This window comes from Rhipicephalus microplus, chromosome 9, assembly GCF_043290135.1.
Source record: "Rhipicephalus microplus isolate Deutch F79 chromosome 9, USDA_Rmic, whole genome shotgun sequence".
Taxonomy (NCBI): Eukaryota; Metazoa; Arthropoda; class Arachnida; order Ixodida; family Ixodidae; genus Rhipicephalus; species Rhipicephalus microplus.
Window position 1 is genome coordinate 84,729,267 of NC_134708.1, and position 72,089 is coordinate 84,801,355.

Here is a 72,089-nt window from a genome sequence, read left to right on the forward strand (position 1 = left end):
GGCTGACATAGTTCTCTCTACCAGTTGAGCAGCGGTGGCAATAATGTGACCCACCTCACGCACTTGGTGTCTTAAAAGGTGGCATGAGCAGTTTACAGAAGGTGAAGCGGTAGAAATGCGTCATCTATGCTGCCTTACATGATGCGTTGTCACTCAACAAAACAAATTTATTCAACCTGTTATATCAGGGAGCAAGACCTCTCGGTAATTGGAGGAATTTCTGAATGAAATAATTGCAACCACGTGAAAGAAATGCCAAGGTTTAAATAATTTTTATTAAGCATTAAGGTTGTGAAACATACCATGCACCGGTGTCGGTGGTTTTGTAAATGTTGCAGTTTGTTTAGGGAAAGATAGATGTTTATTTGATTAAGGATGACGCGCGTGACTGTAAACCGATGGTGGCTTTAATCCTAAATCTCTTAATACTCAACCTAGTTGACCTCGAAATATTGTAAAGTTAATAACTGAACGGTGCTAAGAATCCTGACATAGCCCTAAAACGGTTGAATGTAGCGCATGTTTCATAGTTTTTTATGTGCACGATTACAGTTCCTGCTTTCTTTTTCTCTTTCCCGCTTCTGTGAATAACACAAAATTAACCGTATTGAATCCGTGAAGACTTGCCTATAGATTCTCGCACATCTGATCATCACGCATTCTACTTTCGGATAAATGGGAGAATATTTTAACGAATAACCTGGTTTCTGCCCCGGTACATGGCATCCATATTTTGGATATTGCCATTTGATTGTGCAAAATGTTAAGAAAAACTTTGTGCTTGCATGGCAGGGGCTGCATCAGCCACTTGACACTGCCGCGCCGCCCTCTGTTCTGCTCGAAACATTTCTCTCTCTATCCGCTGTGTGGTGCGACTTTCTACGGGTGGTGCGAAGTGCCATAACTTGCTAAAAGTTCTTCTTACGTGTACGTTAATAACCCACGTCATGGAACTTAATCCGAACCCTCTATACGGCGTGCCGTATGGAGCTCGTCAGTGAGAACCACAGAAATACCAGTGACACAAGCAATATTACCTTAACCCCGGCTATGTATGTACAACAACTTGCCTTAGTTCAGCCGACTTCTCTTTCTCGACTGCAAAACGTCCCTAAACGCTGAAGGCGACACTACGAGCTATTTCAAAAATAGGAGCCATCAAACTATAACAATAATAATGAGCACTGACTTTCAAAGCTCGCACGTTTGCAAGGACATGCGTTAGCTAATATTTTCAGTAGCAAAAGAACGCGAGGCGCCTCACTCAACGACGGCAAGCGTCTCGCCTTGTGATCTGACCAACTCCCCAGATAACCACTTTTGCTGCGCAGTTAATCGTCCGCCATGGTGGAGCAGTGGCCATGCTTCTCGGCTGCTGACCCGGACGTCGCCGGTTTCATCGTGGCTGCAATGGTCACATTTTGGCTATGTGCATTTTCAATGCACCTCAAAAAAAAAAAAACCGGCGAAACAAAACTGTCTCAGCCACCCACCACATAGCAGCTCTATTAATTACACTGTATTTTTGGAACGTTAGATACCAAGCAGTATCGGTAATTTCGGCACGTTGTTTCTAGATGCGCTGAGGTAAGGCGGCCACACTTCGTTGCACTGGCCGTTGAGAAAACAACTTGCGCATGCGCACTACCTCTTGCTGGAGGAAAACGGAAGGCAAATGCAAAAAGAAATTTTTATGCAATTCAAAGTACCTTTCACCTCGGGAGAATCCAAATGTGTTGCCAAAAAGGTCGATAATTACCCGCCGGCCACTGTTCTTATTTTTATAATCTGTTACAGTTTGTGAACTCATATAGCATGGGTGACGGCAATCTATGAAAAATCTCACCTCAGACGGGGAGGAAAGAGCTGATTCATATAGTCCCAGTCGAAGTCTCGTCTTGGACCACGGTTCATGTTCGGAAAGCGGTGACACAACGGCGAAAAAAACCTCTGTCATGTACCACGTCACGTCTTCGTTAGTTTACAGGGCTTTCGGAAACACCTCCGACTACATTGCTAACGACGAGTGTGAGTTTACGGACAAGATAGACCGAAGTAGGACTTTGGGACACTACGGTATATCTGGTATCTTTCCTCCTTCCTTGATGCACGGGGGCAAGACGCTGAAGAAAACAAGGTACTTTTCTCTGCCAAGCCAGGTTAACTATGACAGGTGAATCTACATTCACCATCCAAGGCACGTGGTCCTAACCGCAACGAATCGATCTCTAAGACGAAACGAGCTTCTGAAACCGGTTACAATGAATAAAGGGGTGCGTCAGCAAATTTTGTGAAGCATGTACCCAGTAGCCTAACTACAAGGGAATGCTGGTGTTTTCGTCCCCACGCTTTTCCAATGGGAGCGCGTTAAACATGTTTCAGTGGCATTGTGTTTACTGAAAGAAAAAAAAAACTACTGGAGATTTTTCGACTCCCTTCTCCATTCCCTGACCACTGTAGGCAGCACTCTCCTGATTATTGGCGCATGGGTGACGGCAACGGTACAGGAAAGCATACTGCGTTTTTCACTAGATGACAACTCCCCGTGAGGGGAATGGTGCTATTGCCTGCATGATGTAAGAAAAAAAAACACTATTCTTCTAACGCTGGATTCTCACGTACGAAACGACGTTAGGGACTCCAAACAAATGCATTCGCATTTCCTCATGATTGCCCTAGGAATGTGGCGAAGTTTTTTTAACAAAATAGGAAGGGTGGTGCGATCTGTGGTAACCTATCAAAACTTGGGTTTAGTGGCTCATCATAAGGAAAATAGTTTGGTGCATCTTGGTAATTCCTCAAAACAATCGCGCGTATGGATGGCTTGCACGTGAGGTCATGGATGCGGCTTATGAAAGGAACTAAGACTCCACAAAAGCAGCTTGGATTAGAAATGCCTTGTGTTTGTGTGAAGATGACGTCTCTTCGTTTCAACAATGAAATAATGCGCATGTTATGTTCTGATGACAATAATGCCACATTGAAAGTGTGTCATCTCCACATGAAGATGCTTCAGCATGCACTCTCAGTGACGTAAGTGCAAGCTATCCGTATGAGATGGCCAGTCACGCATATTACACAGTTGGTTGTGAGTGCTGTGTCTGATATGTGTTTCTTCAATGGAAGCATGTGTGACTGTGTGCGGCGAGGGATTATGAAACATCGCTAAAATATTTAGATTCTGATGTGATAATCGGTCAGCAAACCTGTGCCGCATTGGTAGGGCTGATATTAGGTAATTTTGGAAAGCACCGCACACAAAAAAATGAAAAAGGAAGTACGAACTAGACACAGACAGCAAAAACACGCTCGCTAGCTATAGGTTAACACTTTCTTAGTATACTGTTTCTAGTGGACCGTTTGCAAAATAGCTAGTGCGAATGCAAGATCTTTCCACCAGATAGGCTTCACCAGAAGCCAGACGGCAATTTTTTTTTCGTTTGCCATTGACACTTCTCTTTTCATCATTTCGTTTTTTTTTCTGCACGAGGAGTAAGAGACAACTGGGCATCCCAATGCTTTAGTGTGATTTCAAACGACTTTCTGGTTCGTCCACACCTTCACTAGAATGTGGAGCGGTTAACGTGCTTTTAGCTAAAAAAAACAGTATGGGAAGGAGCAGGGTCGGCGCAAGCGGAGAGTATGAGGTAACAAATGCTCCCCCCCCCCCGTATCGCTTTTCTGGAACTCGCTAAACTATTTCTTTAGGCGAGAACATATGCTGCAATAAGCCCCGTTAGCTTCGATCGCGTTCCACCTAATGTATGAAACGGCGTGTAGTGACACCTGTCTCTGTATACATTGTTAACGTAATGTCACAGACATCTTCCTTACGGTGGGAGCCGTAGAATGGCGGTAAACGTGTCTTTTTTATCTCGTTACAGCATGTCGGTTCAGAGGAGGACACGGATTCAATCGGTGCAGGCGTTTTTTTTTTCATGCTCTCCCATTTTAGTCTTTTCTCATTCCACGGCACGGGAGCATCCAAAGGAACGCAAGAATAACCATGCGCTAATCTAAAATCACCGTTCAAGCTCATGCAGAATTTCAACAAGCTGATGCCCTAGATGGCGGGCATGGTGACTTGAATGCAAACTATGCATCGGCACATTGGCGCTACCTAAAGTCCCCAGTTCTGCCCCGTTCTTTCTTAAGTGTTTACAACCTTGGAAGTCTCATTGACGAACCTCATTTGCTAACGCTTGTTTTCGGCAGCAGTGTTCTTCCTAATGCTTTGCCAGCATCAGGTGAATCGATTCTCCCGCTCACTAGCGGCGGGACACTTTCCGGTTGAGAACGGCGCTTCGCGGCCTCTGAAAGAGGCGGGGCTATTTTACTTAAATATACGTATAGCTTTCTAAATCTTCGAAGTAGGGAAGAAAATGGCGGCAGACGTACACTGTGTGTAGAAAGGGCGGAGAGAGAAGGCAGTTTGTCGGTATTTAGATGGATGGATGAAAAGCTTTTGTTTGATTGATGAAAAACTTTTATTTCGGTATTTAGATAAAAGGGAAAAATCTAGGAACCTTAGCTTCTCACACACGCTAGCCCGCAAGCTTTTTTTTTCAAACATTTTTTTTTCTTTATCCCGCTTTTCCTATTTCTTTGTTTCGCGGGATCAACATGAAATGAGGTGTGACATTTCTCAGGTCTGCTTTGAAAAGCATTTGTGGCGCTCCTCTACCCTCACGGGAATGTGGAGGGGTACAACTGGAAAAGCATTCTGGGAACAAGTGTTCTGGTTTGAAAAGATTTACTAAGGAAAGACATTCAAACGTGTTTTTAAAGCGCACACATGAAATCTGGACCACTCTACGCATAAGGGCGGTCACTATATTGCTGTAGTAAATGTACTGTATAAACTGTTTTGAGTAAGACCTCTGGGTGCCGCCGTGGTGGACTGTTAAGTCAACTAATAAATTCGTGAGGTATGGTACGCCGCAATGCAACAATTTTCAAGCGCGTGTGCCGGCCGTAACACTCTTTGTTTAGTTCAACACACAAAACTCAACCACTCTCTAAAGGGGAACTGAATCCCGTCTATAAAATAGTCGATACGCTACCTAAATGTAGCACATACAGTAACTTTAAGGTAATTTTTTCCCCGCCACCTTCTGGGAGAATAAGAGCTCTCCCCCTCACCACATTAGTTTTGTTAGTTTGTAATGTAAAATTCTCTATGGTCCTGCAGAATTTGTGGGTGATGTGTAAGTTATATCAGCACACCGCAACTATTCTATATCGAGGTATGCATGCTGACATATCCACGCAGTTTGAAGATTACAGTAGTTTCTTTAGTGTTTGGAGCACGATAAGTCAACACCATTTGCGAGCTTCGTATTGCACTTTGTCTCGCTTTATTAAAAAATCGTTACGATGAGAAAATATATCGGACGCTGTAGCTCGACAATGTGCAAAGCCAGCCCCAGAATTTGAGCAGTTTTCCACAAAAAATTGACCACTGTGGATCCATTATTCAGGACATCGGCCAATTGCAACCACCATATAAAATCAGCACGACGCATAGAATTGATGAAATGAAGCACTCCGAAGGGGTCATCTTCTATATGGTCTTCGAAACTGAACTGGCTCGTTGGATTAGTAAGAGCACAGTATAGAAATAAAATAGCTGAAGTTGGCTGTTTTCTGAAAGATGAGCTACAATAAGTAAAAGTCCTAGTTGCCACGTTTAGCAAAAATCAAATATGTGTAATGTGCTGTCAGAAAAACAGTTGTAACTGTGGCAGATATTGAAGAAAATGGTCACAGCTGAGGCACCGTCAGCGTAAACCGTGTAACTAGCACCTGTTCTAACCTGTCCATCCCAAAATGCTATGGCTAAGTTTTTTTATTAGACATATTGCAAATATACAGAGATAATGTCTTTAGATCAAGCTTAGATTGGCCGCGAGGGCCTCCCTTGAGAGGCCAGCGCTGCAATCGTTTTGGCGTCACAGATAGTATTCGTAGTTGTGGAATACGGCATGCAGCTTTGCTTTGGCGACACCACTTAGATCGTCCCCCATGGTTGCAGTGGTTCTTAGTCGCCATTTTACGATACAAGTTAGACAAGGGAGAGGCACCGGGAGCACTGATTCATAATTTGCTCGCCCGTAATATCAGGTCTTAACGTTGTTTGAGGCACTGAGCTTCAAAACACAGAGAAGCACGCATGGTGCCCACAGCAAAAGCGCAGGAAATGCACAGTTCTAGCGGACAAAGTCAACCCGGTATTCTATGAGAGCCGTCATCACGTAGGAAGCGCCACGGCATGTCCTCGAGGCCAATATAAGTTAACTATGTAGAACAAGGACAACAGCTGACCCATAAGTTGTAAAGGTATGAAAAACTGTCTGTTCGTGCCACCAGAGTGAGGCCGTCGCCGACTTGAATCCGAAGCCCGCGTACGGCGGTCCGCACGATGCAATCCCATTTTTGTCATGTAAAACCAGAGAAATTGTCCAGTTTTTTTTTCAATGGTAAACATCTTAGAACAGGTGCGTTCAAAAGCAAGAGACGAAACGCAACAGAACGATAAGATACAGCATCGAGTTTTGATACACGGACCTTGCGCAAGGACTGCGTTAGGCCGACATTTCACGAAGATGCGAGTCGAGGGACTCACCCCGTGAACCATTGTGCGGCGCAGTTCCTCGTCAGCCATTATGGAGCACTGATAATGGTGCTTGGCCGCTACTTGAAGGTCGCGGGTTCGATCGCCGCCGCGGCGGTCGCATTTTAATGGAGGAGAATATTCAGAAGCCATTGCGATTACAGTGCACGTTAAAGAACGCCAGAATGTGCAAATTGATAGAGTCCAGCCACCGTGTCTGTCGTAACTATATCGTGGTTTTCACTAGTTAGACATCAAACGTTACAGTTAATTTCGGCACCTTGTTTCTGGGTGTGCCAACCTGAAGAGGCCAAGCCTAATTGCACGTGCCATCGTTGCAAGAAAGAAGCTCGTAGCAAGGGTTAACGTGGCAGTGCCTGAGGGAGCAGTGCGGCATTAAAAGTGGCGATAAGAGTGGCCATCGAGAAAATAACATCTTCATTACCTCTTTAAGCAAGAAATGTATAATCAAACGCAAAGAAAAGCCAGCATATATGCTTGAAAGCACCATTTACCTTAGAATAGTTCAAATGCGTTGTCACTAAGATCGATAATTAACCGCCGGCCGACGTTATTACTTTGAAAACCTGTTACAGTTCGTGAACTGACATAGCATGGGCGATTGCAATAAATGAAAAAACCTCACCTCAGACGGGGAGGGAAGAGCTGATCCATATAGTCCCAGTCGAAGTCTCGTCTTGGACCACGGTTCATGTTCGGGAAGCGGTGACACACCGGCGTAGAAAACCTCTGTCAAATACCACGTCGCGTCGTCGCAGGTTTGTCCGGGGCTTTCGGGGTTGACACCTCCGACGCCGTTGCCAACGACGAATGTGAGTTCACGCACAAGATTAACTGATCTAGGACTTCGGGACACTGCGGTATATCTGGTGTCTTGCTCCCTTCTTCGATGAGTGGGACAAGACGCTAAAGAGAGACAGCTTCTTTTCTCTGCAGAGCGAGGGGAACTATGAAAGGTGAAGCTGCAGTGGCTATCCAAGGCACAAGGTGCTAACCGCAACGAATTGATCTCCAAGACGAAACGGGCTTCCTAATCCGGTTACAATAGATAACCCGGCGCATGTCAGAATGCTGTAGGGTGTAATGCGATAAAGGAGTGCTCGCTTAGTCGTCTCCATGGGTGGCCGGCCGTTAAACGTGTCTGAAAGGCATCCTGCTAATTCAAAGGGGAAAAACTACTGAAGATTTCCTGCGCACGCCCCCCCCCCCCCTCCCTCCCCTTTCCCGGACCCCATAGACAGCACTGCACAGCTGCTTCCCTCGTGGTTTTACACGGAAGGGTACAGAAAGGAAGCACTTCCTCTTTAGCGGTAGAAGTGTGCACCACTTTTGAGGTTTATTATTCGCAGAGGATCTATCGATGCCATCACTAGCAAACGTTCCTTCATAATGGCTCGATGACGTGCTGGAGAAAAAAAAAAAACTTCTGTTCTTATTTTTAAGTCGGCCTAATGCCCTGTCCACGTCAAATAAATTACCCTTGCTATATATTTAAAAATGTAAGTTCAGGGTTAGTTTATTGGCACTCAAGGTGTTCTGCGCTAATTTTCACGCTATGTTTTTCATTTCTCTCTAGGATTTTTTTTGCCACGGATACAGTTATCATTCCTTATTTTTTTCCCAGGCGTCTTTTTTTTTCTTTCGTAGTTCTCCATAAAACCCAAGGCCTGATGTATGCTCAGGCCCAAAGGTGCAGCTGGGCGCACATCTCCACATTCCATGCAGCGTCCGCACATGGTAGCGTAGCTCGGTCAATACAGATACAAGTGCCTATTGTGCGGGCCCTACCAACACGCACCCTTGAAACAGGTGGAGGGGGGGAGGCTTTTGTTTGCCTTCCAGTGCACAAAACAGGTTTCTCGACAAAAAGACGTCCTGTTTCTTCCAGAGCATTATGCACAATCGAGCGTACCGTGATAAACTGTCAGCAGATCTGAGCCACAGAGCAGGTGCTCACGCCCTAGAAAACACAAACTGAACACAGAACACCCACGCTCGTCCGCCTCGGTCGATCCGATTCCGGTCGTTTCAGTCAAATTTCGATGGAGGTGAAATGGTAGAGGCCCGTGTACTGTGCGATGCCAGTGTACGTCGAAGAACACAAGATGATCTGAATTTCCGGAGCTTTCCGCCACGGCATCTCTCATAATCTTATGATAATTTTGTGACGTGAAACCCGGCCTAATATTATGGTATGGTACATTACATCCATTACACGTGCTTGCTAGATTGAAACTTCCTCACTGCTATATCCCTGTTCTCCGGACATGATTTCAAGAAGTACTGACACACTTTTACAGTATTTTGGATTGTTGCTCGAAACAGAAACACGCGTTCCGAGAACCTTATAATGAGTACTGTAGTGCGTGGGTGGCATACAAAACACCGGAAACCAAAAGGGTGAACTATCGGATTACCGTACTATAAAACGGGTGTAAGAAATAACGTCCCCGGAATAAATGGCCCCTCTGGCATGGCTGCCTAGGTGGAAAGGTCCCCAGGTGTAAACTAACCAAGAAAGCAATAAGCATGCAGTCTCTGTTCGACCCTTCACGAACTTTCAAAGTGTGCTGGTAAACGAAGGAAGTTGAAAACGAATCTTGTGTCCAGCAGCCTTCAGCGAGGTAGGAGTTTCTGTCCGTAAACCAGGTGCTGTTCTCTGATAATAACTTTAATCACGTTACGCTGGCGAATACAAGTAGTCTTTTTTAGTGATTCGGGGCCAGTACCGCAACACAGGATGCGCTCTGGACGGTGGCCCACAGCGATAGTTCGAGCTGCAGAATTAACAAGGTCCCTGAGGCTGACCGGACTCGGTGAGTGCTCTTGCTCCGCTTTTCGATAGTGCAACGCTTGAGGCTCTGCTCGCTGCCTATGCGGAATTTCTTTTTTTTTCTTGGCTCTTGGAGTTTCTGACGGCAACTCTGACAACAGTAGCGGATATTTTCTCTCTGGACAAAAGTAGTCTCTTTAATTATCTGCCTCGATCTTGCAATAATGAACGCAGCGTTACCTGTAGGCTGGTTGGGGTGAATGCTTAAATGGTAGTCCGCGGCTTGAGGACATGTCCGTACTCAAAACGGCTTTGTATTCATTACGTCTAGCACAACGCCAGCGGATAACCAAGGCAGTACGGTTTAGGCTTTACATGACTACCCAGGCACATATTTTTGCCTCCTTTACCCGATTTCATGCATTATTTTCATTCTGCAAATAAGTATCGGTCAGTCAAGCACAGGGCAAGTAGCGATTGAGCTCCCGAAATCGTCCACCTCACTGCAGAGTGGTGGAGCGACCAAGCTGCTCTATTCAGATGGAATGTATGGGCGCTGAACTGCCACCCCCGTATTGTCTTTTTCAGGCGTGTGCATAGCTGCATGACATGTATTTGACATGCGCATTGTATGTCATATTGACTCTAAAATTACACTTGCACATCGAAAATTTAATTCGAGCGCGAAAACTTGACACGATCACTCACACACGCACACACCCACGCATCAAACACACAGCGCAATTAACTTTTCGAAATGCTCTACCAACTAGCCCAACAACAAGTTCTCTTAGAATACACTTGCACAGATTAGTAGAGGCAGTTGGTATGTCATTATGGCGCTTCGTCTAGAATGTTTCAGTAAAGCACTTTCTTTGCGCACATGTTCTTTTTAATAAATTCAGAAATAAAGACTTAGCGACTGGAAAGCGCAAGGTTTGATGGTGTCCCGTGTTACTGGGGCCCTGAAACACTTTTTCAAGTAACCACGGAATGAATTCACTGGAAAAGCTTATCAGCGAATTTCGCATGCCGGCTAAATTCTCTGCATTTCAATAAAGAGTTCTCTCTCTCTCTCTTATGGCCTCGCGAATTCAACGCCGCAAAAATTTTAAGAATTCGTCCAGTGCGAGTAGAGTTAGAAAGGTTTGTCGCATGCTGCAACTATAATCTCTCTTCTCTCGTCCTGACAAAAGCGCTGGAGGCTAAGCAGGGAGGGACGGCAAGGCCACTGAAAAACGTCACACGTGCCTCGTGGCCTTGAGCACTTTTTTCGTTTCTTTTTTCTTCGAATGCGCCGCTTTTGTTGGTGTTATCACGTGAGCACGCGTGGACAAGTCACGGCCTCCCGCGGTGATCTCTGTGACGAGCGAGCGCGCCATGTTCAAATCAGCCAATGGCTGATAAATGGGTAATTCACTTGTCATTTTTGGGTATATTCAGCTATTTATCATGCAAATACAAAACATTTTTTAGCTGACTTTGATAATTTATAGTGAAACCCAGGCCGCGTGCTGTGCTATATTATTTGGCTCACGTTTTGTCGGGAGCCTTCACTACCGATAGGCAGCATTTTCTGATCATGCTCGAAAACTGTTCCAAGGCTTTTTTAAGATGACTTTTTTTTCTGAGAACGCGAATAGAGACATTTTTCCGTGTAAGTTATGCAGGGCATGTAATTTCCGGGGACATTTCTTCCGGTGACGTTTTTTTATAGAACCCTTGTACTCTGTCAAACGTCACCCTAAAGCCCCTAGATTTTTTTCCCCTTATAACGTCGGTACCACCTACTGCCTTTTCTCGGGCTCTCTTTGAGAAGTGACTGGCGTGTGCAACTGTTTTCTTTCTAACTTGAAAGACATACAAAGCCACGTATGTCTAAGCACATTATCCACACATCTTTCAGCAGACGTGATGGGCCTTTCTCCTCCGGTCAGTGCACTCTCGTAAGTGAGCGATCTAGTTTCACTGGGTGCTGACCACTCGTTTAGAAGAACACGGCTGCCGAAAACGAGTGCTAGCCAATGAGATTCGTCGATGGCGCTTGGATGATTGTTGATACTTAAGAAACATAAGGGAAATATAACTATGAACATTAGTCTCCCCGCTATAGTACACGGCGCGGCAGTTTGCTCTCTTCCTTTTCTTCTAAAAGTTTGGCCTGAAACGAAGGCTTTGTCCAGCGAATGCGGCACCCGATCTTTCATTTCGGCTAGAAATCATGGCGGGAGAAACTTTGTTCAGTATTCCTTTCAACGGATAGTGAACAAGAATGGGAAAGCTGACGAAAACGTCAAAATGACCCTTTTCGTAGTCTGAACTCCGTAATCATGAGTTGCCATTCGTCCCCTGAGTTACTCAGCAATGCAATGTCATCGGCGATGACATTGCATTGTGGAAAAGCTGTCAGACCTGATAATACGGGCAAGCGAACGACGAATAGGTGTCCCCAGAAGCACTCTCGTGTCTACTTTGCATCGTAAAATCGCGACTAGTAACCGGCGCAGCCATGGGGGACGGTGAAAGCAATACGAGCGCACGCATCCTATCTGTGACGTCCTAACAATCTTAGCGCTGGCCTCTCCAGTGGAGGCCCTCGCGGCCAATAAGGCTAAAAGTGCGTCCATCTGTTACTATTCTAAATGCGAAGCATTTCTTAGCGAACTTCGGTGACTTTGAGCGTATCTATCTATCTATCTATCTATCTATCTATCTATCTATCTATCTATCTATCTATCTATCTATCTATCTATCTATCTATCTATCTATCTATCTATCTATCTATCTAGCCGCCTACGACTTTTAGCTCTTCTGGCCGTTTCGATAATGGTATCGATTTCAAACTTGGTGTGGCATACCATGACTGTATTAAGAACATATTAGACTAGTCATAACATGAAAATCATGAGATCTATGTGATGAATATCATGATTTACATTTCACGGTACCATAGCTCTTGCGGTGGTGTCGTTCACATGGCATGGTGCAAAACTTGTGTGGTATGACATGATTGCATGCCGAACACAAACGACCGACACTAACATGAAAATCAAGACATGCATGTCATGCAACAAAAAATGGCTGATCCCACGTACAATGGCAATCGTTGATATGCGAAGCACGTATGAGATATGTTGATATGTCACTTTACGATCAGCACAATGTCCCGAGCTGGAGGTAAATGATGCCATACATGATTTCATGTCATAATTATCATGTTTGGATCTGTTGTTTACCTTCGTCCTCTATTCAAGTCACGTGATACCAAATTTAGTATATTTGGACCGGCCGCGAGCACGATATGAGCGTGGTATGTTCCCATGTTCTGACATGACACGCCTGTCAGCATTATGATGTTTGCACCAGTCATATATGTTGTCATCCATTCACGTCACGTAATACGAAATTCAATATATGTAGATATAGCAAAACAGCCGCGAGCGCATCATGAAAGGCCCAAATATATACTCCAATGTAGCGTTGACGCACGTGCACGCTTTGCACAGCGATGCTACGTTAGCAAAACCAATCAATCTTTAGTCTGTCGTCAGACGCCACCAGTGTCCGTCGGCGCGGTCCGACGGCAACTGGCGCGAAATGCGACATGCTGCATTTTGCGCCACTGCGCTCCCTCTTTTCGTGATGGAGGGACGCTCGACGCGCTGAAACGCGCATGCGTCAAATCAACGCAGCGCGGCGCGCACCTGGGAGTATATGGCACGACCGGCGCCTGCCATGGTAACGGCCGAAATGAACGCTTGCGGGCACGCGCACCGCGTCACGTCGAAATCCATTGGCGCCTTGACTGTGGAATTTGATCAGGTTCTCACATGACACTCATCTCATGCTTATCATGTTCGCAGGAAGCCTTCAAGAGCAATCAATACAAGCTGCAACTACAGGCGGTCCATAGGGCCCGGGACATCACTACAAGCCTTCGGCTGCCAGTGCCATCCTGGGCGGAGCCTCCAGGTTGAATCAAGGGTCGGAATGGCCCTTTCTCAACCTCCTCAGGATATGTTTAAATAAAGTCAATCTCTCTCTCTCTTGCACCAGTCACATACCTTCGTCATCCATTCACGTCCCGTAATACCAAATGTGGTATAGGTGAAGCAAGCGAAACAGCCGCCAGTGCATCATGTCCGAGTCAACATCAATTCTTAATAAGTATTGGGTGGTATGTTATTTTACTACTGTTTGGTGCGCAGCGTCCAAATCGCAACGTTATAATGCACAAAAAAGCCCTCTGCGGATGTTATGGCTGCCCCCTGGCAATGGTCCTGAGTTCTGCCCAAACTCATGTTTGCGGATGCCGCTGCCAATAATATTAGTACTACTACTACTACTACTACTACTACTACTACTACTACTACTACTACTACTACTACTACTACTACTAATAATAATAATAATAATAATAATAATAATAATAATAATAATGTTGGAGTTTAATGTCCGGAAACCGCCAGATGATTATGAGAGACGCCGTAGTGTAGGGCTCCGCTAACTTGGACAACATGGTGGTCTTTAACGTGCACCTTAAACTTAGCACACAGAGCCCAAGTATTTTCATCTGCATCAAAAACGCGGCTACCGCGGCCGGGATTCGATCCGGCGAGCTTCGAGACAGCAGCCGAGTGCTTTATTTACTAATGGTGACCATATCTCACACGGATGAGGCCAGGACTCATGTAGTACGGCCGGCGGAAAGCTATCGTCTTTCGATAATACCTGCAGTGAAGCAGCACACACGTGGCAAATTTTAGGAGCCTGCGCCTTCTGTTGGAAGGTTGTCTCACATCGTTGTGCCATACTGGCTCCATACTGGCTCCACGCACCGGTCGAGGACCACGATGACTGCGCGTTCCTATAGGCAGCGTCCAGTCGAGTTGTCCAGTCTTAGTGCAGCGCCAGAATACATAGCCTAACGAATAAAAAAAGCAACCTTGAGACGGCGTTGGCGACAATGGAACGCGACGCGCGCATCTCACGCCCTGCATTTGTCTGCAGACTGTCACCGGGAATTGAGTGTACTATAGCTGGGATACACGGGGGACGCACGCTCTCATCGGTTTTCTGCGTGCCCCTAGGGGCGAATGTCAAAGACTTTGAGACGGGTCAGTGTGAGCAACGCAGCTCCCTCTGGTAATTGTGCGGTGTCAATGAGCAGCGTGCAAGGAAGAGACGCGCGTTCCAAATTCCAGTCGTGAAAGTGGTGTGAACGGCTTGGTCGCCGCCACTCCAGGCGTCCCGCGGTGAAGCGTCTTGAGTGTCGACAAAGCGCGTCTGCCGACAGCCCAATGTCTGTTCTATACAGAGGACGAGTCGTGCGCTCTGCATATGACTGGTACAGCCCACCATGAAACGGTGACCAGACGACGGATGTGTAGGGGAAAGGCTGTCCAAGACAGCGGAAGGTATCATGCTTGTGGGCTGGCACTAGGGCGTGTGGTCTGGTTCTTCAAAAAAAAAAAAAACATTGTGTATACAACGTGTCTATAGAATCACAACAGAGCTCTCGTGTCACGTTTTTGTATGGTGATGATTAAGCATATGTACAGAGGATTCATGGTTTACCTGAATCAGCCTCTGAAGCAAGCCCCTTCATAATCTTTCACTTCGTGTATTTACGAGAATATTTTTAATTAAGATCAGTCTCTATACTTAGAGACCAGTTAGGACTCTTTTTCAGGGAATCAGTTACTGCAAAATGGCATTGGGTGAGTTGGTGATTCATGATAGTTCAAAATACGAGCCCGATACGTAGACAGGTACAGCTATGACACGGACAAGCGCTTGCCCCGGTCTCAGCTTTCCTGTCTACTTATAGCGGTCGTGATTTCAAACCATCAGTTACTACAGTAACAAGAACGACGATGGAGATGTGGGCAACCAGTAAGAAAAGTCGCAATATTGCAGGTTGCTGGGTGAGTCCATAGTACATCATTAAACCAGGTGCTAAGCAAAAAAAAAACACGGACAAGAAATTGAATGAGGGTGGGCGCAGACACGTGATCGGATTTTATTGCTAAGGAAGCGCAACCACACAATTCGTTAATTCACCTTCGCGCATGCGAGAATCCTACGCGAATTATCATACAATTGTATGGAGGCATCACTGATGAAAATCCTCTTTTTTTTTCAACATACAGTAAGCCTCAGCCAGCTCACGTGCCAACTGGGCCAGACTGCGCCTAAACATTTTCGTTGTCGCCCGCAAATGACAACACGGTTCGCCACAACCAGGCGACGATCATGCGCTGCAGTGAAAAGGGAAATTAGGTCCTTATCTCTTCTTTATCGAAAGGTGGTGTTTCATTCGTTGTTAATTTACGCAGTAGCTTATTTGGCCGATGTTTAGGGGGTATTCCGTGACGTCATCCGCCAGGTTCGCTAGCGTTGTTCCGGGATGCCGCCACTTTGGCAGTCCGGGCGGTCGTACTTACGGTGGCTGCGGTGACACTGTAGAGGTATCGGTTTTTGTCTCTTTTTTAGTGCGCCTGTGGACAGCAATCTACGGGGGCTGGATAAACCTGTGTGATTGTGCTACATGAAGAAAGGGCGTCAGTGCGGCGGCGTAGACCCACCCGAATTTCATAGCGCTGAACTGCAACGCGACGTTCCACCACTGCCGCCTGTCGGCTTCACCGGCATAAAGGACTATCTTGTTCACGCGTCAAGTGTTGTGTGACGTGAGCACCCAAATATTTGCAAATCCGTTGAGGGCCACAACTATCCTACAAGGGTGCAGCAGCCGGGCGTGAAGGTTCTCCCAAACAGCACGAATACAGAGGCAGCTGGAAAGGTAAACATACTTCCCTCGTTCACTCGTAATCGCGGTTTATGGGACGTGCGAGTGCTATGTCAGCACTGTAAACACGGTAACGGGATGTCTCGGTACGAAAGGCATCACAGCAATTGCGGCAATGGCTGTTTTATTTTCAACAACCACTGCGTGCCATGATCATGTGTAGCCGAGTGATCGTAGCTGTTCAGTGCCAGCGTGAGAGTTCTTCCATACAGCGCGATCGCTGTTGTCAGAAAGATAACCCGACTTCCTGACAATTTCTAATCGCGTTTCTTCAGTCGCGCTAGTGTCATCGAAACAGGTGAACACTGTAATGGTATGCCGGGCCTGAAGCCTCTTCAGACACTGACTTTTCAGCATCTTTTGTAAAAAACGTCAACTTACTGAGTAAACATTCTGGCCCCCAAGCTTCTTTTTCGAGTGGTTGTTACAACTAAACACGGCACAGTTCACCGTTGTCGCAGATGGCAGATGGGCAATCATGGCACGTACCGCCTCTCCGCACACGCAGATGAACTCGTTCAAAGACATTTCAAGTAACACATGAGCATAAGACACTGCTGTATGCCAGCCAAGAAAGGTAGCTTGCACAGTGAAGACCTTCGACACTTCTCTGACGACACGTGGACAGTGAAGGCGGAGAGCGCGCACAGAATGTATACCGGTGCTGCGCTCACGAAGTTTTGAATGGCCGAACCGCTAAGATGGCCTGGCTGCCCGGCGAGGCTATTGCTCCATCATCTCCATCTCGAGGGTCATGATTCTCTGCATACCCCCGATGTTTAACGCACGTCATAGAGATTCGACATACTATCCCCGTCGAGCACTCAGTGGAATGAGTGGCATGGCTCCTATAGCGAGTTTTATTGAGACGTGAGGAGCACTCAAAAGCACACTGAAAAGACTTTCTTTTCAGAGCCATACTAATATAATAAAATAAATAATAAATAATGCCCCTATCGCAAATTGGAAGTGTGCTTTAAAAATTTTGGTGCCGTATTCCGCTTCTAATTTTCTATATGTACAAGTCTGATGGGATGCCATCTCTCCTTTACTTTTACTTTCAAGAGCCAGAAAATATCAATACTTTTTTATTATTTCCAGACGTGCCACAGGCCACAAAAAGAAACATCTAGAAACAATAGTTCGAAAATTAAACATTACTATCAATTCTGGAAATATCCTTTCCTTTGGGGCTTCTTCTCTGGGTCACAGCAACAGGAGCCTCAATGTCGGTTTCCTTGTGAACTTTTATTCTTTTTTACAAGTATTGAAATTGCAGTTATTTAAAATTGCCATATAATTATTCATTTCAAATATTAGTTGTTTACCAACTTTATTTTTAACTCACCGTATGATTATTCACAATACAATACCCGCAAGTTTGAAGGCCAATCATCCATTGTGGGTACAAGCCAAAGCATTTAGGAACAAGCAAGCAACAGTTTTACCTACACGGAGCAAGTCAAGCGCTGTCTCCTCTGTGTCTAATAGTTTTGTAAGAAGGAGGTTACAATTACCCATAATTTTTATCCTGTTGCGTGTACACATCATTTGGGAGAAAAGTTTCAGCACCAACTCTTCAATACTTGGGTCTGGAAGTATCCGAATCAGTTGTTCCTTCATTCGGCGCCTTTGTAGTGTAGGCTATAGTCAGACGAATTTATACTACGCCACAGAGGAATTATTCATTCAGACAAAAAATATTGACCTAATTTCTTCAACATTTTATCATTTTAAATTCTAATATTTTTTAATTAGTTTGTTGCATTACCCATTCCTAGCTCATTCGATATGTATTGCAAAAACACCTAGAAACAACAAAATAAAGTTCACCGAACACTGTGAATCTCCTGCAGTCGGTAATAGCCATGAGTAGAAGAGAACAAAAAGAAGAATCCCCTCACGTGCACGCCTGCTCGCGCTCGCACCTGCGCACGTAGTGCACGCTCAAGAACTGGGCGTCATTTCGAAGCTACTCAGCAGAACCGACATGGGTGACCGCTGCCCATGACCTCGGCTTGTGCCGCACTCGGATGGCCCACGACCACGCAGTCACTCGTTTCATGGCAGACGCCAGCACACGCCGCCGGGGTTTGATGGACCAATGGACGCCGCCTGTCTGCAGGAGCTGTTTGGCCTTTCGTCGACGTTCCCCTGGACACTGCAGGGCCCACACTGCCTACGGAGCCCATGCCGTACTACTACGCCCAGTGTCCATACCCAGTACTCCCACTTTTCTCATTCTTGCCACCGTGGATGGTGCCAGCGATTTCTTACGAGGTGGCTTCGAACCAAGGCTCACCACGGTGACCGGGTGCGAGCCCGGACGTCACCAGGAATAGCGCCCCGCCACGTCCACCTAAAAGGCAGGTAGTCAAGTGCCGCAGGTCCGTGCCACCTGCTGAACAAGGCACCGAGGTGGTGCGATCTCATGCTACCAGTGCACGGGCTCGTAAAAGCGCTGTCCCTTCAAGGAAGGAGACGTCTCGAAGCAGCCCGTCAAAGGAAGGGCAAGAAAAATACATCGATCTGGTGCTTTCGCGACTGCTGCGTACTGCGACAAACCTCGGGCTCGGCGTGCCTGCTAAAAATGAAGCGCCAAGGTGTGCCGCACATAAGTTCATCTACAGCGCCGCAATGCTGAGAAGCTTGAACGTGCACAGCCAAGCCTCGACGCCTGCCTCGTGATCGGAGCACCTGGACGAAAACCCTGAGGGGAGTGGCACGTCCAACAGCAACGCTCATGATTAACCGGTCAATATAACGCCTCAAACCAAGTCCAAAACCCTGGACGTCGCTGCACCCGTTTGACACCGCTGATGCTCTTGATTACAGCTTGGTTGGACTCCGGGAGCAGTCCGCACACCTCAGTGTTTTTTTTTTTTTGCTTGCTTGGGCCAATAAAGGTTGTTTATTGACGGAGGCGTGTAGGTTCATGATTTTTTGAGCAGAAATTACAGCCGTGTTCGTGCGTTTTTATATGATAATAATGAACTGTGTTCTTTGTCTCAAAACTACTACATGATGAGGAAACACGCCATAATGGATGGCTCCGGAAATGTAGGTCACCTGTGCGCCCGAATGTACACTGATGAAGCATTTCGATCACATTCGAAAATATAGATGCCGCGGTGGCGGTGTGATACCGCAGTTGCACCGTCGAGCAGCCTAGCCCTATACAAACACGCCTGCGTCTTAGTTGTGTTTTAGGGGCTCGGAAATGGCATATTTGCACAGCGCAAGACTACGAGTAGTTACGACGTAACTACAGAAGAAGACAAGAACAGGGAGAGCACAGCGCTCTTTTTGTCCTTGTCTCTTTTTCTGTAGCTACGTCGTAACTACTCGTAGTCTTGCGCTGCGCAAATATGTTGATTCCCAATCAAGAACTAGGCCAAGCATCTGTCTTATCGGAAATGGCAATAGGCGCGGGACGTAGCGGGTCTAATTAGCGCACACAATACAGCTGTAAAAGTAAATACTTTTTTTTGTAAATGCAATAACGATACCTACGAAGGGAGAATAACCCGGAAGCTTTCCTGTTTCACCTGTCGCTTTAGAAGACAAAGTGTCAATATGTGCGGATCCTGAAAACGCAGGTTACACTAGGTTCATTATGCTTTGGGATATAGAACACATCCACTGAAGGCTGTTTTTAGACCCATTAGTCGTATAATCATCATTACATATAGCATAATCAACGCCTTCATCATCCATTTGACACGTTTGTCATTATGTTAACATCATTTCTGCCAACTTACTGCGCGAGCTTACAGAAAAACAAGTTGACTGGAACCTAAAGTCACCTCTCTTAAAAACCTAAACAAAAAGAAATTTCGTCATTCTGGCTGCTATGTTCTATATATCTCACTAACAGAAAGTGTCAAAATGTATTATAATAATATTATAAAAATATTGCCCGAAACTCAATTCTTGGATAGTCTCCCAATGTGGGTATTAGCCACAAGGGATTCCTAACGTGATTCTTAACCCGACATGAAGTCTGCATAGGGTCAGTTTGCAACGTAGTATTCAAGCAGTGGCATCACCATGTAATAGACTACTGGACTGACATGCAGAGCGGCCGACATCGGCTTCTATTCCATCCTCTATAATTTGTGCCGTTTTCCTTATTTCACGTGATGGTGGTGGCGTAGACCGGCGGTGTGGGGGCGGACAACTACGTTGCTAGAGTTTGCCCTCGTTGTTCCCTCATTATGCATTTTATGCAAATATACAATTGGGAAGGGCCCGGCATGTGCATTCGAACCTAGTTCTGTCTTGGTATGCTAGGCGCTACGCAATTTCTCGGGTTCTGTTGCACTTTCTTAGCACTGTAGATTATTACCTGACCGCCTATCAACTCCAGACTTTACCTGACTCGTAGCTCACCTGGCCTTTTTCTCATAACTGTTTTAAAATTATTTTTTCCTTAAAAAAGCTTCTTTCTGTCTCGCTAAGTTGCGACAGTGTTAGCTTCAGAGTGTCCGCCATGTCCGAGTTTTCCTGATATCAGGTGGTCGCACTCCTACTTCGACGTTTCCTGTCGACTAACGAGATGCGCGCACCTGTTTTGCGATGAATCGGCTACTTCCATGTGACTCTTACGTTGAGCGTATACGTCATGGTTGGTTGGAGTGCATAAAAAGTGAAGGCGAAGAGTTTATAACTGTTACAGAATAGACAAGTGCTGCCACTAATGCTGTATCCTATTTTGTTGATATTTTGGGGTACTAATTAAGAACTGTGGTAAATAGACATAGAAGTACACAGTGGCCTTCAGTCAAGAGCCAGATACTCTATTAATAATTTCATCCACGGTTAGCCTAATAACGTGAATTAGTGAAGGAAAGTTAATAGCGAATTATTTTTATTATGAATCAACATTTATTGAGCCAAACGTTGTCGGTAGTGCGCGCAGACACCAGTGTTGGCGGTTCCTTAGTTGTGGGACCCGTATGTATCCAGCAACTCCTGGCCCCTTTCCGTCAGTGCACGCTGAGTCGGTAGGGCGGGGCTGGAAAACAAGGTCTGTCATCGCTCAATGGGTTGAGGATTCGGGATGAGGGGAGAAGGGAGGGGGGGGGAGCTTAAGTTCTGTGCACTCTGCCAAGATGTGGCGCAGGTTGCCATTTTCTATTTTAAAAAAACGGACAGAGCATGTCATGTTCCGCAGCGTACGTGTGGTTCAGCAGTAGGGGATGCTCAGGCGATCGCGCCTGTGCTCGACGCAATATCGTCTGTTGCTTCCGGGTCAGGTCGGGGTGTGGTTCTGGTAGTCTGCACCTTCCCTCTCGGTACATCTGGGTAATGTCTCGAAAGCTGGTAACCGGGTGTGGTAGCTCTTCCGGCTTATGCTCGGCCCGGATTGACATTTCTCGGGAATGGTATTCGGCAATAGTGTTGCCTGCTTCCTGCGAGTGAGCCGGGACCCACACGAGCTGTACGGCTCTTCCTGGAGGCTTGTACTTGGATGGAATGGCTCGTGCCATGGATGAGATTACCCCCTTGCGGAAGCTTCCATAGTCTGTCTTTGAGTCGGTGACCACCACGTCCACGCTCGGCTGTAGGAGTGCGAGGGCCACAACCACTTCCTCGGCTATCAGGGTCTTTTGTCCTCAGGGACGCGCTGACGATAAGCCTGTCAATGGACGTAACCACTACCACAGCACGGTAACTGTGTTTTCGGAGTGAGGCGTCCACGTACATGACCCTGGGGTTTTCTTCCAACTTCCGGGCTATGGCTTCGGCCCGCGCGGTGCGCCTCTAGTCGTCCTTGCCCAGCGTCATGTTCCGGGGAAGGGGATTCGTTTGAATGGTTGTCTACCGGTCCTTCGGAAAAACCGCCTTTGTGGGTACTGGCTCGATCTGCCACCCTATCTTCCGCAGGACAGCTCGACCGTGCTGCGTGTGACTGAGCCGGATTTTCTGATTAGAGAGATGGGCTTCGATGAGCTCCTCCGCCGTGTTGTGGGCGCCCATGTCTAGCAATCTTAGTGTAGATGAGTATATCGGCACGCCCAGTGCTTGTTTCGTTGCCTTGCGAAGCATCCTGTTGAGGGTGTCCCTGTTCACATACGTCAGCTGGAGATACGGGGCGCAGTAGGTAACCCGCGACACGACGAACGCACTTACCAAGCGCATGACATCATCCTCTTTCAGGCCTCGGTATCTGCTAGATACCCTTCGAATCATGCCAAGAAGCTGTATGGTTGTAGTCTTGATCTTTGTGATGTCGGCTTGTGCCTTCCCATCAGTCTGAAGCAGTAGACCGGGAATCCTAATTTGCTGTGTTGGTTTGGTGGCCATTCCATCGATGGTGATAGTCACGTTAGGCGGCGGCTCCTTCTTGGGTTTTCTTGGTTTGATGATGAGCAGCTCCAATTTTTGGGGGGCGCAGGTTAGTCACACGACTTAGCATACTCGTGCACGGTCGTCGCCGCCCACTGCAAAACTTCCTCTGCCAATGCATCGAACCCGGCCTGGGCCGTCCACAACGTGAAGTGATCGGCGCAGAAAGCGTGTTCCACACCTTCGATTTGCTTAAGCAGACCGGGTAGGGGCAGGAGGCCCAGATTGAGAAGCAGGGGCGACAGGACCGACCCCTGAGGGGTGCCCTGATCGCCGAGCTCAAGATGGTTTGATTTCTCCTCCCCTATCCTGATGGTCGCCATTCGGTTTAACAGAAAGTCGCTTCTGCAGCCGAATGTCTTGCGGCCACATCTGGTTTTGTTTTGAGCAAGATTGAAATGCTAGTGAGTAATGGCAGCTCGGCAAATACAAAACCCCAAAACAATACTATGGCAGTAAACAACGCCGCAGGCTTGAGCAACGTGCCGCGAAGAGACCCCCCCTCAACCCGCCTAGGCTGTACGACGGGAGAGATTGAGGCCTCGCAACGGGCATCGAATAAGCAAGAGGCAATGGACGCTGATGAGAGCCGTGTGACAGCAGAGACCGCGAACGCGGCAATGATGCAGATCCCGCGAGAAGGAGAGCTCGCGGCCAATTTGGCTGCAATCACCCAAAGTAACCTAAGACTAGGCAGTACGACGGCCCGACTCGAAGCTGTCGAGAGTCAGCGTCACATGCTGCCGGTGAAGCGTGACCGCCTAGCAACAAATGTAGCCTCAACGTCGGTACTGAACCGCTTCACGTCCTTAAAAAAGAAAAAGGATTGGGCCGACAGAACTAAGGACGTGATCGCGAAAAGGCGCGGTCGACACGAGACGTCCGGAAAGGATGATGCAGAAGCTGAGTAAGAAGCATAGAAGCCCGGGGGGGGACATCATAATTTACCAATAGAACATACGCGGCATTCGCAATAAAGAAGCGGAGCTACCGTTACACATTGACGGGCAAGGTAACAAGCCCGATATAATTGCTCTACAAGAAACGAAAGGGAAACCAAGACTCCCGGGGTACATCACGTACACTGACCCCACAGAGAATGGAACGGCAGTGCTCGTACGAAGCAACGTGGCAGCTACTCAGCACGTCACGGTGCAGGGTGGATGCGAGCACACGCTGGTCGAAATTCATGCAAGAAAAACTGGCAGCTCGGGCAATTTATTCGTAATGAGCGTGTACTGCCAACCGTCACAACGTCAGAGTGAATTTGACCGCATCGTGGGACAGGTGAAAGGGTCGACTGGAACTAGGCCACTCCTGATCCTCGGTGACTTTAACGCCCCTCTAACAACGTGGGAATATAAAATCCAGTTCAAGAGGAGGAAAGCGTTGGCCAAAGTGATGGAGGATCACGAGATGGCTCTCTTGAATGAGCAGGACGTAACCGCCAGAAGAGGCGACATTGTCGCGCAGACACTACGGCAGACCTGACGTGGTTGTCGGGCACACTAGACGTTACCTGGACAAATGAAGACGTGGGCTTGGGGTCTGACCACAGCGTGATCGGCATTACGATCAGAGGCTCCCGATACCGGGCTGTACTGGGGAAGGCACGTATCAAGGTTTGGGACAAGATGACGAAGTTTACCCAAGAACAAGAAGAAGCATTCCAGAAAGACTCGAAGCCAGCTGAAAGAAAACAGACCTGCACTGAATGGGCGAGAGACCAGAAGAAGGCCCTACAAATAGTCACCCAAGAAATCGCAACGTGGATGCTCGACTAACCAACACGCGGGCGACCCAGCACTCGTTAAGGCGGCGGTGGAAGCGTCCAAGACACAACAAAAAACTGGCCAAGCGCATAGCAGTCTTGAACAAACGAATCGCCGAGCACGCGGCCAAGCTCTGCAGGGAAAATCAGCTGAAGACCTGCAACGGCTGGCAGGGCAAGCTCTCGGCGCGAAAGACGTGGTGCTTCTTGAAGCATCTGATCGACCCGCTGTGTAGCGAAACTACCACCAATCGCAACCTTGCCAAAGTATTGAACATGTACAAGGGAGACGGCCACACACTCCTGGAAGATCTCAAGGTGAAGTACCTAAAGACAGATAAGGGCCAGTACCCGGAGCCCGAGAGGTACGAGGGAACCGATAACGAAAAGGTCGATTGGCCATTTATCATGATGTTATTGTGGACAGCGATAGACGAAAGCAACAAGAATAGCGCACACGGCAAAGACGCCATACTTTACAAACTGCTCGGTAACATGAGCGATGCAGCGGCCCGCGGCCTCCTAGAGCACATCAACGAAGACTCAGAGAGCTTGCGGTTGCCGAAGGAATGGAAGGAAGCCAAGGTCCACTTTATTCCAAAGCCCGGCAAGGCCCTCACGATAGAACACATGCGGTCATCTCCTTCACGTTTTGTGCAGCAAAGGTGATGGAGCGCATGGCCTTTCACAGGCTGCTGAAGCACCTTGAAGAAACAGATCAGATGCCGGAGACGATGTACGGCTTCAGGCAACATCTCAGCGCCCAAAACATGATGATCCAACTCAACGAGCTTGTCGTCAAGCAAACAACGAAGCACGCACCACGTGGCATACTCGCCCTCGACTTGAAAGGAGCCTTTGACAACGTGTCGCACGCGAGAAAGGTAAAAAATTTCGTACGGAAGCAATGACTTGTTTGCATCACCCACCACAAGGCATCAGCTTGGATTGCTAAACACTGTCGACTCTTGGCACTTTAGACAAAAATATCATTGATATTGTCACGGGGTCTTGACGTCGACGAAGAAGGAGAGAGTAAGATGAACATTAAACTGTTTATTTGGGCGAACTTGTGTCCGGTAAACGGAAACTCGAATCCCAGGAGCAGACTTGCACTGATAGCGGCAAATGGAGCGTCGGCGGTCGATAAACTGACAAGAGGCGAAGCGTGTCGGCATTTATACACTCGCCATCGAACATTATAGTGTTATCGCTAGCGGCGACGTCGAGTTCACACTAATCTGAGATGCTCGTGAAGTGGGCGTAATCTCAAGAAAACGATGTACTGCAGTATTGAAGCTTCTCCAACAATGCAGGCACTGTTTGCGCTGAGAATTGCGTACATCATAACGGGGTGTTGAAAAACTTCAGAAAGGAGCGTGGTAATATGATTTATATGTGGGGTTTAACGTCCCAAAACCACCACCATATGATTATCAGAGACGCCGTCGTGGAGGGCTCTGAGAATCTCGACCGTCTGGGATTTATTTAACGTGCACCCGAACCTGAGAACGCGGCCCTACAGCATCTCCGCCTCCATCGAAAATACAGCTGCCACAGCCGGGATTCGATCCCGCGGCCTGCGTGTCAGCAGCCGAGTACCTGAGCCAGCAGACCACTACTATTGGGCTGACAAAAATGCGTTTACTAACTTAAAGCACTGGGTGCTATACTATAGGAGAGAACATATAAGCGTCCCCACAATAAATGGCCCCTAATCTGCATGTTACACTGCCAATGTCGTCGTAAGACGATAGTCTTGCATTTGGAGAGAGTGTACGAAACGTTTATTTGATGTTCTTCGCAAGAAAATATGCGACTGGTATTTTAGAGACGTTGCGTTAGAGTTCTTCGAGCGTGTAGCGGAGGCGAACGAGCTCATCGAGGCACGATAGACACGACGCCATCTGGAACTTATCTTCAAAAACGAAGGCGTGCACGCCAGCAGGAAAGGATGCGTGCCTGTCTCGCAGGTGATACGGCGTAGAACACAAAGCGACGGACAGGTGCCACCAAGGTGTCGTCGTTGCAAAGCGTTGGAAACATTTACCTTTTTGAGCATCGCGTTGCACTTTCAGCCCAACGCGATACATGCTACAGTCCTTAGAGTCTCTTGTGCGCACTTCTTCTAGTATAAAGGCAGACATTAAAAATATCAACGTGTTGTTATGGCGCCTCAGATATGCGCAGCAATTGCTTTTTAATTGACAATCGCTCAACTATCAACGCTAACTCGATATGTGAATTCACAATATGCTTGTAATCATGATGATATAAAAGCGATGGTGCCTATTTATGGTTACCTTTTTCCAGATTAAACATTGCTCAAAGTTAGCGCCCGTCCTTTCTTTCTCTGTCCGTATTGTTTTGTGCGTTCAAAAACTACATTAATGTAGAGCCAGCCAATGCCTTCTCGTTGAAAGGGCATTCTTGGTTGGGGATAGGAGTCAACACAATTTGGCGTTAAAGCTCATAGACACCTTCTTTATAAAAAATGAGCCATAATGCATAAGCGAACTGTCACAAGGGAACAAACATGAAGTAGTTTTAGATGAGCTTGGTTGAAAAAATAAATGAGGAATACCAACCGTACATGCCCAAGAATTGGAAGAAATGTTTTATATAATAGGATACATTGCACTCTCTATTACTGTGAACGTTGAAATAGTTAATGCGACATACACTGAACTCTTAATAAAGTTTTATTTATTTAATTTATTTTAGTCCTTTTGAATGTAGTTACGCTACAGAAACATTATGCCCCGCCGCGGTGGTCTAGTGGCTAAGGTACTCGGCTGCTGACCCGCAGGGCGCGGGTTCGAATCCCGGCTGCGGCGGCTGCATTTCCGATGGAGGCGGAAATGTTGTAGGCCCGTGTGCTCAGATTTGGGTGCACGTTAAAGAACCCCAGGTGGTCTAAATTTCCGGAGCCCTCCACTACGGCGTCTCTCATAATCATATAGTGGTTTTGGGACGTTAAACCCCACATATCAATCAATACAGAAATATTAGAATGCTCAACGAATAGGCAAACTGCCACTTCCCGCGAACCAAGACGAAACTGCAAGTTGGCATTTCAAACGAGCTTCCACTGTATTTGACGACTGACATTTGATTGTAATCATGCAGAAAAATATCAACAATCACTTCATGACAAATGCATCTTTATTCACAGTTCAAAAGAACTAGTCGCTATAATGTGCATAAACCAGCGTAACATGTGGCCATTTTTGCTAAAATTTGATATTGAGTGCACTATACAAAGATGTCCATGCTATGTCAATGACTCATTTAGAGACTGAAAGGATGAAACAGAATATGTTGTTAGGCCTGCCTAAGCAATCAGTGGCATGTGTCACAGCATCCGGCAGGCAACAAAACAAGCCGAACGTGTTACATAGTAGTAATACCAGGCATGAAAGGGGTGATAAAAGAAAAACACACATAGCGCAGACATGCACTAAGAATGCATACAAAAGACAGTTAAGACGTTTATGCGAGATTTTTAAAAAACTTACAAAAACAAGAAAATGAAATAGAAGCACAACGAGGTTTGTAAATACAATTATCAAGCTCGGGATTCTTGAAACAACAGACTTCCCGGTATATATACTGTGTAAGCACACGGAATCAAATTTCGTTGAAGAAAACGTTGTCAGAGCTTCCTCATTTCTTGCTTTTCTTTTATGCGTAAAATGCTCGCACACGCGGCCATTATGTCAGATGCATGGGTCATATGCGGCGATTATATGCCCCACCATATGGGTGGTGATACAGGTTTCTGGGATATTGCTTTCTGTGCACATTATGAATGATGAAGTTGTTCGTGACTAGTCCTGTGCTGAGGGGCAACTGTCTCCGTTGTTTACAACTGTCGTGCACGCTTGGCTGGTGGTCGAACGCCAAGATCATTCCGAGGTTCTTGGCTCGACGAAGGCACGGGGGAATTCGTGGTGGAGGCTGCACACGAGGCCGCACTTGAAGATGGCAAAAGTCTTTTCTTGGGATTTGACGTTGCATTCCCTAGCAAGCCTGTAAGTAGAAGCAAAGAATAAAACAATGAAAGAAGATCTAAAAATTCATAGTGCAACAAAAATGAAATCTACCACTCTTTCATCATAACAAGGCCATGTTCTCTGAGAGAACATATAAGCTCAAACAAACACAACATGAAAAGGAAGGAAACGCTAAGTTTATGTGTACCACCGAAAGAAGTCAGAATCTTGGCTACTCTTTGAATTATAGTACAGCTTTCTTATTAATAAAGATAAAACAAAAGTAAGCGTCTTGAAAAAGCTTGCAAAACTAAGCAATCAAGACATTAATGACAATTCTTCTGTTTGTCACAGTATTTCTTAAGGCCTAATAATCACACTACAACATGCTTTGCTGAACTTCCCTGCATGCAATCATTGTCCACTCATATTGCTCACACACTTTCTAAATCAAGTCGGAAGAAACACATACAGGCCTATAACATCTGAGAAGTTCACAGAGGCTTAATATTCAGTGAAAGCTGGCGAACTCAGTGTTAGTACCCATTTTGATTACATTGTTCGAATCCTTTGAGGAAAGTAGTTACATTGTGCTCAGCTGTCTTCAACACTTGCACCATCATAATTCACAGAACTGCATGGAGTGGCCGGACAGTGAAAATGCATCATTATAAAGGATGTTTGTCAGCAGTTCTCCAACTTCGCTTGAGATGGAAAAAAAAGCCACAATATTTAGTAGCTTTCAATATTATATTCAGCATTAGTACGCCTAATATTACCTGGCGTTACTACATTCCAAACGCAATTTTTAATGACATCCAGCTGTGGCTGTGTTCTGAAAGATTTAAAAGCACACAAGATTTGTGCTTAGAGTTTGGGAATAACGCTTTCTTGTTTGCAGAATACTTTTCCAATAATAACCAGTTTGACTTGATATTTTTATTTAAGGAAATATTAACTACACACAAAAAACCACCTCCCCGAAAGGACGTATGAGGAAATTGCGTATACACCAACGGTGGCAGCAAAAACGCGTTTCAAACGCAATGCAATCAGGTGGTTTCAAGTCACGGTCAATTCAAGGACGTAGGGGCTCCGTTTGCTAGGGGCGAGAAAAAGCGCGCTCGTGCGCTGCTGCTGTGGGCAGCTGCTGACACCAAAGCGTGACATGGTAGAGGCTCCGGTATTCAAGGACGTGCGCGCCCGCAGTTACTGCTATGGTAGAGGGTGGAAGACAGATCCCGACGGACGCCTGACAAAGCCCGACAAAGAAATAAGTATCCTTTAAAAAAACGGTAAACATTATGGAAAGAGTACTGCGTGTCTTCAGATGTGCCACAGAAGAAGTTTTTATGCGGCGAGTGACTGCAAAAGAAATTATCTTTAGACAACTTGGCAGCACCTGCAATGAGTGTTCTTTTATAGCCACGTGGCTCATTCAGCGCCTTTCAAGTAGAATAATGAAAAAGAGCTAGGCTGGTGTGGTCCTCACCTTGCTCAGAAGAGCTTCGCCTGGACTGGTGAGGTTGGCACAATGAGCCCTGCAGAGGCGGGGCGGATTGCCTACTGTTCTTACTGGCTGCCGAGGAGGAGGAGAAAGTAGGCGAGGGCTTGTACTGGCCGCCCGTTTGCAATTGAGGGTGGCGCGGCAGCTGCTGCTTCGTGGGATGATTGCCAGAGTGGTGAGTGCTGTCATGGCGGGAAAGGTGGCTTGAGCTGGGGTTGTAACTGGAGCTCTGCTCTTGATTGCGCGTGCTGGGCTGGCTAGCAGCATGCGCGCTGCGACCAATGCTGTTCACATGATTACTATAGTGTTGGTCGGTAGACAGAGAGCTGCTCCTAATGCTACTGCTACTCCTTGTTTCTCCAGGATCTGTGCAAAGATAAATCAATGCCCGGGGCGTTATAAAACGGATATCGGTCCACTCTTAAATGCTGCCTCGATCCTCCCTTTCTCTTAAAACTTAAGCTTTCAAGCAGTGATGACGACTCGTACAGTGTTACATTGTATTAGTCTTATTCACTAGTAGGAACAATCTTATGTTGTACAAGGCTTCTACCAATACTATTTCCATTGATACAAAAAGTAATATTTTCCAATATTATTCATTCCACTGTTTTAAACATTGGTTTGGTATTATTCATGGAATTTATATAGAATTTATGAATAATGGCAAAAACCATGAGGGCCTATAAAATATACATGCAGAGCTGGCGACTGCTTTTCTAATAAATACAGAAGCTAAATATGCCTCTTGACATTGAAATAAAAAATTAACATCAGTGTAAACAACGTAGCCTAAAAAATTTGCAATATTTGTTCTAATTGAAAAAAGACGCATTAGGGCTCGTTTTTTTCTTTTTTAAACAACCTAGTAATGATAACTGAAATACAAAGAAGCCTACAAAAGTAGAGTGAATGGTCTAAACACAAGTTCTAATGTAAATGTGCAGAAAGAAAAGTGGTAAAAAATTACTTGCTAAAAGCTGTATTAGAACCTCGTACTTTCGAATAGCACGTTCAATGCTCAACCACCCAACCGCAATAACGGTAGCCTCCACGTTCACTAAATGGGTTATAAATATATTTTCAACAAGTGTCAATATACAGGATGTTTGTCAGCAGTGCCCTAACTTGAATGAGATGGTAGATGGGAACGAAAAGTCGCAAAAATTCGAAGCTTCCACCAATATATTTTGCATCCGTGCTCCAAACTGTATCAGAACAAACACAATCTTTTAATGCCTTTCCATCCTGGTTGTGCTCTGAAAAAAAAACACAAGACTTGTGGTTGGATTTTTATGTGAAGTTTCTTCCAATACTAACCACTATGGCTTTATGATTTTGTCGGATACGTTTTGAGGGAATGGCGATGAGATAAAGAACTATTAGCAACTTAAAATTATTAGGATTCATGCGGAGCTCCAAAAATGTCACTGAGGAGTTTCTTTATGAGTGGTGTGAGTGCGAAGTAGAATATTTTCAGACAACATGGCAGCACCTGCAATAAGCGTTCCTTTATATTCACTCCGCTCGTTCACGGCCCTTTCTGAAAACAAGAAAAAAGAGCTAGACTGGTGTGGTCCTCACCTTGCTTAGAGGAAATGCCCCTTGACTGGTGGGGTTGAAGCCATGAGCCCTGCAGAGGCTGCGCCGAGTGCCTGCTGTTCTTGCTGCCTGCCGCGGAAGACGAGTAAGCAGTCGATGGCTTGTAATGGCCGACCATATGTGATTGAGGAGTGTGTGGCAGCTGCTGCCTCGGGTGATGATTTTGAGAGTGGCGACTGCTGTCGCGGCGTGAAAGATGGCTTGAGCTGGTGCCGTAAGCAGAGCTCTGCTGTTGATTGCGTGTGCCGGACTGGCTAGCAGGATGAGTGCTACCACCACTGCTGACATGGACACCGCTGCTGCTCGCGCGATTACTATGGTGTTTCTCAGTAATTAGCGAGCTGCTCCTATTGCTACTGCTACTTCTTGTTCCTCCAGGATCTGCGCAAAGATAAACCGATGCCCAAATCATTAGAACACAGATATCTGGGCACTCTTAACTGCTGGCTACCTCCTCCCTTTGTCTCAAATGTCGAGCTTTAATCAGTGATGACGACTGGTGCAGTGTTACTCAGTCCTCATCACTAATGGGAGCAATAGTATATTGTACAAGGCTATTAACTATAGTATTATGAATATTACGAGAAATGTAGTAATTTCGCAATAATATTCATTTCTCTGCTGTAAACACACAGTATATAAAAAATCCTATGAATTAGGCCAAAGCAATTCATGAGCGGCCTACAAAGGATGCATACAGTGGTAGAGACAACTTTCCCTCTTATATAGCCAAATATGCTTTTGACAATCAAAAGAACATAAACCATGAGTGTGTACAATTTAGCTTCTCAACTTTGTAAAGATAATCTTATTGAAGGAATTAATCTAAATGTATTTCCTTATTTACACTGTGCGTAATTAGGAAAGCGCAGTCCTATTTAAGTGCAAAATTCGAAAAGTTGCAAGCAACACCCACCCATGGCGTTGTCATTCCTCATCGAGGAAGTGCTGCTTGTGCCATTGACGGGTTTGCCAATGGGAGGCGGGGCCCGAGTCTGCTGGGCCACATTGTTGCCCGCGAGGCCATACAGGTGGTCGCGGTGGTTTGCAAAGAGCCACAGCGCCACGTTGACGTCACCCAAGGCGTCCTGGACGCGTCGCGCCAACTTGTCTTCCTGGCCAGGAAGCACCTGTAAGCACAAAACCACGAAACGGGTGGTGCCATCGAATTTCCAGGTATGACAAGCCTCGTGTGAATTTTTCTGCATGCAAGGACAACCCAAGAATAGTGGGACATGGCGAACGTTTAAAATAGTCACTTTCAAAGTGCACGTTAATAGTAAATTCACCAATCGAGGCCAATTACTTAAGCGCATTCACCATTCACGTAGCTCCTTACGAAGGGCCGCGAAAAATGTCGTAATGGCACCCCGTAACTATAGTGAGGTGGGCACCGAGCGGACATCTTCTGCTGCAAAGTTACTATCTATCTATCTATCTATCTATCTATCTATCTATCTATCTATCTATCTATCTATCTATCTATCTATCTATATATATATATTTTAAAATATTTATTTAGTTATCTATATATCTATCTACATGCCAACGTCTTAGTGCTCACAAGATCACTCAATGACTTCGGGTAGACCAAAATAGGTATGGGAACTTATAAAGTCTTCGCGATTCTCACTTTCTGGACATGACATGAACAATTTGAAAATCTGGTCGCATACAATGTCAAACCCTTTGCTCCTGACATGTTTGGGACATATTCGCCACCACGGGGCGCTATATGCGGCTATGTGCTTCATCTGATTCATCTGCGTTGAATCACAGCTTGGTGGCGCTGGCCACCGCCCGATCTATAGGGTACAGCCATATCCATCCATCCATCCATCGATCCATCCATCCATCCATCCATCCATCCATCCATCCATCCATCCATCCATCCATCCATCCATCCATCCATCCATCCATCCATCCATCCATCCATCCATCCATCCATCCATCCATCCATCCATCCATCCATCCATCCATCCATCCATCCATCCATCCATCCATCCATGCCACCGGTTTATGACAGTATATACCTCGCGAGGGACAGCGAGTAGACACATTGGTAAATTCAGTGCGATAGCATTAAGAGAAGCCAGCGTTGGCACCGCAGGCTCGACGATTGCAAAGAATTTATTTTACGGTGCCAGCAGTATTGTGATTCAAGTATTGTACCTGGCAGTATGTATTCTCCCACAGAACCACGCCAGGTCTCGGAACTGTTTTGGAAAACACCCCGTGCAGGCATAACACAGATGAAACGTCAATTCTGTTTCCACTGCCACCCATCTCACTTTTTTAAAATACACATGATACATCCGTAACGTCGTGGCAGCGACCATTATACTTAAGTACTGACCACTGATGTTTGTCTACGTAGGACCAGGGTTACCATCTTCGGACTCACTCACGCTACATTTTGGCTTACCACTTCAGCTTTTGATAATACCCTTGTTTTTCTTGCAATCCTAAGTCCACTATGAAAAAAGTGGGTGTGTATAGTACATGCCACTGTTCAACAAACTTGTTTGTGCGTTTACCTTTTTCCACATATTTATTGTCTCTTCGTAATGTTTTGCTAATTATATTCAACACTACAGTCAAAAGCCCCTATACATCGTAATAGTACTGCCATCTGCTCTCTCCCTCACCGCCTCTTCTTCGGTGCGTACTTTGTTTTCCTTCGCTTGCGACAGTGACGCCCCCTGTAATGCGCCACGAGCTTGCACTTCGCTTTCGAGCGGGTGGTGCGCCGCCGCTGCTGCTTAGTTACAGCCGCTTCTGTACAACAGTGGCCGTGTGCCATTCCTCGCATACGGCTTTAAGTAATGATCCTTCCGCGTTGATTTTCTCAGCAATACTCAGCTCAGATTTTCTCAGCTCTTGTATAGCTGGCGCTAAAGTACATGGCTGGGTTTATTGAGAACAGGTTGAAATTAAATTAAGTAAACTTGGTACGCTAATTATTGAACCATCAAGAAATATTTAAATCTCAGCTGTGCTGTCTTAAGCCAGGCCATTTGGGAAAGAATAGTTCCCGTATGTATAAACTATTTTGATATTTTATAACTGCAGCAACGTCAACAATGTTCATTAAAGTGCTCTCTCAGAACTTGATGTTTCACATGCTACCTCTCCTCTGCCTGTCCAATTACTAGTGCACTCAGTACGCCGTTCTGAGATGTTTGTCCTCTGCGGCGCAGTTTGCTACCATTGTCTTGAGCTTTTACTTGCCTTCATAGATGTTGCAGATAATTTAGGTGATAAAGGTCATTCTTGCACATGGAAACGATTTCGATTTGCTGGATGGCCAAGATGGTGCTCTGATGTAGAGGTCGAAAAACGCAGTCGCGTCATTGCCGATGAAATTGTCGCTCGCTTATTTCTAGCGATGTATTATCTCAGCTGAACGCACAGTATCGCGTCAAAGCAATGAGAAATTAAGAGAAACACAGCATGACAATGCGTAATGTCCACAACAGTAACGCAACACACACCCCTTCCACTTTTGTTAAGTTGACCGGAGTGTATCATACCTTGACGGGGCTCATGAGGGGGGGACATTCTCCTGGATCTCCTCCACCCAGACCACGCACGCGAAGGGCCCGAGCCTTTCGCGCCTGCTCTCGAAGGGCTGCACGCTCGGCGCTACGCGAAGAGCAAGAATATAGTACTGTTAGGGACACTGCTCTGATATGCTGAGCCTTCGGTTTTGCATGTCAATGATGCTATCAGATCCCAAAGCAGTCGTGGACTCCGCAGTTTTTGCCCACATGCAGTTTAATGTGAAAACGAGTGACCGCCAAGTTTCAGTCGAGACATTAGTGTCACAATATTTTGGGCCACGTCGCCATCTTTTTCACTCTAAGAACCCTTTCAGCGAGAATGTGCATATGAGCGCGCACAGTACAAAAGCTTACATATTTCGATGGCCATGAGGTTTTACAAAATAACAGCAGGTGAAAAAAGAATGTGTTTGATAACCTTGAAAAGTGTTACTTGTCAACACCATCGGCATCACGACACAAACCAATATAAAAATGCGCGCCTAAACCACGTTAATGCAAAACACGCTTGAATCTGTAAGAAAGGCGCTCCAAGAGTACGCCATTACCTTTTCGGGCAAACTTGCTCCCTTAAGGCCCGTCTGCACAGCACCAATGTCAGGGTTTGAAGGCAAAAGTATTGCCTGTAGCCTTACAACGAAATATTAGACGACATACTACCACCATGTCGCAGCAGCGAATAACCTTACACTGGCAAGATGCCTCACTTTATATCGAATGTATGCAAGGGACAACGCGCTGGCCGTCCCGCAGGACAAATACGAACGTTGCAAAATTGTTTATCAGGTACGAGCGACTGGTTAAAACATTGACTGGTTACACCTCTGGTTAACACAACGGATGCTGACAAATACGCCAATAACAGCTAAGCTTCACCAGGCCAACCTTCATGAAACTCAACAAGCGAAACCAGCCAACAAGGAAAAGCAGGCAGTGACGTTGCGAAAATCATTCATATGAGTGAGTCAACGAACAAGTGACCAATAATAAACACAGTAAAAGAAGGCGTTAAAAAATTCCTTCCGGTGTAAGTCTTCAGTGTCAGTGAGCGAAATAGATCGCTAGCTGACGCAACGGGGATTGAAACACAACTTAGATGTGCGAAACGCAGTGGTAAGCTTCCCGACAAATCACAGCGAACAATGTGGATATTTTCCCGTTTTACAAAACTCCAAATTTTCAAATAGAGATTGCAGATGACAGAACTCCAAATATTCGAAGCATTTGTAAATGTAACTGCCTTAATACTTGCGCTGAATGACTCGCCTTACCAGACAATCTTCTTCGCTTTTAATTGCTTCAGTTTTGCTATTGCTGATTCATTTAAATCTGTTTTTTTTTCTTTAATGTGTATCTGTATTAACCACCTTGCTGGGACCTTGAATCTGCAGTATTGAATAAATAAATAAAATAATAATAACCGCGGGAAACAGTGGCACTTGCAAGCCATCTATTTTGCTAACTGACGCGAAGCTGCAATACCTCAGTGGTTTCATTATTTGCATCTTTTTACCAATATTATTCTAGGTAATTTTTTCGTTGATTTACCAACATGAATTTTTATTGCGGTGACCCAGTGTGTTGTGCCTTGTTCGCTAGTTTCGCTTCTTAAGATTCATGAAGTTTGGCTTAATGAATTTTTGCTGCTGCTGTACACCTTGTCATAAACCGTTTCTGCTTCTTTGCCTTCTGCTTAAGTGTCCGAGTGCCACACCTATAGTTTCGAAATAGCGTCATGTCATTCTTTGAAACTTTAGATGGCATTCTGACATGGCATGTTTGACTCTAAATGCAGCATGGTTTAAGCCGCAAAATTCAGTTTTAGGTTGAGTGCTCCTCTGGTCGACTGCCTTTCTTCGTCCTCGTGTTTCGCTGTGTTTCCCAGCTAACGTTAACAAAAGCCAATGTTGAATATTGTGTATGAGTGAGTGCACAGTGCAGAGACTGAAAGCTACTTATGATGATGGTGCATCAAGAAATTTCTCGATATGCTCCAGTTACGCTCCAGCAGCGCGTCGATGACACAAGAAGAGGAACAAAAGAAACGGCATGATAAGGCCACGAAGACGTTAACGACAGAGCTTTCTGAGCCATTGCCGATAAGTTCTCAATTTGCACTCAAGTAAAGCATGCCAGCCGACGTGCAGCCCGGTCAACCCAGAGAGAGCGCACTGCATTCTGTGAGAATCCCTGATGTGCACAGAGCTTTGACGACATCCGTTAGCATATATAGTCACTGACCAAACTTGCCTCCTCGTCTAAGCGAACCCTTCGGAAATGAAACTAAAAGACCGGCAGTTCAGTGGCTGAAAAAAAGATATGCTGCTGACAATCTGAGTCTAAGTACGAGCACAATACAATATGGTTCTAGGGCATAAATCAGCGGAAGATAAATAATTCCCCTGTTTCTCTTTAGCAAGCCTACTCCCCTAGCTAACGTCGTTAATGCAAAGCTCCACAAGCAGCAATAACACAGTGAATCAAACGAATATTGCTTTTCTCAAGAGTTAGTTAACTGGAAGTGTAAATGAATGGAAAAAGAGCAGACGAGATAGCGAGTGGCACTGGAGACACACCTGAGCAGAAAGGATCGCTTTTAGAAACTTCACGATAAAACCTTACCTTACTCCACTCTGTCCAAATGATGCAGAGCTGGTTGACATCGAAGAACATTCTGTGCTGCCTGGTTCTGGGCTTTTGCGTTCTGAGTGCACCGTAGGTGATGATTCTCTGGTGTACGACTCGTGCTGTGCTGAGGCGGAAGGGTTTTCTTTGTTCGCATTCATGAAGGGAGCACCGGCAGTGGGTGCTGGAGTGACAAGTATACTCGAAAGTCCTTGGCTCTTTGGCACCAAAGAAATTTTCGTCCTGTCTGCTTTTGGGTCGTTGGTTTCTGTGTGCACCATCGGTGACGAAGAATCAGCAGACGACTGCTTCTGTGCTAAGACGGAACTGTTCTGTTTGCTGACATCTTTGAAGGGTGTACGGCCAGTAGGTGGTCGAACGACAAGACCACTCGGAAGTCCTTGGCCCTTTGGCACTGAAGAAAACCTGGTCCTGTCTGCTTCTGAGTCCTTGGTTTCTGTGTGCTTCCCCACTGATGAATAATGGGCAGACCACTGCTTCTGTGTTGAGACGGAACTGTTCTCTTTGCTTACATCTTTGAAGGGTGCACGGGCAGTAGGTGGTCGAACGACAACACCACTCGGAAGTCCTTGGCTCTTTGGCACCACTGAAAGAATGGACACGCCTGCTTTTGGGCTCTTGGTTTCCTCATGCACCGTCAGTGATGAAGAATTGGGAGACGACTCCTGTTGCGCTGAGCCGGAAATGTTTTCTTTGTTCGCATCATTGGAAGGTGCACGGGAAGTAGATGGTCGAGCGACACGACCACTCGTAAGTCCTTGGCTCTTTGGCACCAAAGAAAACTTGGTGATGCCTGTTTCTACGTCCTTGGTTTCTGTTTGCACCGTCAGTGACAAAGAATCGGCAGAAGACTGCTTCTGTGGTGAAATGGAACTGTTGTCTTTGTTTACATCTTCGGAGGGTGCATGGGCAGCGGGTTGTCGAGCGACAAGACCTTTTGGAAGTCCTTGGCTCTTTGGCGCCAATGAAAACTTGGTGCTTTCTGCTTCTGGGTCCTTGGTATCTGTGTGCATTGCTAGGAATGAAGAATCGACAGACGACTGCTTCTGTGCTGAGACGGAACTGTTCTCATTGTTGACATCTTTGGAGAGTGCATGAGAACTGGGATGTCGAACGTCAAGACCATTCGGAAGTTCTTGGCTTGATGGTTCCAAAAGGGGGTTCGTGGTGGACGCTGTGCTCGAAGCCGCACGCAAAGCTGGCAAACACGTTGGCTTGGGATTTGGTATTGGATCTTCTTGGCACCCTGGAAGCGTTAGCAAAGCATAAAACAATTGAAAAAGGTCTCAAAATCTTTAGAGCAATAAATAAAGGAACGTGACGGTCTTGTATCCTAATGACACAATGCTTCCTGAGACACAAAGGATTAAGTTGCACAAACACAACTTACAAGATCGATGAAAAGTCGACTTCACATTTACTACCAGTATAGCTCAGAAAATTTTCTTCTCTTTGATTTATAGTACATACATTTCACTAAAGATAATGAAACACAAGAAGGTTTCTCGAGAAAGAAAACGAACCTAAATATTTAAAAGTCACGAACGGCCTTACCACCGTTTGTCACAACAATTCAACATGCTTTTTAATCATACAGCAACATGCTTTGGTAGATTTTTTGCACATAGTCATTGTGCACTCATATTGCTCATGCGAGTCTGCAATGCTAGAACGAAAAGGTTCACACGACGCTACATCTATCGGCAAGGTCACACAGCTTGAAGATTCATTTAAATGTGAGAAAACTCATGCAGATTTCATTCACACGTCGAATTCTTCGAGGAAACTCGTCGGAGTGTTTTGAGCTGTGTTCTAAATTTGCATATCATATTTTGCTAAATTGCATTGTGAGGTTCAACAGAAACATGTCAAGAGGTTGTTGGTCACCAAGGCTTCAAGTTAGGATGGGACGGTTAATGATAACAAACGGCTGCGACATTTAGGAGAAGTGCTTTCCTGGTATTATTCAATAGCGCTGCTACACGACGCTGACCATACTACCGGTCAAACAGAGTCTTCGTAAAATAATTTCAAGTTTAAATTCTGCCCCCTCCCCAAGAAGATCAATGCGTTGAACGTCTGCTGGGGCCAATAATCCTAAGGTCAAATTTGACGATGGTTCCGAAAAATCTTAGCTAAGCTTCTACATTCCATCCAACCAGCATTTCTTGCGGGTTCACACTTGAGGTTCGGGTGGGTGCCCTGTAAAGAATTCCCTCGTTTGCACAGCATCAGACTGTGGCCAGCAAATCTCAGGTACAAGAAATAATACATCTTTCCTGATTTAGCTCCATTTATATATTCGTTTGCACAATGCTGGATTCATTAAAAAGTACAATATGACAGCAAGCTGCTGCCCCTCTTCTAGCCCTGTCCCCTTTTGCAGGCAAGTTTTGAAAAGTGGCCAGCTACACCCACCTGTGGCGCTGTCATTTTGCACGGAAGATGTGTTGCTACTACCATTGGCGGGTTCGCTAAGAGAAGGTGGGGTCGGAGTCGGCGGGGCCACCTTGGTACCCGCGATGCCATACACGTGGTCGGGGTAGTACGAGAAGATCCACAGCGCCTTGTCGACTTCACCCAGCGTTTCCTTGAGGCGTCGGGATACATCGTCTTCCCGGTCTGGGGCCACCTGCAAGCACAAACCAAAATAAGGGGTTATGCCATACAAATTTGAGGCTATAGCAAGCCCCTTGTGGATTTACTTGCGATGAAAGAGCCCCCATACAAAATGTCGGACACGGCAAACGCTAAGAATAGGTTTTTTCTTCCCTTTCAAAGTGTATTTGAGTGCTCATTCTTGATGGATGGATATGTGGGGTTTAATGTTCCAAAACCATTTTGTGATTGTGAGAGGCACTGTAGTGGAGAGCTCCGCAAATTTTGACCACCTGGGGTTCTTTAACGTGCACCCAAATCTGATCACACAGGCCTATAGCATTTTCAACTCCATGGGAACGGCAGCCGCCGCAGCCGGGATTCGATCCCGCGACCAGCAGGTCGGCAGCCGAGTACCTTACCCACTACACCTCTGCCACGGGGCATGCTCATTCTTCCGATCAAGACTCATCGCTAGGACGCCCGACACTGATGTAGTTCCATACAAATGGCAGCGAAAGGTGTACTGACGCCATACCAAATATGTAGTGACGTAAGTGACCTCCGGAGCTCAGTCACGAACATACTGGCAAAGTATCACCAGTGATCCCTAGTGATGGCAACTGCCGACGTGTTGTGTTTTGCTCATACTTCTGTGGAACGTGTGTGCGAGAGCAGACTCTATTCAGCATGACGTGCGTCACATGTTCGTGTGATGACTTGAGCAAGTAACCTAAACTACTTCGTACCTGGCTAACTCGTTGCCTAGAAAACGAAACTAAATTTGCTCCTTTTAGGGAAACCGATAATAAATTTTATAGCTACAACACTTATTTTGTATTCGTGTTCCATCTTTCTGCCTACTGCTTAGACGAGTATCATTGGTAGCTTTTGAAGGAAGACGTCTCAAGGTGTTCGCATACCGGCCCCCAAGCACAATATACTACAGCAATTACGAGTAGAAGCCACTAAAACATCGCTCATACAACTGCTGCTGCGCCAGACATGTGCAAAAAATGCTACCAAAACTATGGGAAATAAAACAAAAAAAATGTGTCACTGTGAACAGCAATGTTAAAAAGACTGCCATACCCTGTTGTTTTATCAGCCTTGTAAATGTTTTATGTGCCTAATGGTAACAAGTGAAAAAAACCTAGTCATAAGCTAACCGCCCATCGACAAGGTAGTCAGTGCTTAGCTTGTCCGAGGAGCCCCTATTATATCCAGCCTCAACTTTTCCTTATAGCACTTTTTCTTTTGTTTTTTTAATGTAAACTTCTATACACGATATTTTTTCTTCCCTAGTGATATTTTTCAAACCATATATTTTTATTCAGCTAGTTTTCTTGAAAATGAATTATCAAAAACTGGTTGCAGACTCTTTTATCATGTCTTCCCATAAGGGACTAATTGCAAGCTACCATTTTCTTGTGATGTCACACGCAACATCCCCCTTCAACTCGAAAGCTTTACTGATGCTGGCCATGTCAAGCTTTCAGGAGTTCCGCCAGCCCAACACATCGTAAAACGGTACTGCCATGTCGTTTTCATGATCCTATCATATGTGTACTGTGCTTTACTAATGTGGCGTAGATTTGTGACATCGCTGCCTTTTTTGGTTTCAACACACTTTCCCCGTTATTTAGTATTATTGATTTTAATATTTTTTGTGACAATGCAGCAGCTAAAGCTAAACCTTCTCAGTAAGCACAACGAGAAGTCATGCATCTTCAGAATTCGATTCCCAACTCTTCATGAACCCAGGACTTCTAGCACCTACCGATTACTAGGAAGACTGTCTCCCAAATAAAATTATGCTCGTGCACTCTTGGAAAACTTACTGAGTCTCCTCGTACAGTCACCGTTCATTCGTACAGTGGTACCGACCACAACCATGTTTGGTCGTTCTATACGTAACCTACCTTGACAGGGGCCTCGAAGAGAGGATGTCTTCCCGAATCTCCTTCATCGCGGCCCGCACCTTCCCGATTCGGCTGTTGAAAGGCACCATACTCCTCGCTGCGCAAAGAGGAAGAATATAACGTTGTTGGAGATGCTGCTCCGAAACACTCAGCCTTACTGTGCCTGTCAGTGGCGCTATCAGATCACAAAGCAGCGGCGGCCACCGCGTTATTATTAAGAAAAGAAGCTCAACTTGAAAACCAGTGGCTACCAAGTGTCAATAAGCAGCCAAGTGCCATATGGTTCACGTCCCATATAGACCACTTGTTTCTTCCCAAGAACCCTTTCGGAGGGAGCAGACAGAATACAACGCACGCATTACAGAAGCTTACATTGACGACCAGGTTATCGGAGTTTACAAAAATATCAGGTATGCAAAGAATGTGTTCTGCAACCTCCAAAAGAGTTCTTTTTCAGCACTTTCGGCATCACGACGCCGATATAGAGATGGGCTCTATAAATTATGTTGATTGAAAACCCGTACAAAGCGTGACGGAAGCTGCATTAGTAGTGTGCCGTCACCGCTTTCCGCAATGAGAAACCATATCTGTCGCTAGGCGCCCTAATTTCCAAGCACCAAAATGAGCCTTGGAATCAAAAAGGCGTACGAATAGCTTTACAACTGTCAGCGTAGGCGGCATCCTCAAACCAGCTGATCTGAGTCAACAATAAAAAACCGCTAACATAGAAATCAGTGCGCTTTTCATCGACGAATTCTAGGGACCACACCAAGCACCGTCTGCCGGACACATGAACACGGTGCCATGCCGTGGTTCAAGTATATACGAGTGACAGGTGAGTGAGGGAGTGAGTGAGTGAGACAGGGAGTGAATAAGCATGTATGCGTGCATGTGCGAAAATTGGCAGAAACATTAGTTAGGATTTTTCCATTGGTCTTCTGAAGAAAAAGGCCATGACTGGCGTCATTCCAGAGCACAGACGGAAGCATGGTTGGAAGCCGCGATTGTGAGCCATTACGTGCTTTCAGCCTAAAGCCAGACTCGATCGTTTCTGGAAACACATCAATATGTGGAAACCCTGTCGCACGAATTTCTCAGGTGAGCTGCTAGCATCTCACGCAATACTCAAATGATTTTAGAACGAAAGCAGCCGAACCAACATCCTTTGCACTGCTACGATTTTCTTCCTTACTTCCGGTGCCGCAGAAGGTTGTGGGTTGAAATGAAATAGACCATTCATTCAAGAAATGTGATAGCTTCGGCGACCACATTCATCTCTGTGTTGGCTTGTACAGCACCGTTTAGGATTGAAGTACCTCATATGATTCGAAAATGCATGGACTAATAAAATAGAAGAAATGGTAGAAAACTATTTGTACAGGCTAGCAAGAAGCTGATTTCAATTACTTCGAACAGGGCGCGCGTATCGCCCAAAGCAAGACCTATGCATGCAGTGGCATGAGCACCACACAGAATAGTGTCGACGACATTCTTCAACGTGGCATCGACACCGATACGTCTGACCGCATGTCAGCTCGCGCCACTAGAACATGAAAATAGTCTCATAACCGGATTCTTAATCCATATCGCATTTTGTAGTTGCTCTACAGGTAAAACGTCGTGCACACAAATGCAGCCACCGCATGCAGAGTCACATGTTTCCCTTTCGAGTTCCATCATTTAATTTTTTTCTAAGGCATTCGCTGCCTTACTGCTTCGAGTGGCACTTTTAGGATGCGGTAAGGGTTCATTTATACTTTCCCCAGCGCATACATGAATTGAACGTGACGCACGCTCACAACAAGTAAAAATTGATTGATTGATATGTGGGGTTTAACGTCCCAAAACCACCGTATGATTATGGGAGACGCCGTAGTGGAGGGCTTCGAAAATTTTGACTACTTGGAGTTTTTTAGCATGCACCCAAATCTGAGCACACGGGCCTACAACACTTCCGCCTCCATCGAAAATGCAGCCGCCGAAGCCAGGATTCGATCCCGCGACTTTCAGGTCAGCAGCCGAGTACCTTAGCCACTAGACTACCGCGGCGGGGCGCAAACGATGAAAAGGCGTACGCTGTTCAAGACTGAAAGTAGATTACTTGCGATAATTGTGCAGTATTCTTCATCTGCTACGGGACATTGGGAAAGATGTAGCGAAATATCAGAAAAGAAAAAACGGTAAATACCCACTGCACGAATGAGAAAATTGTTTAGGTCTACGCATAACTTGTCGCCACAATGGATAAATTATCCCAGAAGCTGGAATGTTGCAATGCCATTCAAAAGAACCTTATTACTACCCCCCTTTCTGGTGCTTCGTAGCCATTATTTAAAAATTTAACCCACGAACTCTACAAGCACAAAGTTGCGAGGCAAACAAAACTATGCAAAGTTCATTCTAACGATTTATTATTTCATTCTGCGTATTCGTGAAGCAGCAATACCAAAAAAGCTCCCCCCTCCCCCCCCACGAAAAAAAATTCGGCAGATCCCACGTACCTGAAAATCGACGTTATGCGAAGTATACGAAAGGAATGTGACCATGTTGCAATTTTTTTAGCGAAACGTCATGAAATGACGCTAAATGTATGTATAACTGTTGAACGCACAGACATATGTCAAAGAGTTTCAGATGTTTATAGAACCAGTTGTTTGCACTTGTGCAACGATGCCAACTGGAACATGCGTAATTGCATCACCAGAAGCTGTTATGAAGCACTGATGCTCGCGAGGATCGGACCCTGGACACTTCTACATAAATCAACTTCAGCGTATGGCGAGTAATCACAATTGTCGTTAACCCGACATGATGGCTGTATCAAAGGAGTACATACGTAATGTTTATAAAATTATGTGGGCAGCACTGCAACCTTCTTGACGTTTCACGAAGACAAGCGTGTATTTGAAAAGCAGTTCGGACACCTGGCGTAGCTCTGGGGTAGAATGCTTCATTGCCGCGCAAAATGCTCGGGTTCGATACCAGCTGGAACCTTGACATTTATTCCATGTGTTTGTTGGCTTGACGTTCCCTATGACGTGTATTGCTTAATGCTCGCGCGTTAAAATGGACCGAGTCTGATTCTCATCGTTCCTGAATGGATACTAAGTGTCAAACACATGCGGCACATACACGCATACCAGTGGCACCTACCGCGCGCGGGTATGTGCCGCTGTCTGGCGGGAAGCGTTTGACGACGTACGCAACGAGATTGTGAACTTATTCATGTCAGCGCGTCATATTTATCTAAACATCTTGCCCTCCCATGCTAATTTTGGTTCACGCCAACTTATGGGGGTGACCACGAGAGCACCGAACCGTAAGCGGCTAAATAGATAGATAGATAGATAGATAGATAGATAGATATATAGATACGCTCATAGTGGCCGAAGTTCGCTAAGAAATATGCTTCACAATTATAAAGTGGATCACGCTCTTTGGTCACCAGCATGCAGTGAGCTGTAAACAGTCGCTAATAACTGAAACATCATATAGCAGGGGTCCCAACTTATGGTATTACTGTATTTACCATTTCCAACGCGCCCCTGACCATAACGCGAATCCTTGCTGAGATGACCCCCCCCCCCAATAAAAAAATTACGTCATATTCACGGGGTGAATGATGATGAATGGGCGAAGCTCCGGAGGGATTCATCGGTAAACTGTGAATCTTCCGTGTAATTCGCCCAGTCGATCATCATGTAAAGACGTGAGAAACGCTGTGTGTGTATATACACAAATCAACTTTTATTTGTTCTTAGACGATGGATGGCTTGCGATGTCCCTTGCCTCGCGCGCTCGCACATCGGGATTCTGTCTGCGAGCGCGCGCTGCTGCCGCCTTGCGCTCTCTCCGCTGTGCAGCCTTATCCATCCGGCGACTCCGAGCGCGCGCCAACAGCGAACGGATTTTATTACAACGCTCCCCCTAGCGTACGTCGCCGCACTAAATCGAACGATTGCCTTCAGCCAATGACACGCGCCATATGTGACATCATTCCTATTTTATAAGATCTCGCGTCTTTCATCAACTACAAGTACCGCTTTCTAGTTTATAACATCTTGCATCTTTTCATCATCAGCTACAAGTACCACCATCTAGTAAACACTACAAGAACTAAACGAGAGCTGGCTACATACAGGAGACGGTACCGCCATCTAGTGAACACTGCAAGAACTAAACTAGAGGTGGCTACATACAGGGGACGGTACCGCCATCTAGTGAACACTGCAAGAACTAAACTAGAGGTGGCTACATACAGGCTACAGGGGACGCACAGCCCACGCCCTAAGGAGCTTCGCCCCTAAAAAGAAGGTGCCGCAGAATGTGGATAAATACGACATATGCACTCCCCCCACCGCGCCAGGACACCTGCACTACACCCGCCTTATCACTGCCGCAAACAAATGTTTCATAAGAAATGAGGTTTGCACGTTTAACCTATGTTTGTACATTGCAATCTTGTGAAATGCGTGAGAAAATAAACATAACTTTTAATCCGAGTCTGTGGACTGCTGACAATACTTTTTTTTTTGTCCTTAGAGGCGACCGCACCTCCAACACTGCCCGCTTTCCCGTCCAGACTCCGCTGAATCGGCTTTTATGCGTAGTGGTCCTCTGGCTGCGAAAGTTCTCGACCCCTGCTTTTGAGTGATACATTGTTCTTGAGCGCTTTAATCTCGTTAATTCTACAACTATAGGATCTTTGCGAAAGAAAATGGAAGGCTTAGAGCGAGTTCTTCAATTAGAAAAGTTTTTTTGTGTGGTTTTTCCTGACCGGTAATTCTGTTGAGGGTCCGCTGACTATAGGGGTTAGGTGAAATCCTCACCCGCTTTTTTTTTTTTTTCAAAAGTCGTGTTTAAACTTTGTTTAACGCCGACTGCATCACATACTGAACTGCCCGAAATGAAGTGATGTGGCACATTTATTTTATGTTTTTGAAAGCATAGAAGGTACCTGTTTCACGCTCCAGGTGTGTTAATTTACCTACCTACCCCCTCCCTGTTCTCTGCTGCAAGGTGTCCCCCATCACTTTCACCAGTCGATAAGGGGTCCCCGACACATCCATGGCTGAGAATGACTGGTCCAAACTACAGCCCCGCAAGATTTCTTTAATCTCGGCAGTGTCTATTCAAATAAGAGCATAAATAAGCTTCATTTTCACCATCCAATAATTATGTAGGCCTCGAGAGAGGCCTTAATGTCTATTACGTCATGGCTAGATGACGTAATAGGTGACTTCAACACTGGCTTGTTTTTTAAGGACGAAGCTCTTTAAGGCACAAGCTTGTCTACCACTGTCACGGAGGAAGGAAAGGTAGAAGAGAACATGCCCTGCCGGCGCGTGGCGTGCAAAGTGTGGCGGAATTGACATCACGGCGGCCACATTCACTGGGCACAATGGCGGCTTTGTTATGGTTACGTGTTGCGCAGTGGAGCTGGTCTAGCAGTGAGCGGCCACGGCTGGTGGTGGCATGTGTGCCTCCCCAGGACTCGTTCTGAGCAGTGGCGGACAATATCCGTACTCTGCTTCCGTTATTGGTTTCGCAGTGTTCTCCTGGCAGTTACTGTACTCTTAGCAACGTTTACAAATCCCTTTGTCCATCACGGGGTTTGAACAGCGCGTAGAACGAGTGCATATTCATGTGTCGTGCGGCGGATGACGCGGATGAAGCAGTTAATGTTTAGCGAAATAGCGTTGGGCACCATGACGAAGCTGAACGACGACGAACGCCTTGCAGGTCAGTGTCGGTTGAGCAGTGCTCCTGCTTGTCACAACGGACGACGCTGTTGAGCCCAGCAAGACGTCATGAGGACGATGTGCAGATACGTAGTTTTGTGTATTGTGTGTGTAGTAACAACTTGCATGTGCGTATTAAAACCCCTTTTCTGTTCCGCTTCGTACACTCCCCACCAGCATTGCATGTAGTCTCAACGTAACAGCAACCGCGTTCAAGTGTCACTTGCACCGTGCTCAAAGTTACCATGGTTTGCGGAATGCTGACGCCGGTGAGTTTCACGTGGAACACGGACACAGCGGCCGGACGCTGCGTCGGCCGCGTGGCGGAATGTAACCGTAGAAGGCGCACGACCGATCGTGTTGTCTGTACAGTTGCTGAATTAATGACGTGAAAACACTCGCCATTGTCAGTGCATCTAGCGCGCGTTCTCTTGTAGTTGCTTCGTTGCCGGCGAGCCGTTACTCCCTGTTATTACTCGGACGAAATGAATTCACCGAAGGTGTCCCGCTAGCTCAGAGTGATGAGCTTCGTTCCCTTAGTTTCAGATAGTCACGACACACGCGCTGCGCAGCCCACGTGCTTTTCGAGCCAGAGAGAGAGTCGCGCCTTCTGCTTTACATTCGGATGTAAACAAGAGAGGAGAATTTGGCCGGTCAATATGGCTGGCTTCCGGCTTCATCGCGGCTTCACAACGAGTGACGTCAGGGCCTCTCCTACCTTTGCTTTCTCCGTGACCATTGTGGTGTCTATCGCAGCCACTACTAGTACGCGATGTGTTCACTAGATGGAGATCAAATTACTAGTACTCGATTCCGCCACTAGATGGCGCGGGCGCGCCCTCTGCGTATGGGTTTAGGCACTGGGGTTTAGGGACCGGGAGGGCAAACTAGACTTTAAGCGGGTAGACTTAACTAGAAGGAGGTTATCTGATTGGTGGCTAAAGTCATGGCACGAGTGAAAATTAAAATCTTCACTACAAAGTACGAATCCTCAAACTCATTTAGAAAAAATAAATCTAGTTTTTGGTTCATTAAGTATTACGGCTTGGTGGCGCTAGCCACCGCCCGATGTAAAGGGTACAGCCATATCCATCCATACGTTTAGGATGCGTTCTCTAGTGTGACAGCCAAACAGATGGATGCACAGGTTCTCTGCCCCACCCATCATTACAAGTCGGTGGACATGCTGTGGTTTTTTTTTCTTGCTTTACGTTTACCAAGCCTCGTCTCGGGGCGAGGCTTCAGGGTTTAGCTAATCTGGAGTGGTATAACTTGTCTGTGTACGAGAAATAAATCCGAAGACTCATTAGCTTCACAGTTGAGAGCTTAACATGATTGCACTATTGTGTGCCTAGTGCATACTTCATAACGCTTAGCGCATACTTTTGATTGTGTGATGGTAATTGAGTACACTGAATTACGGGTTACAACAATGTAACTGCTAAAGTACTAAGCAGCTTGTGTCAGTGAAACTTTTGCATGTGGCTTCATTATGTTGAATGGCAAGTAAATTCTCACAGAATTTCCGAGCAGAGGAAGATACCTTAAGTATGTTCCCAAGCAGGCGCTTAGCTTTGTGGTAGAACATCTGATTGTCATGTGAGAGGCCTTTGTTCGGTCCTTACTTGGACCCAGAAATCTTTATTATTTTTTATTTGACAACCTCTCGACGTTCTCTGTCATAAACTTTACGTGGACAGCGTAACTGTTGAACACTTACGGTTGAACAAGTTCCAGGCCACGCAAAGCTAAATGGAGCCAGAAGAACGGATATTAGACAAGTGCGTAAACTGCCCATCATGTCCATGCTGGCAGAAGCGGCGTGTATTGCAGCTCTCACAGACGCTAGCGTAGAAGTTTATTCTAGTGTATCTATGGGCAAGTTTTTGTTTTCACGCAAGGTTCCACGTAACAATGACAATGAATCTGTCAAAAAAAAAGCGGCAGTGAGGTACTGTGTGAAGACCAGCATGAGCCGACATTTTGGGCATGTCTTTATAAGATGAGTACGCTGAATGGCAACACAAATTGCAAGTTTTCACAGGTAGTCACTCACTGACTTTGGCTATAAGTATTTCAAACAGGCTCACGTGTCGTTTCTGCGCGACAACTTGTTTTTTGTAATAGGTTTTCTTGTTTCAGAAAGAGCGTACTGGAAAAATGACAATGACCGGGAAAAGAGACGTGGTACATGTATGCAAACCCTTCTTGCTGTGTCCATTGCCTATACACCTTTTCAGAGAAAGAAAAAAAAAATGCCGCCATGATGGCCTGCTTGTGGGTCTTTAAAGGCTAAAGACATAGCCTCAACAACAGATTTCAGGGCGTTGACACCCATTGCGCCATCGAGAAATGATTATGAAGCTGCCCAAAAAGCCATTTTTGAAAATAAGTATAGGGGGCACGCGAAGTAAACTAACATTACTGTGCGAAGCAGGTTATGAGCAAGTAAGAGAAAATGGAAGTGGGCTGTAGATTTTTTGACAAATCTAATAACGACAAACCACTTTGATCACGTGTCCTCATGTTACAAATTGAAAAAGACTACATTTGCACCCGAAATCAAGTGGGAATGAGAACAAAAATAGGAAACAACCTTCATATAATGGCGAAGACGAATAAGAAGCCTCCGCCCAATGTTCCATCATGTGGCGTCTCTTCATTTTCCGCTGCAGTGAACCTCTTGTGTCAGCAGATGTTAATTGCATCAATCTAACATGAATAAATGTTCAGCGATAGACACCATTTGCGGGTGACATAGTTCTCTCTACCAGTTGAGCAGCGGTGGGAACAATGTGACCCACCTCACGCACTTGGTGTCTTAAAAGGTGGCATGAGCAGTTTACAGAAGGTGAAGCTGTAGAAATGCGTCATCTATGCTCCCTTACATGATGCGTTGTCACTCAACAAAACAAATTGATTCAACCTGTTATATGAGGGAGCAAGATCTCTCGGTAATTGGAGGAATTTCTGAATGAAATAATTGCAACCACGTGAAAGAAATGCCAAGGTTTAAATAACTTTTATTAAGCATTAAGGTTGTGAAACATACCATGCACCGGTGTCGGTGGTTTTCTAAATGTTGCAGTTTGTTTAGGGAAACATAGATGTTTATTTGATTAAGGATGACGCGCGTGATTGTAAACGCATGGTGGCTTTAATCCTAAATCTCGCAATACTCAACCTAATTGACCTCGAAATATTGTAAAGCTATTAACTGAACGGTGCTAAGAATCCAGAGATGGCACTAAAATGGTTTAATGTAGCGCATGTTCCTTAGTTTTCTATGTGCACGATTACAGTTCCTGCTTTCTTTTTCTCTCTCTCCCGCTTCTGTGAATAACACAAAATTAACCGTATTGAATCCGTGAAGACTTGCCTATAAATTCTCACACATCTAATCATCACGCATTCTACTTTCGGATAAATGGGAGAATATTTTAACGAATAGCCTGGTTTCTGCCCCGGTACATGCCATTCGATCGTGCAAAATGCTAAGAAAAAACTTTGTGCTTGCATGGCAGGGGCTGCATCAGCCACTTGAAAGCGCCGCGTCATCCTCTCTTCTGCTCGAAACATTTCTCTCTCTATCCGCTGTGTGGTGCGAATTTCTACGGGTGGTGCGAAGTGCCATAACTTGCTAAAAGTTCTTCTTAGGCGTACGTTAAACACCCACGTCATGGAACATCATCCGAACCCTCTATACGGCGTGCCGTATGGAGCTCGTCAGTGAGAACCACAGAAATACCAGTGTAACGAGTAATATTACCTTAACCTCGCCTATGCATGTACAACAACTTGCCTTAGTTCAGCTGACTTCCCTTCCTCGAGTGCAAAATGTCCCTAAGCGCAAAAGGCGACACTACGAGCTATTTCAAAGGCAAGAGCTATCAAACTATAACAATAATAACGAGCACCGAGTTTAAATGCACGCACATTTTGCAAGGACATGCGTTACCTAATATTTTCAGTAGCAAAGAACACGAGGCGCCTCACTCAACGACGGCAAGCGTCTCGCCTTGTGATCTCTCTCAGTTTAGCCTCACTCGTGGGACAAAATCTTCACTAAAATGCATTCTGACACACTCCCCAGGCAACCACTTTTGCTGCGCAGTTAATCGTCTGCCGTGGTGGAGCAGTGGCCATGCTTCTCGGCAGCTGACCCGGACGTCGCCTGTTTCATCGTGGCTGCAATGGTCACAATTTGGCTATGTGCATTTTCAATGCAACTCAAAAAAAAAAACCGGCGAAACAAAACTGCCTCAGCCACCCACCACATAGCAGCTCTCGTAATTATACTGTATTTTTGGAACGTTAGACACCAGACAGTATCGGTAATTTCGGCACGTTGTTTCTAGATGTGCTGACGTGCGGCGGCCACACTTTGTTGCGCTGGCCGTTGAGAAAACAACTTGCGCATGCGTACTACCTCTCGCTGGAGGAAACCGGAAGGCAAACACAAAAACAAATTTATATGCAATTCAAAGTACCTTTCACCTCGGAAGAATCCAAATGTGTTGCCAAAAAGGTCGATAATTACCCGCCGGCCACTGTTCTTATTTTTAAAATCTGTTACAGTTTGTGAACTCATATAGCATGGGTGACGGCAATCTATGAAAAATCTCACCTCAGACGGGGAGGGAAGAGCTGATTTATATAGTCCCAGTCGAAGTCTCGTCTAGGACCACGGTTCATGTTCGGAAAGCGGTGACACAACGGCGAAGAAGATCTCTGTCATGTACCACGTCGCGTCTTCGTTAGTTTACAGGGCTTTCGGGGTGCACACCTCCGACTACATTGCTAACGACGAGTGTGAGTTTACGGACAAGATAGACCGAAGTAGGACTTCGGTCACCACGGTATATCTGGTATCTTTCCTCCTTCCTTGATGCACGGGGGCAAGACGCTGAAGAAAACAAGGTTTTTTGCTCTGCCAAGCCAGGTTAACTATGACAGGTAAATCTACAGTGACCATCCAAGGCACGTGGTGCTAACCGCAACGAATCGATCTCTAAGACGAAACGGGCTTCTGAAACCGGTTACAATGAATAACGGGGCGCGTCAGAAAATTTTGTGAAGCATGTACCCAGCAGCCTAACTACAAGGGAATGCTGGTGTTTTCGTCCCCACGCTTTTCCAATGGGAGCGCGTTAAACATGTTTCAGTGGCATTGTGTTTACTGAAAGAAAAAAAAAAGTACTGGAGATTTTTTGAACCCCCTTCCCCATTTCCTGACCTCTGTAGGCAGCACTCTCCTGATTATTGGCGCATGGGTGACGGCAACGGTACAGGAAAGCATACTGCGTTTTTCACTAGATGACAACTCCCCGTGAGGGGAATGGCGCTATTGCCTGCATGATGTAAGAAAAAAAACACTATTCTTCTTACGCTGGATTCTCACGTACGAAACGACGTTAGGGACTCCAAACAAATGCATTCGCATTTCCTAATGATTGCCCTAGGAATGTGGCGAAGTTTTTTTAACAAAATAGGAAGGGTGGTGCGATCTGTGGTAACCTATCAAAACTTGGGTTTAGTGGCCCATCATAAGGAAAGTAGTTTGGTGCATCTTGGTAATTCCTCAGAACAATCGCGCGTATGGATGGCTTGCACGTGAGGTCATGGATGCGGCTTATGAAAGGAACTAAGACTCCACAAAAGCAGCTTGGATTAGAAAAGCGTTTTGTTTGTGTGAAGATGACGTCTCTTCGTTTCAACAATGAAATAATGCGCATGTTATGTTCTGATGACAATAATGTCACATTAAAAGTGTGGCATCCACACACAAAGAGGCTCCCGCATGCGCTCTCAGTGACGTAAGTGCAAGCTATCCGTATGAGATGGCCAGTCACGCATATTACACAGTTGGTTGTGAGCACTGTCTGATATGTGTTTCTTCAATGGAAGCATGTGTGACTGTGTGCGGCGAGGGATTATGAAACATCGCTAAAATATTTAGATTCTTATGTGATAATCGGTCAGCAAAGCTATGCCGCATCGATAGGGCTGATATTAAGTAATTTTGGAAAGCACGGCACACACACAAAAAAAACAAAAAGTACGAACTAGACACAGACAGCAAAAACACGCTCGCTAGCTATAGGTTAACACTTTCTTAGTATATACTGTTTCTAGTGGACCGTTTGCAGAATAGCTATTGCGAATGCAAGATCTTTCCACCAGATAGGCTTCACCATAAGCTAGACTGCAATTTTTTTTTCGTTTGCCATTGACACTTCTGTTTTCATCATTTTGTTTGTTTTTTTTTGCACGAGGACGAAGAGACAACTAGGCATCCCAATGCTTTATTGTGACTTCAGACGGCTTTTTCTTGCGTCCACACCTTCAGTAGAATGTGGAGCGGGGAACGTACTTTTAGGTAAAAAAAAAACAGTATGGGAAGAAGCAGGGTCGGCGCAAGCGGAGAGTATGAGGTAACAAATGCTTCTCCCCCCGCCCCCCCCCCCCCCGTATCGCTTTTCTGGAACTCGCTAAACTATTTCTTTAGGCGAGAACATATGGTGCAAAAAGCCCCGTTAGCTTCGATCGCGTTCCTCCTTATGTATGAAACGGCGTGTAATGACACCTGTCTCTGTATACATTGTTAACATAATGTCACAGACATCTTCCCTATGGTGGGTGCCGTAGAATGGCGGTAAACGTGTCTTTTTTATCTCCTTACAGCATGTCGGTTCAGAGGAGGACACGGATTCAATCGGTGCAGGCGTTTTTTTATTTCATGCTCTCCCATTTTAGTCTTTTCTCATTCCACGGCACGGGAGCATCCAAAGGAACGCAAGAATCACCATGCGCTAATCTAAAATCACCGTTCAAGCTCATGCGGAATTTCAACAAGCTGGATGCCCTAGATGGCGGGCCTGGTGACTTGAATGCAAACTATGCATCGGCACTGTGGCGCTACCTAAAGTCCACAGTTTTTCCCCGTTCTTTCTTAAGTGTTTACAACTATGGAAGGCTCATTGACGAACCTCATTTGCTAACGCTTGTTTTCGGCAGCAGTGTTCTTCCTACTGCTTTGCCAGCATCAGGTGAATCGAGTCTCCCGCTCACTAGCGGCGGGACACTTTCCGGTGGAGAACGGCGCTTCGCGTCCTCTGAAAGAGGCGGGGCTATTTTACCTAAATATACGTAGCTTTCTAAATCTTCGAAGTAGGGAAGAAAATGGCGGCAGACGTACACTGTGTGTAGAGAGGGCGGAGAGAGAAGGCAGTTTGTCGGTATTTAGATGGATGGATGAAAAGCTTTTGTTTGATTGATGAAAAACCTTTATTTCGGTATTTAGATAAAAGGGAAAAATCTAGGAACCTTAGCTTCTCACACACGCTAGCCCGCAAGCTTTTTTTTTTCAAACATTTTTTTTTTCTTTATCCCGCTTTTCCTATTTCTTTGTTTCGCGGGATCAACATGAAGTGAGGTGTGGCATTTCTCAGGTCTGCTTTGAAAAGCATTTGTGGCGCTCCTCTACCCTCACGGGAATGTGGAGGGTTACAACTGGAAAAGCATTCTGGGAACAAGTGTTCTGGTTTGAAAAGATTTACTAAGGAAAGACATTCAAACGTGTTTTCAAAGCGCACACATGAAATCTGGACCACTCTACGCATAAGGGCGCTCACTATATTGCTGTAGTAAATGTACTGTATAGGCTGTTTTGAGTAAGACCTCTGGGTGCCGCCGTGTTGGACTGTTAAGTCAACGAAAAAATTCGTGAAGTATGGTACGCCGCAATGCAACAATTTTCAAGCGCGTGTGCCGGCCGTAACACTCTTTGTTTAGTTGTTGCAACACACAAAACTCAACCACTCTCTAAAGGGGAACTGAATCCCGTCTATAAAATTGTCGATACGCTACCTAAACGTAGCACATAGAGTAACTTTAAGGTAATTTTTTCCCCGCCACCTTCTGGGAGAATAAGAGTTCTCCCCCTCACCAGATTAGTTTTGTTAGTTTGTAATGTAAAATTCTCTATGGTCCTGCAGAATTTGTGGGTGATGTGTAAGTTATATCAGCACACCGCAACTATTCTATATCGAGTTATGCATGCTGACATATCCACGCAGTTTGAAGACTACAGTAGTTTCTTTAGTGTTTGGAGCACGATAAGTCAACACCATTTGCGAGCTTCGTATCGCACTTTGTCTCGCTTTATTATAAAATCGTTACGATGAGAAAATATATCGGACGCTGAAGCTCGACAATGTGCAAAGCCAGCCCAACAATTTGAGCAGTTTTCCACAAAAATGGACCACTGTGGATCCATTATTCAGGACATCGGCCAATTGCAACCCCCATATAATATCAGCACGACGCATAGAATTGATGAAATGAAGCACTCTGAAGGGGTCATCTTCTATATGGTCTCCGAAACTGAACTGGCTCGTTAGATTAGTAAGAGCACAGTATACAAATAAAATAGCTGAAGTTGGCTGTTTTCTGAAAGATGAGCTACAATAAGTAAAAGTCCTAGTCTACGTTTAGCAAAAATCAAAGATGTGTATTGTGCTGTCAGAAAAACAGTTGTAAATGCGGCAGATTTTGAAGAAAATAATCACAGCTGAGGCACAGTCAGCGTAAACCGTGTAACTAGCACCTATTCTAACCTGTCCATCCCAAAATAGCTATGGCTGAGTTTTTTTATTAGACATATTTCAAATGTACAGAGATAATGTTTTAAGATCAAGCTTATATTGGTCGCGAGGGCCTCCCGTGAGAGGCCAGCGCTGCAATCGTTTTGGCGTCACAGATAGTATTCGTAGTTGTGGAATACGGCATGCAGCTTTGCTTTGGCGACAACACTTAGACCATCCCCCACGGTTGCACTGGTTCTTAGTCGCCATTTTACGATACAAGTTAGACAAGGGAGAGGCACCGGGAGCACTGATTCATAATTTGCTCGCCCGTAATATCAGGTCTTAACGTTGTTTGAGGCACTGAGCTTCAAAACACAGAGAAGCACGCATGGTGCCCACAGCAAAAGCGCAGGAAATGCACAGTTCTAGCGGACAAAGTCAACCCGGTATTCTATGAGAGACGTCATCACGTAGGAAGCGCCACGGCATGTCCTCGAGGCCAATATAAGTTAACTATGTAGAACAAGGACAACAGCTGACCCATCAGTTGTAAAGGTATCAAAAACTGTCTGTTCGTGCCACCAGAGTGAGGCCGTCGCCGACTTGAATCCGAAGCCCCCGTACGGCGGGCCGCACGATGTAATCCCATTCTGTCATGTAAAACCAGAGAAATTGTCTAGTTTTTTTTTCAAGGGTAAACTCTATAGTACATGCGCGTTCAAAAGCAAGAGACGAAAACCTACAGTACAATAAGATGCAGCATCGAGTTTTGATACACGGACCTTGCGCAAGGACTGCGTTAGGCCGACATTTCACGAAGATGCGAGTCGAGGGACTCACGCCGTGAACCGTTGTGCGGCGCAGTTACTTGTCAGCCATTATGGAGCAGTGATAATGGTGCTTGGCCACTGCTTGAAGGTCGCGGGTTCGATCGCCGCCGCGGCGGTCGCATTTTAATGGAGGAGAATATTCAGAAGCCATTGCAATTACAGTGCACGTTAAAGAACGCCAGAATGTGCAAATTGATAGAGTCCAGCCACCGTGTCTGTCGTAATTATATCGTGGTTTTCACAAGTTAAACATCAAACGTTATAGTTAATTTCGGCACCTTGTTTCTGGGTGTGCCGACCTGAAGAGGCCAGCCCTCATGGCTCGCGCCATCGTTAAAAAAAAAAAACTCGTAGCAAGAGTTAACGTGCGTGTCAGTGTCTGAGTGAGCAGCGTGGCAATAACAGCGCCAATAGAAGTGACCATCGAGAAATTAACACGTTCATAACCTCTTTCTGGAAGAAATCTGAAAAGCACCATTTACCTTAGAATAGTTGAAATGCGTTGCCAATAAGATCGATAATTAACCGCCGGCCGACGTTATTACTTTGAAAACCTGTTACAGTTCGTGAACTGACATAGCATGGGCGATTGCAATAAATGAAAAACCTCACCTCAGACGGGGAGGGAAGAGCTGATCCATATAGTCCCAGTCGAAGTCTCGTCTTGGACCACGGTTCATGTTCGGGAAGCGGTGACACACCGGCAAAGAAAACCTCTGTCAAATACCACGTCGCGTCGTCGCAGGTTTGTTCGGGGCTTTCAGGGTTGACACCTCCGACGCCGTTGCCAACGACGAATGTGAGTTCACGCACAAGATTAACTGACGTAGGGCTTCAGCACACTGCGGTATATCTGGTGTCTTTTTCCCTTCTTCGATGAGTGCGACAAGACGCTAAAGAGAGAAAGGTTCTTTTCTCTGCAGAGCGAGGGGAACTATGAAAGGTGAATCTACAGTGGCTATCCAAGGCACGAGGTGCTAACCGCAACGAATTGATCTCCAAGACGAAACGGGCTTCCTAATCCGGTTACAATAGATAACCGGGCGCATGTCAGAATGCTGTAAATTGTAATGCGATGAAGGAATGCTCGCTTAGTCGTCTCCATTGCTGGCCAGCCGTTAAACGTGTTTGAAAGGCATCGTGCTAATTCAAAGGGGAAAAACTACTGAAGATTTCCTGCGCACTCCCCCTCTTTCCCGGACTTCCATAGACAGCACTGCACAGCTGCTTCCCTCGTGGTTTTACACGGAAGGGTACAGAAAGGAAGCACTTCCTCTTTAGCGGTAGAAGTGTGCACCACTTTTGAGGTTTATTATTTGCAGAGGATCTATCGATGCCATCACCAGCAAACATTCCTTCATAATGGCTCGATGACGTGCTGGAGAAAAAAAAAACTTCTGTTCTTTTTTTTAAGTCGGCCTAATGCCCTGTCCACGTCAAATAAATTACTCTTGCTATATATTTAAAAATTGTCAGTTCAGGGTTAGTTTATTGGCACTCAAGGCGTTCTGCTCTTATTTTTCGCACTATCTTTGTCATTTCTCTCTAGGATTTTTTTTTTGCCACGGATACTGTTATCATTCCTTTTTTTTCCCAGGCGTGTTTTTTTCCTTTCGTAGTTCTCCCTAAAACTCAAGGCCTAATGTATGCTCAGGCCCAAAGGTGCAGCTGGGCGCACATCTCCACATTCCATGCAGCGTCCGCACATGGTAGCGTAGCTCGGTCAATACAGATACAAGTGCCTATTGTGCGGGCCCTGCCAACACGCACCCTTGAAACGGGTGGGGGGGGGGGGCTTTTTTTTGCCTTCCAGTGCACAAAACAGGTTTCTCGACAAAAAGACGTCCTGTTTCTTCCAGAGCATTATGCACAATCGAGCGTTCCGTGATAACCTGTCAGCAGATCTGAGCCACGGAGCAGGTGCTCACACCCTAGAAAACACAAACTGAACACAGAACACCCACGCCGTCCGCCTCGGTCAATTCGATTCCGGTCGTTTCAGTCAAATTTCGATGGAGGTGAAATGGTAGAGGCACGTGTACTGTGCCATGTCAGTGTACGTCTAAGAACACAAGATGATCCGAATTTCCGGAGCTTTCCGCCATGGCATCTCTCATAATCATATGATGATTTTGTGACGTGAAACCCGGCCTAATATTATGGTATGGTACATTACATCCATTACACGTGCTTGCTAGATTGAAACATCCTCACTGATATATCCCTGTTCTCCAGACATGATTTCAAGAAGTACTGACACACTTTTACAGTATTTTGGATTGTTGCCCGAAACAGAAACACGGGTTCCGAGAACCTTATAATGAGTACTGTGGTGCCTGGGTGGCATTAAAAATGCCGGAAACCAAATGCCGATCTATTAAATTACCGTAATTTAAAACGGGTGCAGAAAAGAACGTCCCCGGAAAAAACGGACCCTTTGGCATGGCTGTCTAGATGCAAAGGTCGCCAGGTGAAATTTAACTGCGAGAGGAATAAACATGCTGCCTTTATTCGACACTTCGCGAACTTTCAAAGTGCGCTGGAAAATGAAAGAAGTTAAAATAAGATCGTGTGTCCAACAGCATTCAGCGAGGTAGAAGCTTCTGTCCATAAACCAAGTGCTGCTCTCTGATAATATTTTTAATCACGTTGCGCTGGCAAATACAAGTAGTCTTTTTTAGTGTTTTGGGGTCAGTACGGCAGCACAGGAAGCGCTCTGGACGGTCGCCCACAGCGATAGTTTGAGGTGCAGAATTAACAAGGTCCCCGAGGCTGACTGGACTCGGTGGGTGCTCCTGCTCCGCTTCTGGCAAGTGCAGCGCTTGAGGCTCTGCTCGCTGCCTATGCGGCATTTATTTTTTTTTCGCTATTGCAGTTTCTGACAGCAACTGTGACAATAGTAGCGGATTTTTTCTCTCGAGACAAGTGCAGTTTCTTCAATTTTCTGCCTCGCTCTTACGATAATAATCAAATTACCTGCAGGATGCTTGGGGTGAATGTTTAAGTGGCAGTCCGTGGCTTGAGAACATCTCCGTATTCAAAAGGGCTTTGCATTCTTTACGTTTAGCACATTGCCAGCAGATACCCGAGGCAGTACATTTTAGGGGCGAAGCTCCTTAGGGCGTGGGCTGTGCGTCCCCTGTAGCCTGTATGTAGCCACCTATAGTTTAGTTCTTGCAGTGTTCACTAGATGGCGGTACGGTCCCCTGTATGTAGCCACCTCTAGTTTAGTTCTTGCAGTGTTCACTAGATGGCGGTACCGTCTCCTGTATGTAGCCACCTCTCGTTTAGTTCTTGTAGTGTTTACTAGATGGTGGTACTTGTAGCTGATGATGAAAAGATGCAAGATGTTATAAACTAGAAAGCGGTACTTGTAGTTGATGAAAGACGCGAGATCTTATAAAATAGGAATGATGTCACATATGGCGCGTGTCATTGGTTGAAGGCAATTGTTCGATTTAGTGCGGCGACGTACGGTAGGGGGAGCGATGTAATAAAATCGAGTGGGCAAAATGTACAGAGGATTCATGGTTTACCAGGTTTACCTCCGGAGCTTCGCCCACTCATCATCATTCACTTCGTGGATATAGCGGAATTTTTTTTGTTTTTACATGACCACCCAGGCACAGATTTTGCCTCCTTTACTCGATTTCATGCATTATCTCAGTTCCGCAAACGAGTACCGTTCACTCAACCACACGGCAAGCATCGATTGAGCTCCCGAAAGCGTCCACCTAACTGCAGAGTGCTGGAGTGACCAAGCTGCTGCCTTCAGATGGAATTTATGGGCGCGGAACTTCCGCCCCCTTTGTGTCTTTTTCAGGCGTGTGCATAGCTGGGTGACATGTATTTGACATGCGCATTGTATGTGATATTGCATCTGAATTTACACTTGTACAGATTAGTAGGGAAAGTTGGTATTTCATTGTGGCGCTTCGTCTAGAACCTCTCAATAAACCACTTTCTTTGCGAACATCTTTTTTTTTAATTCAGATATAAAGAATTAGTGACTTGAAGGCGCAACGTGAGGTGGCGCCCCGTGTTAAAGGGGCCCTGAAACGGTTTTTCAAGTAACAACGGAATGAATTCACTGGAAAAATTTATTGCCTCATGAATTCAACACCGAAAAAAAATTGAAGTATCCACCCAGTGCGAGTTGAGTTACAATGGTTTGTCGCATGCTGCAACTGCATTCTGTCTTCTCTCGTCCCGACGAAAGCGCTGGAGGCTAAGCAGGGAGAACGGCAAGACCACAGAAAAGCGTCACACGCGCCTCGTGGCCTTGAGCACTTTTTTTCTTCTTTTTTTTTCAAATGCGCCGCAGTGTCCGAGTGATCACGCGCGAACGCGTGAACAAGTCACGGCCTCCCGCGGTGATCTCTGTAATGAGCGAGCGCGCCATGTTCAAATCAGGCAATGGCTTATAAATGGGTAATTCACTTATGATTTTTCGCCATATTCCGCCATTTGTCGAGAAAAGACAAAGCAATTTTTAGCTGATTTTGATAATTTATTATGAATTCCAGGCCGCGGTCTGTGGTATAATATTTGGATCGCGTGTTGTCGGGAGCCTCTACTACCGATAGGCAGCGTTTTCTGACCATGCTCAAAAACTATTGCAAGGCTTTTTTAAGAAGACGTTTTCTTTTTTGAGAACGCGAATGGGGACCTTTTTTGTGTACATTTATGAAGGGCACGCAATTTCTGGAAACATTTCTTTCGGGGATGCTTCTGTGCAGAACCCTGGAATTCGGCCAAATGTCACCCTAAAGCCTCTAGATATTTTTTTTTCTTTTTACCTAGGTACCAGCGACGGCCTTTTCTCCGGCCCTCTTTGAGAAGTGAATGGCATGTGCCACTGTTTTTTTTTTTCAAATTGAAAAAGAAACAACGCCACGCATGTCTAAGCACATTATCCACACATCTTTCAGCAGACGTGACGTGCCTTTCTCCTCCGGTCAGAGCACTCTCGTTAGTGAGCGATCTAGTCTCATCAGGTGCTGGCCAATCGTTAAGAAGAACACGGCTGCTGAAAACGAGCGAACCCTAATGAGATTCGACAATGGAGCTTGAATGGCTGTAGATACTTAAGAAACAACCGGGAAATATCTAGGAACTTTAGTCATCCCCGCAATAGCACACGGCGCAGCAGTCTGCTCTCTTCATTCTCCTGTATAGCGTAGGCCTGAAAAGAAGGCTTTGTATACGTCCAGTGAATGCGGCACTCAATCTTTCGTTTTGGCTGGAAATCACGGTGGGCGAAACATTCTTCACTATCTCTTTCAAATGATAGTGAATAAAAATAGGAAAGCTGATGAAAACATCACAATGGCGCTTTTCCTAGTCTGAACAGCATGTCAAGAAGAGTTCGCCGAAGTAAAAATTGGTAGCCCCCTAACGTGTAACGCCAACTTATGGGGGTGACCACGAGAGCACCCAACCGTAAGCGGCTAAATAGATAGATAGATAGATAGATAGATATATAGATAGATAGATACGCTCATAGTGGCCGAAGCTCGCTAAGAAGTATGCTTCGCAATTATAACGTGGAGCACGCTCTTTGGCCACCGGCGTAGAGTGAGCTTGAAACAGTCGCTAATCAATGAAACACCATATAGCAGGGGTCACAGCCTATGGTATTACTGTATTTACCCAATTACAACGCGCCCCTGACTATAACGCGAGTCTTTGCTGAGATGACCCCCCCAACCCCCCCCCCCCCAAAAAAGGTGCCGCAGAATGTGTATAAATGCGGTATATATTCACATCCCCCCCCCCCCCACCGCGCCAGGACACCTGCACCACACCCGCCTCATCACTGCCCCAAACAAATGTTTCATCAGAAATGAGGTTTGCACGTTTAACCTATGTTTGTACATTGCAATCTTGTTAAATGCGTGAGAAAATAAACATAACTTTTATTCCGAGTCTGTGGGCTGCTGACAATACTTTTTTTTGTCCTTAGAGGCGACCGCACCTCCAACACCGCCCGCTTTTCCGTCCAGACTCCGCTGAATCGGCTTTTATGCGAAGTGGACCTCTGGCTGCGAAAGTTGTCGACCCCTGCTTTTGAGTGATACATTGCTCTTGAGCGCTTTATTCTCGTTAATTTTACAACTATAGGATCTTTGCGAAAGACAAATGGAGGGCTTACAGTGAATTTTTCAATTAGAAGAGTTTTTTTGTGGTTTTTCCTGACCGGTAATTCTGTTGAGGGTCCGCTGACTATAGAGGTTACGTGAAATCCTCGCCCGCTTTTTTTTTTGTTAAAGTCGTGCTTAAACTTTGTTTAACGCCGACTGAATCACGTACTGAACTGCCCAAAATGAAGTGATGTGGCACATTTGATTTATGTTTCTGAAAGCATAGAAGGTACCTGTTTACGCTCCAGGTGTGTTAATTTACCTACCTACCCTCCTTCCACTTCTCTGCTGCAAGGTGTCCCCCATCACTTTCACCAGTCGATAAGGGGTCCCCGACACATCCATGGCTGAGAACGACTGATCCGAACTACAGCCCCACAAGATTTCTTTAATCTCGGCAGTGTCTATTCAAAGAAGAGGATAAATAAGCTTCATTTTCACCATCCAATAATTATGTAGGCCTCGAGAGAGCCCTAATGTCTATTACGTCATGGCGAGGTGACGTAATAGGTGACTTCAACAATGGCTTGTTTTTTAAGGCCGAAGCTCTTTAAGGCACAAGCTTGTCTACCACTGTCACGGAGGAAGGAAAGGTAGAAGAGGGCATGCCCAGCCGGCGCGTGGCGTGCAAAGTGTGGCGGAATTGACATCACGGCGCCCATATTCACTGGGCACAATGGCGGCGTTGCTATGGTTACGTGTTGAGCAGTGGAGCTGGTCTAGCAGTGAGCGGCCACGGCTGGCGGCGGCATGTGTGCCTCTTCAGGTTTCGTTCTGAGCAGTGGTGGACAATATCCGTACTCTGCGCCAGTTATTGGTTACACAGTGTTCTCCTCGCAGTTACTGTACTCTTAGCAACGTTTACAAACTCTTTGTCCATCACGGAGTTTCATCAGCGCGTAGAACGAGTGCATATTCATGTGTCGTGCGGCGAATGACGCGGATGAAGCAGTTAGTGTTCAGCGAAATCGCGTTGGGCACCATGACGAACCTGAACGACGACGAACGCCTTGCAGGTCAGTGACGGTTGAGCACTACTCCTGCTTGCGACAACGGACGACGCTGTTGAGCCCAGCAAGACGTCATGAGGACCATGCGCACATACATAGTTTTGTGTGTGTGTGTGCAGTAACAACTTGCATGTGCGTATTAAAACACCTTTTCTGTTCCGCTTCGTACACTCTCCACCAGCATTGCTTGTAGTCTCAACGTAACAGCAACCGCGTTCAAGTGCCACTTGCACCGTGCTCAAAGTTACCATGGTCGCGGAATGCGGACGCCGGTGAGTTTCACGTGGAACACGGACACAGTGGCCGGACGCTGCGTCGGCCGCGTGGCGGAATGTAACCGTAGAAGGCGCACGACCGATCGTGTGTCTGTACAGTTGCTGAATTAATGACGTGAAAACACTCGCCATTGTCAGTGCATCTAGCGCGCGTTCTCTTGTAGTTGCTTCGTTGCCGGCGAGCCGTTACTCCCTGTTATTACTCGGACGAAATGAATTCGCCGAAGGTGTCCCGCTAGCTCAGAGTGATGAGCCCCGTTCCCTTAGTTTCGGATCGTCACGACACACGCGCTGCGCAGCCCACGTGCTTTTCGAGCCAGAGAGAGAGTCGCGCCTTCTGCTTTACATTCGGATGTAAACAAGAGAGGAGAATTTGGCCGGTCAATATGGCTGACTTCCGGCTTCATCGCGGCTTCACAACGAGTGACGTCAGGCCTCTCCTAGCTTTGCTTCCTCCGTGACCACTGTGGTGTCTATCGTAGCCACTACTAGTACGCGATGTGTTCACTAGATGGAGATCAAATTACTAGTACAAGATTCCGCCACGAGATGGCGCGGGCGCGCCCTCTGGTTTAGGCACTGGGGTTTAGGGACCGGAAGGGCAAAATAGACTTTAAGCGGGTAGACTTAACTAGAAGGAGGTTATCTGATTGGTGGCTAAAGTCATGGCACGAGTGAAAATTAAACTCTTCACTACAAAGTACGAATCCTCAAACTCACTTAAAAAATAAATCTAGTTTTTGGTTCATTAAGTATTACGGCTTGGTGGCGCTAGCCACCACCCGATCTAAAGGGTACAGCCATATCCATCCATCCGTTTAGGATGCGTTCTCTAGTGTGACAGCCAAACAGATGGATGCACAGGCTCTCTGCCCCACCCATCATTACAAGTAGGTGGACATGCTGTGGTTTTTTTTCTTGCTTTACGTTTACCAAGCCTCGTCTCGGGGCGAGGCTTCATGGTTTAGCTAATCTGAAGTGGTATAACTTCTCTGTGTACGAGAAATAAATCCGAAGACTCATAAGCTTCACAGTTGAGAGCTTAACAAGATTGCATTATTGTGTGCCTAGTGCATACTTCATAACGCTTAGCGCATACTTTTGATTGTGTGATGGTAATTGAGTACACTGAATTACGGGTTACAACAATGTAACTGCTAAAGTACTAAGCAGCTTGTGTCAGTGAAACTTTTGCATGTGGCTTCATTCTGTTGAATGGCAAGTAAATTCTCACAGAATTTCTGAGCAGAGGAAGATACCTTAAGTATGTTCCCAAGCAGGCGCTTAGCTTTGTGGTAGAATATCTGATTGTCATGAGAGAGGCCTTTGTTCGGTCCTTACTTGGACCCAGTAATCTTTATTATTTTTCATTTGACAACTTCTCGACGTTCTCTGTCATAAACTTTACGGGGACAGCGTAACTGTTGAACATTTACGGTTGAACAAGTTCCAGGCCACGCAAAGCTAAACGGAGCCAGAAGAACGGAGATTAGACAGGTGCGTAAACTGCCCATCATGTCCATGCTGGCAGAAGCGGCGTGTACTGCAGCTCTCACAGACGCTAGCGTAGAAGTTTATTCTAGTGTATCTATGGGCAAGTTTTTGTTTTCACGCAAGGTTCCACGTAACAATGACAATGAATCTGTCAAAAAAAAAGCGGCAGTGAGGTACTGTGTGAAGACCAGCATGAGCCGACATTTTGGGCATGTCTTTATAAGATGAGTACGCTGAATGGCAACACAAATTGCAAGTTTTCACAGGCAGTCATTCACTGACTTTGGCTATAAGCCAGGCTCATGTGTCGTTTCTGCGCGACAACTTGTTTGTTGTAATAGGTTTTCTTGTTTTAGAAAGAGCGTACTGGAAAAATGACAATGACCGGGAAAAAAGACGTGGTACATGTATGCAAACCCTTCTTGCTGTGTCTATTGCCTATACACCTTTTCAGAGAAAGAAAAAAAAACGCCGCCATGATGGCCTGCTTGTGGGTCTTTAAAGGCTAAAGACATAGCCTCAACAACAGATTTCAGGGCGTTGACACCCATTGCGCCATCCAGAAATGATTATGAAGCTGCACAAAAAGCCATTTTTGAAAATAAGTATAGGGGGCACGCGAAGTAAACTAACATTACTGTGCGAAGGAGGATATGAGCAAGAAGAAAGTATGGAAGTGGGCTGTAGATTTTTTGACAAATCTAATAACGACAAACCACTTTGATCACGTTTCCCACATTGAAAAAGACTACATTTGCACCCGAAATCAAGTGGGAATGAGAACAAAAATGGGAAACAACCTTCATATAATGGCGAAGACGAATAAGAAGCCTCCGCCCAATGTTCCATCATGTGGCGTCTCTTCATTTTCCGCTGCAGGAAACCTCCTGTGTCAGCAGATGTTAATTGCTTCGATCTCCGATGAATAAAAGTTCAGCGATAGACACCATTTGCGGCTGATATATTTCTCTCTACCAGTTGAGCAGCGGTGGCAATAATGTGACCCACCTCACGCACTTGGTGTCTTAAAAGGTGGCATGAGCAGTTTATAGAAGGTGAAGCGGTAGAAATGCGTCATCTATGCTGCCTTACATGATGCGTTGTCACTCAACAAAACAAATTGATTCAACCTGTTATATGAGGGAGCAAGACATCTCGGTAATTGGAGGAATTTCTGAATGAAATAATTGCAACCACGTGAAAGAAATGCCAAGGTTTAAATAATTTTTATTAAGCATTAAGGTTGTGAAACATACCATGCACCGGTGTCAGTGGTTTTGTAAATGTTGCAGTTTGTTGAGGGAAACATAGATGTTTATTTGATTAAGGATGACGCGCGTGACTGTAAACCGATTGTGGCTTTAATCCTAAATCTCGCAATACTCAACCTAATTGACCTCGAAATATTGTAAAGTTAATAACTGAACGGTGCTAAGAATCCAGAGATGGCACTTAAATGGGTTAATGTAGCGCATGTTTCATAGTTTTCTATGTGCACGATTACAGTTCCTGCTTTCTTTTTCTCTTTCCCGCTTCTGTGAATAACAAAAAATTAACCGTATTGAATCCGTGAAGACTTGCCTATAGATTCTCGCACATCTGATCATCACGCATTCTACTTTCGGATAAATGGGATAATATTTTAACGAATAACCTGCTTTCTGCCCCGGTACATGGCATCCATATTTTGGATATTGCCATTTGATTGTGCAAACTGCTAAGAAAAACTTTGTGCTTGCATGGCAGGGGCTGCATCAGCCACTTGACACTGCCGCGCCGCCCTCTGTTCTGCTCGAAACATTTCTCTCTCTATCCGGTGTGTGGTGCGACTTTCTACGGGTGGTGCGAAGTGCCATAACTTGCTAAAAGTTCTTCTTAAGTGTACGTTAATAACCCACGTCATGGAACTTAATCCGAACCCTCTATACGGCGTGCCGTATGGAGCTCGTCAGTGAGAACCACAGAAATCCCAGTGACACAAGCAATATTACCTTAACCCCGGCTATGCATGTACAACAACTTGCCTTAGTTCAGCCGACTTCTCTTTCTCGACTGCAAAACGTCCCTAAACGCTGAAGGCGACACTACGAGCTATTTTAAAAATAGGAGCCATAACTATAACAATAATAATGAGCACTGACTTTCAAAGCTCGCACGTTTGCAAGGACATGCGTTAGCTAATATTTTCAGTAGCAAAAGAACACGAGGCGCCTCACTCAACGACGGCAAGCGTCTCGCCTTGTGATCTTTACCAGCTTAGCCTCACTCGTGGGACAAAATCTTCACTAAAATACAATCTGACCAACTCCCCAGATAACCTCTTTTTCTGCGCAGTTAGTCGTCCGCCGTGGTGGAGCAGTGGCCATGCTTCTCGGCTGCTGACCCGGACGTCGCCGGTTTCATCGTCGCTGCAATGGTCACATTTTTTCTATGTGCATTTTCAATGCACCCCCCCCAAAAAAAAAAACCGGCGAAACAAAACTGCCTCAGCCACCCACCGCATAGCAGCTCTATTAATTATACTGTATTTTTGGAACGTTAGATACCAAGCAGTATCGGTAATTTCGGCACGTTGTTTCTAGATGCGCTGACGTAAGGCGGCCACACTTCGTTGCACTGGCCGTTGAGAAAACAACTTGCGCATGCGCACTACCTCTTGCTGGAGGAAACCGGAAGGCAAATGCAAAAAGAAATTTATATGCAATTCAAAGTACCTTTCACCTCGGGAGAATCCAAATGTGTTGCCAAAAAGGTCGATAATTACCCGCCGGCCACTGTTCTTATTTTTAAAATCTGTTACAGTTTGTGAACTCATATAGCATGGGTGACGGCAATCTATGAAAAATCTCACCTCAGACGGGGAGGGAAGAGCTGATTCATATAGTCCCAGTCGAAGTCTCGTCTTGGACCACGGTTCATGTTCGGAAAGCGGTGACACAACGGCGAAGAAAACCTCTGTCATGTACCACGTCGCGTCTTCGTTAGTTTACAGGGCTTTCGGGGTGCACACCTCCGACTACATTGCTAACGACGAGTGTGAGTTTACGGACAAGATAGACCGAAGTTGGACTTCGGTCACTACGGTATATCTGGTATCTTTCCTCCTTCCTTGATGCACGGGGGCAAGACGCTGAAGAAAACAAGGTTTTTTGCTCTGCCAAGCCAGGTTAACTATGACAGGTAAATCTACAGTGACCATCCAAGGCACGTGGTGCTAACCGACGCGAATCGATCTCTAAGACGGAACGGGCTTCTGAAACCGGTTACAATGAATAAAGGGGCGCGTCAGCAAATTTCGTGAAGCATGTACCCAGCAGTTAAACTACAAGGGCATGCTGGTGTTTTCGTCCCCACGCTTTTCCAATGGGAGCGCGTTAAACATGTTTCAGTGGCATTGTGTTTACTGAAAGAAAAAAAAAGTACTGGAGATTTTTTGAACCCCCTTCCCATTCCCTGAGCTCTCTAGGTGGCACTCTCCTGATTATTGGCGCATGGGTTACGGCAACGGTTCAGGAAAGCATGCTGCGTTTTTCACTAGATGACAACTCCACGTGAGGGGAATGGCGCTATTGCCTGCATGATGTAAGAAAAAAGAACACTATTCTTCTAACGCTGGATTCTCACGTAGGAAACGCCGTTTGGGAATCCACACAAATGCATTCGCATTTCCTCATGATTGCCCTAGGAATGTGGTGAAGTTTTTTTAACAAAATAGAAAAGGTGGTGCGATCTGTGGTAACCTATCAAAAGTTGGGTATAGTGGCTCATCATAAGGAAAGTAGTTTGCTGCACCTTGGTAATTTCTCAAAACAATCGCGCGTATTAATGGCTTGCACGTGTAGTCATGGATGCGGCTTATGAAAGGAACTAAGACTCCACAAAAGCAGCTTGGATTAGAAAAGCGTTTTGGTTGTGTGAAGATGACGTCTCTTCGCTTCAACAATGAAAGAATGCGCATGTTATGTTCTGACGACAATAATGTCACATTGAAAGTGTGGCATCCACACACAAAGGGGCTCCCGCATGCGCTCTCAGTGACGTAAGAGCAAGCTATCCGTACGAGATGGCCAGTCACGCATATTACACAGTTGGTTGTGAGCACTGTGTCTGATATGTGTTTCTTCAATGGAAGCATGTGTGACTGTGTGCGGCGAGGGATTATGAAACATCGCTAAAATATTTAGATTCTGATGTGATAATCGGTCAGCAAGCCTATGCCGCATCGATAGGGCTGATATTAAGTAATTTTAGAAAGCACGGCACACACACAAAAAAAACAAAAAGTACGAACTAGACACAGACAGCAAAAACACGCTCGCTAGCTATAGGTTAACACTTTCTTAGTATATACTGTTTCTAGTGGACCGTTTGCAAAATAGCTATTGCGAATGCAAGATCTTTCCACCAGATAGGCTTGACCATAAGCCAGACGGCAATTTTTTTTTCGTTTGCCATTGACACTTCTCTTTTCACCATTTTGTTTTTTTTTTTTGCACGAGGACGAAGAGACAACTAGGCATCCCAATGCTTTATTGTGACTTCAAACGGCTTTTTGTTTCGTCCACACCTTCACTAGAATGTGGAGCAGGGAACGTACTTTTAGCTAAAAAAAAAAACAGTATGGGAAGGAGCAGGGTCGGCGCAAGCGGAGAGTATGAGGTAACAAATGCTCCCCCCCCCCCCCCCCGTATCGCTTTTCTGGAACTCGCCAAACTATTTCTTTAGGCGAGAATATATGCTGCAATAAGCCCCGTTAGCTTCGATCGCGTTCCACCTAATGTATGAAACGGCGTGTATTGACACCTGTCTCTGTATACATTGTTAACGTAATGTCACAGACATCTTCCTTACGGTGGGAGCCGTAGAATGGCGGTAAACGTGACTTTTTTTATCTCGTTACAGCATGTCGGTTCAGAGGAGGACACGGATTCAATCGGTTCAGGCGTTTTTTTTTTTTTTTCATGCTCTCCCATTTTAGTCTTTTCTCATTCCACGGCACGGGAGCATCGAAAGGAACGCAAGAATCACCATGCGCTAATCTAAAATCCCCGTTCAAGCTCACGCAGAATTTCAACAAGCTGGATGCCCTAGATTGCGGGCATGGTAACTTGAATGCAAACTATGCATCGGCAGTGTGGCGCTACCTAAAGTCCTCAGTTTTTCCCCATTTTTTTTTTAAGTGTTTACAACCATGGAAGTCTCATTGACGAACCTCATTTGCTAACGCTTGTTTTCGGCAGCAGTATTCTTCCTAATGCTTTGCCACCATCAGGTGAATAGAGTCCCCCGCTGACTAGCGGCGGGACACTTTCCGGTGGAGAACGGCGCTTCGCGTCCTCTGAAAGAGGCGGGGCTATTTTACTTAAATATACGTATCTTTCTAAATCTTCGAAGTAGGGAAGAAAATGGCGGCAGACGTACACTGTGCGTAGAGAGGGCGGAGAGAGAAGGCAGTTTGTCGGTATTTAGATAAAAGGGAAAAATCTAGGAACCTTAGCCTCTGCCACACGCTAGCCAGCAAACTTTTTTTTTTCAAACATTTTTTTCTTTATCCCGCTTTTCCTTTTTCTTTGTTTCGTGGGATCAACATGAAGTGACGTGTGACATTTCTCAGGTCTGCTTTGAAAAGCATTTGTGGCGCTCCTCTACCCTCACGGGAATGTGGAGGGGTACAACTGGAAAAGCATTCTGGGAACAAGTGTTCTGGTTTGAAAAGATTTACTAAGGAAAGACATTCAAACGTGTTTTTAAAGCGCACACATGAAATCTGGACCACTCTACGCATAAGGGCGGTCACTATATTGCTGTAGTAAATGTACTGTATAAACTGTTTTG